We start from the raw sequence: 72,089 nt of genomic DNA, 5'->3' as shown, positions 1-72,089 counted from the left end.
TGCCGGGGACTATTTAAGTCGATATCGTAACTCACCGTTACACCGTAGAGACTAGGACAATTCTTCCCTTTCTTTTTGAACGATTGTATGCCAAATACTCGTTCACAAGGAGGAGATTTAATACAACGAATTAACGAGATCAAACGTTTCATTAACGTCAAACGACGAGCTCGCAATCTTCCCGAAGTAGCAGAAATTCCGATTAATCAGGAATTGATTTTTACTGATCAAATCAATCAAATTACCCCGAAGTTAGAGATGGCTGCTATTCGTCCTCTTAGAGACTATGCCGCTCCTTCGCGCGCTGAACCGCATTCAAGTATCGCACCACCTGCGATTGAGGCGAACAATTTCGAACTAAAACCTTCACTGGTCCAAGCTGTTCAACAGAATCAATTCTCTGGAAGCCCTGTTGATGACCCCAATCTCCATTTATCCGTGTTCGTGCAATACGCCGACACTATCAAAGCCAACAACGTTAGTTCCGAAGCTATTCGATTACGCCTTTTCCCTTTCTCCTTGAGAGATAGAGCGAGAGCGTGGCTTCAATCCCTGCCTTCCAATTCCATAACTACGTGGGACGAATTGAAGAGAGTATTCTTAGCGAGATACTTTCCGCCTAGCAAAACTGCTATGCTCAGAGGTCAAATCAACGGATTTACCCAGAAAGATAACGAATCGCTCTTCGAAGCTTGGGAATGTTACAAGGACATGCTTAGAATATGCCCTCATCATGGACTCGAACCATGGCTGATCATCCATACTTTCTATGGTGGTCTCTTATATAACACTAAAATGACTATAGATGCCGCTGCTGGCGGAGCATTAATGGACAAACCCCATGATGAAGCATACAAACTCATAGAGAACATGGCACAAAACCATTACCAATGGGGTGGAGAACGAGCCGCTCTAGAGAAAGCCCAAACCAAAGGAGGAATGTACGAAATAAGTGGTATAGACCGCGTTAACGCTAAAGTAGACGCTTTAACTCAAAAGATCGAGAATTTAACCATCACTCCTTCAGCCACCGCTGCCGCTGTAACACCTAACTGCGAGATTTGTGGATTGACTGGACATGTAGTTGCTGAATGCCAACTCTTGACTGGAGTCCCATCTGATCAAGTAAATTACGCTCAAGGAAACCCTTATTCTAACACGTACAACCCTGGATGGAAAAACCACCCGAACTTTTCTTATAAGAACAACAATGCGTTGTACGCACCTGGACAAGCACCTGCTGTACCACCTGGCTACCAAAAAGCGCCTGTAGCTTCTCAAAACACCCCTAGGAAGTCAAATCTAGAAATCATGATGGAGAACTTCATAGCTTCCCAACAACAAACCAATAAAGACTTCCTGAATCAAAACATCCACAATAGCGAGCAACTAAAACAACTATCGAACAAAGTAGATGCTTTAGCTACGCATAACAAAATGTTAGAAACTCAAATCTCACAAGTAGCTCAACAACAAGCACCTACTGCTGCCCCTGCTGGCACGTTTCCTGCTCAACCTCAACCCAATCCTAAAGGACATGCGAACGCGATAACACTACGAAGTGGAACGAATTACGATGGACCCATAGATCCTAGAACCCAAAACGTACCCATGTCACAACAAGAGCCAAAGGAAACCCAAAAGAAAACAACTGACGAACAAACTGCTAAGACTGATGAGAACAATAACGAAGTGGAACCCGAAAAAGAGAAACCTTATGTTCCACCACCACCTTATAAGCCACCAATTCCTTACCCTCAGAGATTAGCTAAATCAAAAACCGAAGCGCAATTTAAAAGATTTGTAGAACTACTGAAGCAATTAAACATAACCATACCGTTCACAGAAGCCATAACTGAGATGCCTTCGTACGCTAAGTTCTTAAAAGAAATCTTATCAAACAAAAAGAAACTCGAGGATAACGAAACTATAACGCTTACCGCTGAATGTAGCGCTATCATCCAAAATAACATGCCTCCCAAACTGAAAGACCCTGGTAGTTTCTCTATACCCTGCGTAATTGGAAAAACCATCATAGAGAGAGCCTTGTGCGATTTAGGAGCTAGTGTTAGTCTGATGCCTCTTTCAACCTGTAAGAAACTCAATCTAGGTGAGCTTAAAGCAACAAGAATGTCTCTTCAACTAGCGGACCGTTCAGTTAAATACCCTGTAGGAATGTTAGAGAATATCCCTGTTCGTGTAGGTCAATTCTACATCCCAACTGACTTCATCATTATGGATATCCAAGAAGATTCTAACATCCCGATCATATTAGGAAGACCATTTTTAGCAACCGCTGGTGCAATTATAGATGTAAAGCGAGGAAAGCTTACTTTCGAAGTAGGAGAAGAGAAAATAGAATTTATACTTTCCCAGTTCCTAAAAGCACCTTCTATAATTGACACATGCTGTTCTGCTGACATAATCGACGAGTGTGTCAAGGAAATAAAATCCGAACCAAATAAGGAAACCGAAATCCTAAGAATTCCTATGCCGCCAATTCTTGAAGATGACAACTGGCGTGAGGAATATTAAGATAACCGCCTGAGTGAATGCTTAGCTTTAACTCCCGATCCTATACCTGGACCTAAGAAACCTGCTATAGAGCTGAAAACACTTCCTACCGATCTTAGATACGAATTTCTAGACGAAGAACTAAACCGACCAGTTATAGTGAACGCCAACTTAGGACGAACCGAGACTGAAAAATTACTTAATGTCCTAAGAAAATACCCTACCGCTTTAGGATATAACATATCAGATCTGAAAGGTATAAGCCCTTCTCTGTGTATGCACCGCATTATGCTCGAAGACGATAGTAAAACCTCTAGGGAACATCAAAGGCGAATAAATCCTATTATGAGCGATGTGGTTAAAAAGGAAATCCAAAAACTGCTAGAAGCTGGAATAATATATCCTATATCCGATAGTAAATGGGTTAGTCCTGTTCACGTCGTACCGAAGAAAGGAGGAGTCACTGTAATCACTAATGCAAAAGGAGAATCTGTAGCACAACGTACCCAAACTGGATGGAGAATGTGCATTGACTATAGGAAGCTAAATAAAGCTACCCGAAAAGACCATTTCCCTTTACCTTTCATAGATCAAATGCTCGAACGCCTAGCTAAACACTCGCATTTTTGTTATCTGGATGGATACTCCGGATTTTTCCAAATTCCTATCCACCCTGACGACCAAGAGAAGACCACATTCACCTGCCCTTATGGTACATTCGCTTATAGACGAATGCCTTTTGGACTCTGCAATGCACCCGCGACCTTCCAAAGATGCATGATGGCAATATTTGCCGACTTCCTAGATGGAATAATGGAGGTCTTTATGGACGACTTCTCTGTCTGTGGAGGAAGTTTTGAAACATGTTTAGAGAACCTTGAAATGGTGCTTAAACGATGCGTAAGCGTAAACCTAGTCCTTAATTGGGAAAAATGCCATTTCATGGTTCGACAAGGAATTGTACTTGGACACATCGTATCTGATAGAGGAATCGAAGTTGATAAAGCAAAAATCGAAATTATCGAAAACCTTCAACCTCCCAAAACCGTTAGAGAAATAAGAAGTTTTCTGGGACACGCTGGTTTTTACCGACGCTTCATTAAGGATTTCTCTAAAATAACCAAACCCTTAACTGAACTACTCATGAAAGACGCCGAATTTATTTTCACCGATAAATGCACTGAAGCATTTCAAACGCTTAAACGAGCATTAATCTCTGCGCCAATTATGCAACCTCCCGACTGGAATGAGCCTTTCGAAATAATGTGTGACGCAAGTGATTATGCTGTAGGAGCCGTTCTAGGACAAAGAAAGGATAAGAAACTACATGTCATATATTATGCGAGTAGAACCCTAGACGAAGCTCAGATGAATTATGCCACGACAGAAAAAGAATTATTAGCTGTCGTATTTGCATTAGACAAATTCCGTTCTTACCTGGTAGGAGCCAAAATAATCATATACACTGACCACGCCGCCATTAGGTACCTCCTAACCAAAAAGGACGCTAAACCAAGACCTTTGAGATGGATCTTGTTACTACAAGAGTTCGACCTAGAAATTAAAGATAAGAAGGGCACTGAAAATGTCGTAGCAGATCACCTCTCTCGTTTGGAAAATCTGAAACCCGAACAAGTACCAATTGACGATGATTTCCCTTATGAAAGACTCATCGCCCAATTAGAAGCAAATGAATTCGAACCATACCATCCAAACTCTGAAACCGACAAATTAGCAGAAATAGCTTTAGCCCGATCTGACGCACCTTGGTATGCAGATTTCGTAAACTACCTAGCTGCTGGTGTGCTTCCTCCTGATCTAAGTTACCAACAGAAGAAGAAATTCTTCCATGACCTAAAACATTACTATTGGGACGACCCACTCCTGTTCAAAAGAGGCCCCGATGGAATCTTTAGACGTTGTGTACCCGAGGAAGAGATAAGAAGCATAATAACACACTGCCATTCTGCACCGTGTGGAGGACACCATAGCACATCTAGAACCTGCGCCAAAATCCTTCAATCTGGACTCTTCTGGCCCAACCTGTGGAAAGACGTTTATTTTGCTGTACTAAGCTGTGATAGATGCCAACAAACTGGAAACATTTCAAGACGCGATGAAATGCCTCAAAAAGGCATTCTAGAAGTAGAAATATTTGACGTCTGGGGAATAGACTTCATGGGACCGTTTCCGTCGTTGTTTGGAAATCAATATATACTCGTAGCCGTCGATTACGTTTCAAAATGGATAGAAGCTATTGCTTCTCCTACAAACGATACACGAGTAGTTATCAAACTTTTCAAAAACGTCATCTTTCCTAGGTTCGGTGTGCCAAGATTGGTAATTAGCGATGGTGGTTCCCATTTCATTTCAAGAATACTTGAGAAACTCCTTCGAAAATATGGAGTGAATCATCGAATAGCCACACCATACCATCCACAAACAAGCGGACAAGTAGAAGTATCTAACCGCGAAATAAAACAAATATTGGAGAAAACTGTCGCTATATCTAGGAAAGATTGGTCAACCAAGCTAAATGAAGCTTTATGGGCTTATAGAACAGCTTTCAAAACTCCAATAGGAACTACCCCATTCAAACTCGTTTATGGAAAATCATGCCACCTACCGGTAGAGTTAGAACATAAAGCCTATTGGGCCATTAAGAACTTAAACCTAAACTACACTGCCGCTGGTGAGAAACGACTTCTGGACATAAACGAATTAGAAGAACTTAGACAAGACGCTTACGAAAACGCCAAAATCTATAAAGAGCGAACGAAAAAATGGCACGACAAGCGTATATCTAGGAAAAATTTTAGCATAGGCGATAAAGTACTCTTATTTAATTCTAGACTAAAATTATTTCCTGGTAAGTTACGATCTAGATGGTCTGGCCCTTTCGAAATAACTAACATATTTCCAAGTGGAGCGATAGAAATCAAAGGAGAAACCGTCAAACCTTTTGTCGTAAATGGGCAACGTCTTAAGTATTACCATCATCTCGAATACGATGAAAACATCGAAGTTTTTAAACTTGACGAACTGCCCGCTCTATCGAAAAAATAGTTTTCTATTTTAAAATCGTCGAGCTTACGACATTAAACAAAGCGCTTGGTGGGAGACAACCCACATTTATTTATTCTTTTGATTTTTATTTTATTTTATTTTTAAAATTTTAACCTTTAATTTTCATTTAATTATTCTATTTTTAATTATTCTAGATTTTAATTTTCTTATTTTTTTCATACATCTTATAATAATTATTATAATTATAGCTGCTATCTTAATTCGAGAAAATACTTCCTTTTTATAATTATAATTATTATTATAACTTGCTTTATTTAATTTTATTTTTCTTTTAAAAATGAACACTAGCCTAGTTCTAACTTAATCTTAATATTTTCAACTTCTAGGTTTTTCACTTAACTACTAACTACGATGCAAGAAGTTGATAATATGGAAGTTGTGTTCCGTGGTAGAGGACAAGAAGCAAGATTTAACAAGCTGGCTAAAAGACACATGGAGTTGACTTGCTATCCTCACCAACCAACTATGGTGAAACTTGGTATCGAAGAAAGCATCCTACACCTGCTTAACCAAATTGGTTGGACTGGTTCTCACTTGTTCCGCAAGTTTAGCACTTACCGGAAGCTCACTCTGGAATTCTTGAGCTCCCTGACCTATCTTCCAAACTGTGGACAAGGGCTGAAAAAAGGAGTTATTCTCTTTAGACTCTTTGGTATGGAGTTTAATTTCTGCATCCGAGATTTTGCTGAAATGTTAGAACTACCTCATGGACCTGATGCATACGCCCAAGTAGCTGAAGAAAATCTTCCATACTGGGAGTTGGAAAAATACTGGGGCAAGATCACTGGAAACGACAACCCTGAAGAGAATGAATTTCAATCTGAGAACATCCACAATCCTGCTTTCCGCTACTTTCACAAGATCCTTGCTCACTACATTTTTGGTAAACCCGATAATGTCACTGAAGTTACTAGAGCAGAGTTGTTCATCATGTTTTGCACCTCTCAGAATCGCCCGGTCAATGCCATCGCATTCATGCTAACAAACTTCGAGCGCATCACGCAAGACGAAGTTTCACCCATTAGGATCGGCGGATTTGTCACTATGATTGCTAATGCCATAGGAATGAGAGTGCCTTTGCTTAGATTGACACCTTATGGTACCCATACCTCTAGGGATATCAATTTCTGCTTTAATCGAGGTATCATCAGTAATCTTGGACCTGATCGTTTTGAATTGCTCATTGATAACAAAGTCTGGTATCAGTTCACCTTACCGAATCCTAGGACGAGTGTGCACAACCCTGCCAACTGGCTTTACTATGGTCAGATTCCTGAGAGAGAGCCATCACCTGAAACCCCTCAAGCTTATGAACATTTTGATGAGGAAATGCCTGCATCTGAATCTGAACCTGAAACACCTCCTGGTTACTATGAACCTAATCCTGAAGATGAACCCATTCCTGATTACGAACCTCTTCCTATTGATGAACCTATATCTGAGTATGAACCTGAAACTCGTTCTGAAGATTCAGTTGATGATCACACTGTTGATATGACTGATGTCGAGCTCGAGCAACAACAACCCGCTACATCTACCGCATCGGTGAATCAAAGAATGCCTAATCTGAATAAGCACGAGCAAGCCATCACTGCGCTACAACAAGATGTACAACATGTGCGCAACGAGCTACACACTTTGCAAATGCAGTTCTTCGATTTTATCGACACCGTAAATGCTCAGTTCGACGAAGTTTTCAAACACATTCAGTCTAATGAGCACAACAATAGACGTGGCTAGATGTTACCGTATTAGACTATTAGATTTTATTTCTAGTTTTAGTAATTTCTATTCCTAGTTTAGATTTTCATTTTTCTGCACTTTTGCTTTCTGCTTCTGTTAACACTCAGTACTGGTTTAATATTAAATGCAAAAATTCTTTTGATTACTGCTACTGTGTTATATTACACTGCTATTGACTGCTATATATACTTGCCTAGTTATCATTTTTGCTGTTAATAGTATTAAAATTCGACACTGTTCTGAACTGATGGACAATATTAATGGTATCTGTCAGCACTGTCTGGTCACTTGCATGCGTGACCCACCTGCCTGCAACAGGAGACGCCCGTCTCCATCTGTGTGGGACCAGCTGACACGAAACAGGGGACAAGAGACGCACGTCTCCATGCTCTGCCCTAGCAGACTGGCTGCCTGAGACGCACGTCTCCCAAGGCCAGCAGTCTGCATTTGACCACGCAGACCATTTCTCTTTCCCTCTTGAATTTTGAATTTGAATTTCAAAATTCACTCTTCCTCATTCTTCCCCTATTTATTCCATTTAAACTCCATAAACCTCATTCATCCTCCATCATTCACCTCTTAAACTCCATTCATTTCCCACTTCTCTATTCTATTCAAACTTCAAACACCACCATTAATCCATTTTAATTTTCCATTAACCACACCATTTTCAAACCTCACTATAAAACCACACCACCACCACTCTTCTTCTTCACAACTTTCATACCATTCTCTATTTCTCCTACACTACATTTCTATTTTTCATTTCCATACTCACCATGCCTCCACGTTCATTCATCCGTAGTGAGCGTCCCGAGAGACCACCTCCCGACCTTTCAAACATTATCTTCCGAGACGATGACAATGATGCTCAACGAACAAAATATGTCGCCTTCTACGAACGTTCGGTTGTTCCCACAAAGTTTGTGAACACCGAGTGTCTAGAAACTTTGGGTCTCATTGATGGTGTTACCCGTTTGCTCACTAAATCTAGCCTCCACCATCTTTGTACCGAACCCGTACCTACTTATGAGCCGCTCGTCTTAGAATTTTTGAGTTCCTTCAACTACGACACTCCCTCTAATCAACCACTCTCAACCGGTAGCATCCAATTCCGGATGTTCAACCGTGAATATGCTCTAGATCAAGATGTCGTAGCTTCATATTTGCATTTTAATCATGCACCAATCGCTCACCGCTCAATCTTTCAAGAACTCAATGGTCGATCTTGGGAGGAACTCGCTTTTGAATTTTGGTTCCATCTCACTGGAGAAAATCCTACCGGTTGGAGAGCTCTCCATGCTTCTCACATTCAAAACCCCGCTATACGTTATTTTCAACGTGTCTTGGGGCATACTATTTTTGCGAGATCTAACAACCACAAGGTAAACCAAAATGAATTATTTTTCCTTTACTGTGCGCTTAACAATATCCGTTTCAATGCCGCACCATTTATGTTCCAACACATCCAAGGTTTAGTCAACGCCCCCGCTACAAATCCATTCTTGCTTGGAGGCATTATTACTTCCTTGGCCTGTGCTTTAGGTCTTGGTGACGAGCTCCTCTCACTCTCACATCTCATGAAGCCCGCTCAGTCACTCGATCTCACCTACTGCCGTGACTCCCACTTGGTTTCACCCCGCCATGATGGCCGATACACTTTGGTCGTCAACAAAGTTCCTATTCCTTATGTCATCCTTCCATGTCCTGAAAGAATTAACATCCGTTATGTTCAACGTTGGAGGCTTATTGAAGAAAACCCTCAAGATAACCAACAAGAACATCCTAATGAACCTATGGATGCAAATGAAGAAGAACTCAACCAAGGGCAAGCTGATGTCAACCAACCACCTCCAAACAACCCTCCGCCTATCACTCTTGAAGCCATGTATGCTGCTATTCAACGCTAAGATCAACTCGTTCAAGCTATGCAGACAAACCAAACTGAAACAATTAGGCTCATCCGAGAGATGCAACAGGAGCACCGTGACTATGCTATTAGGAACGAAAGTCAATACGCTGAAATTGCTACATATTTGCATGATCTTGACATTCGTGTGAACGACTCTCTTCCTGATAGACGTCGCCGTGTTCGTACAAGAGGCGCGAGCAGTTCTCGAAACCGCAACAATGAGGAGTAGTTCTTATGCACTGAGGACATTGCATCATCTAAGTCTGGGGGAGTCGTATTATTTCTATTTCCTTTAGTTTTATTTTTCCCTTCAGTTATTTCCCTTCCTTGTAATGTTTTTCAAATTCAATAAAGAATATTTATGGAATTTAAGTCTTATATGTATAATTCCGTAGTTATTTCAATTTCTTCCATTTTCTTGAGCCATAACAAAAATTTTGCTCCTAAACGATAAACGCAAACCCCACACGTTCGAGAAATACAAAGCTACTCAAACACTCAACGCATTGAAACTGAATATAGTCAATATCCTTATTGTCCCAACACTCTAAAACCCCCGAGTATGCGTAACCGATTTGAATACCCGTTATACCAAAACCATCGACTTTAAGTTTTGAAATAACCCTTAGTAGTTTATTCTAGCAGTCGGCACCGTCTTAGATACAAACTACGCAGAGAGTCGATGAATATAAGTGTATGATCCTCATAATAATAATTATGTGCTTAACCATAAAAAGAAATGTGCCTACTAAGTAAGGTGATCCTCACAAGATCATTTAACCTAACGGTCGCAAATCTCAAATACAAAGAATTTAAAAACTCACTGTCGATTGGTTCAGAAGTCATCTGGTAATGAACTTGGTAGGAAGGACTATTGTCCGATTCCCCACAATCTACAAGTGAGTGCTAAGGAGTATACCACATATTGTGCCAGAACTCCATGAGAAGGATCATAGTCACTAACCGACTACTCTGCTATGTGCGTGTCAAGATAATAGGCTTAATGTGATTGCGCGCGAATGAAAAGGGTGAAACATGATGACGAGTCAAAAGGTCGAGCTATAATGGCATGATTCGGATTGGTATGCATACTGGGAGTTGTTTAGTGTTGCTACTATAGGTTTATTGCTAGAATCATTATCATTATTTCCGAATAAGAACACTATGTAGCTGAGTATGACCGAACGACGTGGTGGAAGTGTGTTTCATTTATCTTTATCTTATTATTTTGCTTGAGGACAAGCAAAGGTTCAAGTCTGGGGGAATTTGATAACACGATTTTATATCGTATATTTAGCTTAAAATCCATAGATATTTATAGCATTTTCCGTTTATTATGTTAATTTATTATGATATTACGCGTGTATTTGCTTTATTTCAGGTTTTACACTTCAATTACAACTATTTGCGAAAAGGAAAGAAAATAGAGCTTAAATGATCGATATTTATGCCTAAAAGACGAAAAAGGAGTGCTGAAGCGAAAGAGGGGTGCAATTAAGGACCCAAAGGCCCAAAAGAGACGAACCAGCCCACAAAGGAACAAAATTGCGTAGCCCAAATCATGCAAGCAAGTGGAGACGCACGTCTCCACGTTCTCTTCTGCCACGTCACCAAGAGGAGACGCCCGTCTCCAACTGCCCCTAGATTCTCTCCACTTGAGACGCACGTCTCAAGTCTTCCAGAAGAAACGGAGACGCACGTCTCCACGTCCAAGTCTGTTGGAAGCTCCTCTTTTCACACAAAGCAACTTCAAAGCCTCGCCTATAAATAGAGCCAGCCACTTCACTTCAATCTGTCCGATTTCCTGCCAACGAAGTGCTGCCGAAATTGTACCGCGAACTGCTTTTCTTTATTTTGCTTTCATTCAACCGTTTACTTTCTCACAACGATTTCTACACTGGAAATTGTTGTGAACTTTTCGTAGATCTATCCTTACGTTAGATTTATTGTTTTATTTCCTTGTTTTTATTTTCTGCCATTTAAATTCCGAAGAACGATTCAGCCAACCTGTGGTGGAAGTTCGAGTACTTCAAGATTCAATTCAATTCAGATTTATTTTAATTCAGGTTTTTATTTACCGCCTTATTCATATTTGTTTGCATGATATATTATATGCCATTTAATATGCTTATTATTATGAACCGAACCGATATATGTATGTTTAATCGTATTAATATGTCTGGCTAAATTACTAAAGGTGTCGGTATGTAAAGTAAGTTAACCGTAGGGATCCGAAATAAATTGGCTTAATTATGTTTTATTAATTATCACTTATTTTTGGTTTATATGTCTAGTTTAATTAGTAAGTCTTAAAACCAATAGAGCGAAAGTTTGAGGGGTTAAGACGGTCAAAGGTTAAAACCAATAGAGCGAAAGTTTGAGGTCTTTAACTGGATAGTAGACATAGGACATTAGTTTTAAGGATGGCGAAAGCGTGTTAAAACTAATTGGAACTTATTTATTTTCAAAAATTGTTTTTACACTCGAGCGGGATGGCGAAAGCGTACGTTAGGGTTATTAGCTTGCTCCGAGTCAACAGAGCGAAAGTTTGAGATTAGGAGATTTAAATAGATAACAACCTCGTAAAATAAGCATTTTATTAATTACATTGTTTCCAAAAAGCTCTTCTAAAATCTAATGGGATGGCGAAAGCGTACATTAGGATTAGGATAGTAGTCTGAATCAACAGAGCGAAAGTTTGAGACGAGGATTTTTAATCAATTGGAATTAGTAAAGATTTTTAATTTAATTATGCAAAAGCCAATGGACCTTCGGATTACCTTTAGTTAAACGAAATACATACTGATACCTGTCTTTTATTATTATTCTTTATTTTCTCACAATCACTTTCCCTTAGGAACAATCGAAATTTTAGTACTCCTAGCTTTACATAGTAACCTTAGATAATGGTAGATCGATTCATAGTCCCTGTGGATTCGATATCTTTTAAAACTACACGACACGACTGTGCACTTGCAGTTATCAGATTTATAGACACGTAAAGTCGCGATCATAAACCAAATTAGGACCACCCCCTAGCATTGGGGGTTTAGCCTCTCATAATATTCAAGAAAGATACACAAAGGAATTTAGACATTACTTTCAAACTATGATGACCTTGATCTTCAATGGTGTCCACCGTTGAATCTCTCCGCCTCCAAAGTTCTTGATAAACCTATCTTCTCTCTCTGGTGTTTTCTATCGTATACGTCAAAAAGTGTCTTTTCTTCTCTCTCAAAATCACTTATAAATCATTCTAGGTTTTCAAGTCCAAGCCAAAATACCCAAACTGCCCTCAGACCTCTTAAAACTCTCAAAACATAAAAATCAGAATCTCTGTCCTGCACCGTTGACACGGCCGTGTCACTTGACACGGGCTGACCGTGTCAGCTTCTGTTTCGTCTTTTGGGTGTCTTTCAGCAGGGTTGACACGGTCGTGTCAGCTGACACGGGCTGCCCGTGTCAGCCTTTGCCCATGCACTCCAGCTTTCGCCTTTTTGCTCCTCTTCTTGCACCAATGTACGTGAGATCTTTCTCCATTCTAAAGCCAACCTAAAACAATCACCAAAAGAGATCAAAAGCACCTAATAGACATGATAATGTGAAAAATAACATAATGCAAGCAAATTAACTAATACTAAAGGAATCAATGAAAAACTCTTAAAAACAACCACAAAGTGTTACCAAGTATGACGATCTTATGCGAATTCATGACAAAACTAAGTATAAATGGTGACCGATCACAACCCCAAACTTATCTCATTACTTGTCCTCAAGTGATGCAAGAGATCAAACAGAGGTCACTTTGCTTTTCTTTTCCACAACATAGTCGATGTCTTTCACAACTTGCTTCCCTTTCTTGATTAAGCTTTTGGTTTATCGAACCTTGTTTTCCATCACACTTCACATCATAGTGTCTTTCACCTGCAACCTTTTCACACTTCTCACATTGTCTCTCGGGGTTAGAGTGCTTTTTCGCTCAACATCACGATATGCAATATCAACTCTTGACTTTGCATACATCCTACTTTCACTACATAAAATGAATTCACACACTTTTGAGGACTTTTTAGGTTGTAACGGGGTTGAGGTGGTAGGTAGGATAAACAAGGGATGGATATGTGTCGCACGCTCGCGAAAATGAACAGAGTCGCCACCAATATATTTATCCCAAAGAGGGAAAGGAATATCAGAAAACCTAAGGTGAATAAGAACGAGGTCTTTCGACCAGAGATAGGGTACGGGAGTCGGTTACGCAAGGGGAAGGTACTAGCACCCCTCACGCCCATCGTACTCGATGGTATCCACCTATGTTTGTTGCTATCTAAAGGGTGTATAAATCTAAAGCTTAATTACTAAGGGAATGCATGCAAATGAAAGAAAAGAAACACGGGGAAAATAAAGTTTTTAAATAGTTGTGCTCGCTTAGGCCCCGCGACCTAATGCCTACGTATCCTTTTCAGGAATCAGAGCGCCATAGTTCGGCTCTTTAGTTTTTGTTTGTTTTTGTGTTTTTTAGTGGACGAAGTTACATTCGCACTCCGCTGCTCGACCTCTGGAGTCTTAAGCTGGGAATGGAGCGGAAATAACGTGTCCGATTAAAGAATGCCTCAGAGGCGAGATAGAGAAAAGAGTTTGAGCGTTCAAGTTGCATGTAACACCCCGTTAATTCTTGTTTATTAATTTAATTATTTATTTTTAATTAAATTATTAGAATTAATAATTTTTGGGAATTATTTGGAAAATGATGAAATATTGGCATTGGGTCTAGAGTGGTGGTTAGCAGTAAGGGGGTGTTAGCTAAGCAAGCCCATTATAATATTTTATTTTATTTTTCATAAAATAAAAGGAATTGGGAAAAGAGGAGGAGAAGAAAAGGAGACAGACTCTGAGAAAAGGAAGAACATGTGAAAGAGAGAAGAGCCAAAGGGGAAGAAGACCTTCGAAGTTTCGACTCTGAGGTAAGGGGGGATTCTTCGGGTTAGTAATCCTTATGCGATTGTAGGTAGTAGGATTGATTAGGATTGTTATCTAGTTCAATCGTACGTGTCGGGTTTGGGAATTTGTTAGGTTTTGATGAATTTGTATGAATTACATGATTCTGTTAATACTCATGATATATGCTGTTAATACTTGGATAAAACTTGTCTGAAATGTGTGTTGATGTGAAAATTGATGGTATTTGTGTGCTATGTTCGTATGTACCTGAAATTGGGGAAATGGGATAGGGTAAATGCTGTCAAAATGGTGAATTTGGCTGTGCAGGTACGTAGGAACCGGTTCCCATGTGGGACGAACCGGTTCCCCCTTATAAAAACAGAGACGTGTGTATTCTGGGTTGCTGGGAACCGGTTCCCAGATAGGGACAACCCGGTTCCCCATAGTAAAAATCAGAGGCGTGATTTTGGAAGCAGCCAGGAACCGGTTCACATGTGGGACGAACCGGGTTCTGCAGCATTTTTCTAAAAATGTTTTATTTTTTAAAAACCCATAACTTTTGATCCGAGTATCCGATTTATGTGCTGTTTTGGGCGTTGCGAAGCTAATTAGGTGCTTTATTTGATAAAGTGATAAAATGGGCAGTGGCCAACTTTATTTTAATAACTCGGTTTAATTGTTGATGAATTGAAACATGGTATATGTATATGTGCTTATTTATATGACTATTGATGCATGTATTTATGTTGGTGATGGGATTATGATATCTAATGAGTGATGTTGGTATATAACATGTCGTAAATGATACATGCTTTGTGACTTTACTGTTGAGTTGATTTGGCAATTTATTACATGGTGTGCAATGATGATAGATGTAACGATGTATGATGATGGTGATGATTGATGATTGTGAATATTAATATACTGTTAATATTAATATGTTGGTTGTGGTGAACGTATGTGAATGATTGAATGATGCTTATACATGTACATACTTGTTGTGACGTTATTGGTAAGAGGTGATAAGCGATGTTAAGCATCGGATTGATGATGATATATGATGATATAAGTATGTGTCATGTGTGCATTATTCATAAATCATTTGCATTGGAAGGCTAATTCCCATTGTGCGGAGATTAGCAGGAAGTCATCGTGTGCCCATGTGGGGTGTGAGCGATGAGGCAGTAGTCGTGTGCCCATGTGGGGTGTGAGCGACTAGAGGGCAGTATCAAAGAGAGAAGTCCTGTGAATGTGATTTCACGAATTTTGGTACCACAAGCATAGTGTCAGTTGAATCATATGCATTGGTTATAACATGATTGGATGAAATCCAGTGTTATGCCTTGGTGTGTTTACATGATTGATGTATTAAGAAGTTGTTGTTGATATAACTTGATTATTTGATGGAATGAGGAGTTGTGGCTGATGGCCAAATATTGTTGAATTGATGCTTGCTTGTTATAATAATTTCCGATTATATGTATGTTGAATGGATGATAATTGCTATGAGATTTTATTGCTTATGATTGTATAATGGTTATTGATTCGAATGAAACTCACCCTTACTTTAATGATTTCAGATTAAGGATGTAACGGCATCTTGATTGGGTGAAGATAGCTTGTAGGCTAGCCCGTAGTTCGTGTCGAGTCATGCTCTGATTGTAACACTGGGATCGATTAGTCTTAGCGTTACTTGTTATACATTGTTGCCATTTTGGCTATGGATTTATGTATTGAGTATTTGTGTGGAGATGTTTCCTAATACTGTTGAATTAAGTTCCGCTGTGCTAAACACATGTTTGATATTGGTTAATTTCTAACAAAGCATGACAATCGACTTGATGTTTTTATTTATTTTAATAATTGTAGCATCCTTGATGTGTTATTACTCTGATTATATTATATTTCCGCGGGGGTTTAGAAGGGTGTTACAATAGTGGTATCAGAGCATAGTCGGTCCTTGTGACCAGAGTCTTATTGTTAATTCCTTTCGGTACGCGACATGTGTGAGAAACACTATCGGTACTCAGAGTGTTCTAACTGGTTTCCTGCAGGAGTGGGATTAAAGCTAGTGGGGGAGAAGCTATGCTTCTCGGATATGTCTTAGATGCAAGATGTTAGAGTGATGCGTAGGGCAGCAGTACAAGAGTACGAAGTTATTGTTTTCTGAAGTGAAGGTGACATGGGCTAAAGACTGTGGTTGTTATTTCAGTTGGAGTGTCTCGGGGTAGATGATGGTTATTTCTGAGAAATGGAATTTCGAAGTTGTGATGATTCAAGTGCTACTGATGGACTGTGATGTTGTTGTGTGAATAGCCCTATGTGAAAAGTCATTGTTGAAGCGGTGATTAAAGAAAGTATTGTCGTAGACCTTGTCGTAGGATTACTAGTAAGTAATAGAGATGATGGTAGAGGTTATCGATGTTGTTGAGAACGTTCTGAAGTGCGAATAATGTGAAGGTACGAGTATGGTCTCAAGGATAAGAAGGTTGATGATGGCGTACATGAATTTGGTTTCGGGATGTTGCGGAAATCGAACTTCGGCGATGAAATGTGTCGTTTAAGTTATAAGAAGTTTGGAAGTGGAGAGATATGATAAGGAGCTGTTTGGGATGTGATCGAGTTGAAGAGAATGAGTTTTGAAGTGAAATTTTCGTAAGCAAAACGCAGGAAAATTGCTGAATCGTTATGAAACTTAGAAAATTCATAACTGGAGTTCTGGACATCCGATTTGAGTTCTGTTTGAAGCGTCGGAAAGCTAACGAGATGAACTTTGTTATAATAATGGTTGCAGCAGCTGTAACATATTTAATTGTGTCAGGACGATGTTAGAAAGAGGTGAAGTTACGGTTACACTTGTCCTTAGAACTAGACTGTTCGTTGGTGCGGGATGGGATGTCAGTGTCAGAGTTGAACAGAATAAAGGAATAATGAGGAGGCTTGTTGAGAAGAAATTTTAGAGATTAAATGTGCCAATTAAGGAGTTTTGGAGATGTCGTATAGAGTGTCGTTGCATGGTGTCGGTATTGTATTTTGGATAACGATTGGAAACATTCATATCTTGAGTTCTGAGTATCGGATTAGGGTGTCGTTTGAGACTACGAAGAGGTGAAATTATGTTCTACCTTATGGGAGAGATATAAATACAGCAGAGTGGTCCTATGGGGAGATATTATGATGTCGGTTAAAGAAGCACGAAAAAGTGTTGAATAGGAATGCCTATTATCGCGATTGTTCGGAACAAAGTCGAGTAGAACATGTCGTTGATGAATAGGATGATAAAGATGATTTAAGTATCGATGGATTCGAGTGATGAGGGAATCAGTAGAAAAAGTGAAATAGACTTTGGAACCATTTGTGGTATATTGTGATGCGTCGTTGATGGGTTTGGATTGTGTATGGATGTAAAATCAATAAGTAGTAACTTGTGCGTCGGGACGATTGAAAGCGCAGGAAAGGAATTATATGACTCATGAATTAGAATTGGCAGCCATGGTTTTGTTTGAAGTTGCGGTAACATTATTTGTATGGTTCAAGATTGCCTCTAAAAATGTCGATGCTGATGGTGAAAGAGTTGGATTTAATTGAACAATTCAGAGAATTAAGTTTGGTATGTGAAGGTGCTCCTAATAATGTTGGACAGGGTATGTTAGAAACTGACTAATGGCGTTCTTGACGAGATTAGAGAAAGTCAGAAAGCTGATGTTGAGTTGATCGATAAGTCGACTTTGAATTACCAAGGTAAAGACGGTGAATTCAGAATTGACGAGGATGGTGTAATGAGGTCTAGAAGTCGCGTTTGTGTTCCAGATGTTACCAAGTTGAGGAAGAATATTCTAGAAGAAGGACACCATAGAGAATTATTAGACTATGACAATGTTAATGAGTTGAGTACAAACTCAGAAAGTACACTATTATGTAGTAACAACGGTTTATGCTTAAATATGATTGTCGGCTATCTATTGACAAATTGAGGACTTGATCACCCTTAATCTCTTGTTGATAATAGGCGGAATCATATAGATGGTATGAGATTGCTTGTTACCTTAATGGTATAAGATGTGATGAATGCTGAAATGTGAGAATAACCACTCACCATATTGTGGGAACTTATGAGGAAGTGAATATGAAGGAGTGCAAAGTATTGGACGGTGACTTAAGACGAGTAGTTATAGTCGTACAGTGAAAGTATGATGTAGAGGGGTGTTATGAGTGCTACTCGTGAGCAGTGAGGAATTAATATGTCGGAAATCCTACATGGAGAATATATGTTGTTATGGTTGTACATAGTTAACGAGTATGTATTCGGCGAAGTTAAGACGAAGAGTTGATGCTACAGGATGCTATAATAATCTTGTGATGTTGTAAGGTGTTATGTAGATTTCTAAATATAATGAGGGATTATACTCTGCGAAGGACGAAGTTAATTTGATTTTTAGTAGATAGCGGGACTCAGTTGAGCTATCTTGTAAGCAATGGTATATTGAGGATGATGAGCTATGTAATTATAACTACTGATGTGTGCTTGTTCCGATAGTGGGAATGTTTTTAATAGATGAAGTAACTCGGGAATTTGCTTTGAGTAAGTGTAAGTATTACTTTATCGCTCAATTGGAAGAGTGTGCCTAAGGTTGATACGTGGGTAAATGGAATCCATTACTACAGTGTTGATCAGTTGTGATCATACCATGGATTGTGTAATTGTATTATTCAGTTATTGAGCGTATTGTATGGATCACACCTCGAAGTTTCATTGTTGTTAACCGTTGGAGTTATAGCGAGTGGTACACCTGGGGATGGTCAAATGCAACGTAAGAACTGAGATTGAATGCATGAGATATGCTTATGTTGGTTATGTCAGATGAATTTTGAGACTCGACTAAGAAGGTGTTAACAGAGAATGGGAGAGTCAAATGAAGGACTCGTATCTGGGACTTTTCACTTGAAGTATGTTTTCGAGGACGAAAACTCTTTTAGTGGGGGAGAGTTGTAACACCCTGTTAATTCTTGTTTATTAATTTAATTATTTATTTTTAATTAAATTATTAGAATTAATAATTTTTGGGAATTATTTGGAAAATGATGAAATATTGGCATTGGGTCTAGAGTGGTGGTTAGCAATAAGGGGGTGTTAGCTAAGCAAGCCCATTATAATATTTTATTTTATTTTTCATAAAATAAAAGGAATTGGGAAAAGAGGAGGAGAAGAAAAGGAGACAGACTCTGAGAAAAGGAAGAACACGTGAAAGAGAGAAGAGCCAAAGGGGAAGAAGACCTTCGAAGTTTCGACTCTGAGGTAAGGGGGGATTCTTCGGGTTAGTAATCCTTATGCGATTGTAGGTAGTAGAATTGATTAGGATTGTTATCTAGTTCAATCGTACGTGTCGGGTTTGGGAATTTGTTAGGTTTTGATGAATTTGTATGAATTACATGATTCTGTTAATACTCATGATATATGCTGTTAATACTTGGATAAAACTTGTCTGAAATGTGTGTTGATGTGAAAATTGATGGTATTTGTGTGCTATGTTCGTATGTACCTGAAATTGGGGAAATGGGATAGGGTAAATGCTGTCAAAATGGTGAATTTGGCTGTGCAGGTACGTAGGAACCGGTTCCCATGTGGGACGAACCGGTTCCCCCTTATAAAAACAGAGAGGTGTGTATTCTGGGTTGCTGGGAACCGGTTCCCAGATAGGGACAACCCGGTTCCCCATAGTAAAAATCAGAGGCGTGATTTTGGAAGCAGCCAGGAACCGGTTCCCATGTGGGACGAACTGGGTTCTGCAGCATTTTTCTAAAAATGTTTTATTTTTTAAAAACCCATAACTTTTGATCCGAGTATCCGATTTATGTGCCGTTTTGGGCGTTGCGAAGCTAATTAGGTGCTTTATTTGATAAAGTGATAAAATGGGCAGTGGCCAACTTTATTTTAAAAACTCGGTTTAATTGTTGATGAATTGAAACATGGTATATGTATATGTGCTTATTTATATGACTATTGATGCATCTATTTATGTTGGTGATGGGATTATGATATCCAATGAGTGATGTTGGTATATAACATGTCGTAAATGATACATGCTTTGTGACTTTACTGTTGAGTTGTTTTGGCAATTTATTACATGGTGTGCAATGATGATAGATGTAACGATGTATGATGATGGTGATGATTGATGATTGTGAATATTAATATACTGTTAATATTAATATGTTGGTTGTGGTGAACGTATGTGAATGATTGAATGATTCTTATACATGTACATACTTGTTGTGACGTTATTGGTAAGAGGTGATAAGCGATGTTAAGCATCGGATTGATGATGATATATGATGATATAAGTATGTGTCATGTGTGCATTATTCATAAATCATTTGCATTTGAAGGCTAATTCCCATTGTGCGGAGATTAGCAGGAAGTCATCGTGTGCCCATGTGGGGTGTGAGCGATGAGGCAGTAGTCGTGTGCCCATGTGGGGTGTGAGCGACTAGAGGGCAGTATCAAAGAGAGAAGTCCTGTGAATGTGATTTCACGAATTTTGGTACCACATGCATAGTGTCAGTTGAATCATATGCATTGGTTATAACATGATTGGATGAAATCCAGTGTTATGCCTTGGTGTGTTTACATGATTGATGTATTAAGAAGTTGTTGTTGATATAACTTGATTATTTGATGGAATGAGGAGTTGTGGCTGATGGCCAAATATTGTTTAATTGATGCTTGCTTGTTATAATAATTTCCGATTATATGTATGTTGAATGGATGATAATTGCTATGAGATTTTATTGCTTATGATTGTATAATGGTTATTAATTCGAATGAAACTCACCCTTACTTTAATAATTTCAGATTAAGGATGTAGCGGCATCTTGATTGGGTGAAGATAGCTTGTAGGCTAGCCCGTAGTTCGTGTCGAGTCATGCTCTGATTGTAACACTGGGATCGATTAGTCTTAGCGTTACTTGTTATACATTGTTGCCATTTTGGCTATGGATTTATGTATTGAGTATTTGTGTGGAGATGTTTCCTAATACTGTTGAATTAAGTTCCGCTGTGCTAAACACATGTTTGATATTGGTTAATTTCTAACAAAGCATGACAATCGACTTGATGTTTTTATTTATTTTAATAATTGTAGCATCCTTGATGTGTTATTACTCTGATTATATTATATTTCCGCGGGAGTTTAGAAGGGTGTTACATTGCACCCTAAAGCAAGGGAGACTCGAGTTGCTCTTTGGTTTGTGTTTTTTTAGAATTTGGGAACTTACGCCCGAATGGTTCCCTAAAGCAAGGGAGATCCAATCACTCGAATGATTCCCTAAAGCAAGGGAGATTCAAGCTTCCATTCCCTTTTTAATGATTTTCACTTTTTTATTAATGTTTTTTAGTATTTTCTTGGTATTTTTTATGGGGATTTAATTTGGATATTGTAAGATGTTTTGAAGTTGAAAAGGAAAAGAAACTAGCCTAAGTATGAAGGGAATTTCTACCTAATGTTATCATGGTTTCTACCTAAGGTTAGGAATAAAAGAATATGGAAATAAAGATCACAATTAGAAGTCAATAAGTAGGATACATGAAAATAGTACAAGAGCATGAAATAGAACAAGTCAAAATATAGCACAAAAGTGAATTAAAAGTACTATTATTTTTATGTTGATTTTTATGAAAGAAATTGAATTACAAGTCAAGTAAAAAGACTAAAAAACAAATAGCCTAAAAGCTAATATTTTTGTGAACATTTTTTATGTAAAAAGTTAGCACTAAGGTCTAAAAATTAATAGGAGAAAAATTAGCATTTATCACCTAAAGAAAATGATAAGAAATCTAATTAAAACCTAAATTGGTTAATTGAAATAAAAGGAAACAGGGGGTGTAGGTTGAGAATGAAGGTGTAGCCAGTAAACTGGCGCAGGCCCAAGGTTGGCCCGAGAGGGTGGTTTTTTTGTAGTGTCTGCATAATTTTGTTAGTAAAAAAAGATGTTGATAGCCTGGGCCTGATGGGGGAGTAATCTAAATTCGGCCCATAGTGTTCTTTTGTATGGTTCCGAAAATTGTATGGAACGGGCTCATAAAGGATGGTGAAAATAGCAATTTCATGGCCCAATTTCTCTTTATCTCAGATTTTTTTATCATTCAAGAAAAGAAAATAAAAATAAAGATTAATTAAAAAGGGAATTGAAAAAATAGGGTTTTTGTGTTGTGACCTTTCAGCTTGTTCCCTATTCTTCTTCTTCGCGATGGAATCGGCGCAGCTTTCCTTCGATCAACCAATTGACACCGCCGTACACGGCTTCCTCCTCCGCCTTGACTCTTTATCAAACCTCCGCTCATCTCTCTCATCTCTCCGATCGGTCTCTCAACCGGAGAACAACCGGTCTTCCTTCAATTTCAAGAAAAGCGAAGAGGAAACCAGAGGTATACGTCTTCGTTCTCCCACCTTCCGTTTACTCTGATTCGAGCTTTATTCCTCTTCTGTTTCTATTTTTTTTGCGCGTTTTGTTGTTGTTATCGTTGTTTGCGATTTTCTGCAGTTGATGATGAATAATCTGATGAAGATTGTGTAATGTTCAGAGTTGAATTGTGAAGAATTCCCAAAACTGGTGATTCGGTAGTGATGATGAAGCAGTAAAGTGTTGTTGCAGAGAAGAGCTGAAGATGATTGAAGTTTGAAGGTGGCTGAAGATGGATGAGTGTGGATGATTATGGTGAAGATTGAAGAGTGGAAGAAGAGAAGTGGTGGAGGATTGTGGTGATTGCAGAGGTGGTGAATCAGAGAAGATGAAGATTGTGAAATGGTGGAGAATGGTGAAGTGAAGATGGTGATGATGAAGAGATTTGTGTAGGATGAAGAATGTGAAGGTGGTGATTGAAGAAGGTGAGGATCAAAAATGGTGGAGAGAGTGAAATGGTGAGGCTGACTCTGTTATATAGGTTTCTTCAGGTCAGTTCCAATCTCTGGTTTTTATGTTGAATTCTGTTACAATTGGTTAGAGGTAGTTAGGATTCAGTTGGTGAATGGTGATGAAGATGATGAATTCAGAGAGGAGTAAAGGTTGATCAGTTCTGAAAGTTGGAGCCCGGTTCAGAGGTGAAGAAGATGATGAAATTCAACGAGGAATCAGAGAGGTGAAGGAGGAGACAGAGCGAGGGGATTTGGTGATGAAGAGGGAGAGAAAGTGATGGTTCAGAGGTGGTGAAGAAAGTGAATGAAGAAGGGTTGTGGAGCTGGTGATGAAATGGTGAGAGCATGAAGAGAGTGAATCGTTGAGATGAAAAAAAAATGGGGAGGATGAATAGAGAGGCTTCTGAAGTGTGGTGGTTCTGGTTTTATAGAAGTGGAGGAGACTGAATTCTGAGGTAAATTCTCTTCCCCAAACTCTTTCTGTTATCTCTCGTATAAAAAAGTTAGTTATAGGAGTGTAACTGTTAGTTACAAATTCTGTTAGTGTTAGTTGCAAAACGGTTAGGAATTAGTTAGGATTCTGTTTTGGTAGTTATGTGAGCTGGCAGTTAGTAATTGGTTAGAAAGTTTAGTTTTGACAGTTGGAGAATTTCTGTTATAATCTGTTAGTTAAATAAGAAACAGTTATAGGTTAATAACAAACTGTTAGGAAGTGGTAGTTATAGTGTGGATGAGGTTAGTAAAAGAAATTAGTGTGGGTTCTGCAACAGTTTTTTGGCTGCTACTGATTATGCTACGTTTTTTTTTGTCTTGATGCAGGGTAGCATTATGGTGAATTGCAGCAGGTTTTTGGTATGCCATGTGCAGTAGATGATGGATGAAAGCTTGAAGGAACACACTCATGGTGAAGATGTATCACTTAGAATAGCTTTGACACAATCTTTTCTTCATTTCTATTTTGTGTAATCGCCCTAATGTGTAATGGAATCCCTGATGCGGATGTAATTTATTTGAAATTTGCATGGCAATTTATAAAAATAGAATGAAGTTATGGAAGTGGTTTGATAGCTGTAGTGTATGCTGTGCTATTTTCTTTGGATTAGCATAAATTCAGAATGTTCACTAATTATTTAGAGAAATAAACTCTAAGCCACGAACTTCATTTGGTTGTTTAATTAATGATCCATGAAAGCCATCTAATTAAGTGCCAAACCGCCTTCTTTTTCATGACAAATAGACGAATAAATAAACTTCATTCCAATATTCCTTTGACCTCTTCATCATCACACAGAATGGGGAAATAAACCCTAATCCATGTTCCAGGAGAACTTTAATTGAAGCAAACTTGCAAAAGACAATGAATTCACCATAAGACCTTTGATCCCCTGTCTCAAATTATTTCCTAAATGGGTGCAAGGTTATGTACATGACCTATGAAAGTATGCAGATGAATGAGAAACATAAGCCGGTTATAAATAAATTAAGATGGGCAAATTTTGGTGTGCAACAGCTGCCCCTATTTAATCATCTTAAACCCGAAGGTGAGATTGGCACTAGCCTTTCGAGCATTCGAGGTAGAAGAAGATTAAATACCAAGTGAACCTGAAAAATTTGCCTGATGAGATAGGATCCACTGGAGAAAAGAGTGGTGTCAAATCCACTAAGGAAGATCATATCATCTCTGGTTTGAACAAATTAACTCTGGGTTAGAAATGAAATACACGTCAACTATGGGTTGAAAAGGAAAGTAGATCAACTCTGGGTTGAAGAATAAAGGGAATTCAACTCTGGGTTTGAAAAAGGAAAGTGGGTCAACTCTGGGTTGAAGAATGGAGGGAAGTCAACTTTGGGTTGAATAAGAGGTAAATATCAATTCTGGATTGAGAACGAAAGCAAGAACATCAACTCTGGGTTGAAAACAAGAGATAGACATCAACTCTGGGTTGAGAGAAGGTAATTCAACTTTGGGTTGAAAGAGGAAAGATGAACAATTAGGAATAACCGTCAACTCTGGGTTGAGTGGGAAAGGACAAAGGATAACCGTCAACTCTGGGCTGAGTGGGAAAAGGCAAATGATAACCGTCAACTCTGGGTTGAGTGGGAAAAGGAATCAATTCTGGATTGAATGAAAGATGATTGTCAACTCGGGTTGAGAAGTAAAAGATCAACTCTGGATTGAAAAAGGATAACCGTCAACCCTGGGTTGAGTGGGAAAGAGATCAACTCTGGGTTGAATAAAAGATAACCATCAACTCTGGGTTGAGTAGGAAAAAGATCAACTCTGGGTTGAATAAAAGATAACCGTCAACTCTGGGTTGAGTGGGAAAAAGATCAACTCTGGGTTGAATAAAAGATAACCGTCAACTCTGGGTTGAGTGGGAAAGAGATCAACTCTGGGTTGAATAAAAGATAACCGTCAACTCTGGGTTGAGTGGGAAAAAGATCAACTCCGGGTTGAATAAAAGATAACCGTCAACTCTGGGTTGAGTGGGAAAAGACAAAGGATAACCGTCAACTCTGGGTTGAGAGAGAAATAACCATCAACTCTGGGTTGAGTGGGAAAGGAGAAATCAATAAGAAGTATCCATCAACTCTAGGTTGAGAGGGAAAAGATAAAAGATAACCGTCAACTCTGGGTTGAGTGGGAAAGAAAGAAGATAACCGTCAACTCTGGGTTGAGTGGGAAAGAGAAAAGATAACCGTCAACTCTGGGTTGAGTGGGAAAGAAGAAATCAATTCTGGATTGAACAGGAGGTAACTGTCAACTCTGGGTTGAGAGGGAAAAGACAAAAGAGATAACCGTCAACTCTGGGTTGAGTGGGAAAGAGAGATAATCAATTCTGGATTGAACAAAGGATAACCGTCAACTCTGGGTGAGAGGGAAAAGATAATTAACTCGGGGTTAAAAGATGAAAGGAAAATCAACTCTGGGTCGAACACAAAAAACATCAACTCTGGGTTGAAGAAAGATGAACATGATTGACTTTGGGAGATGACATCACAATGGTAACTCTGAGTGATCCAGTGGAATATCAATTGATGCTTGTAGGGGCCTCATCTGATGAGTAACTTGACTTATGCTTCATATGCAATATTTCATTTGTTTTATGCACTTCAGGAGATGCAATGCAATGAGTTCTATATGCAGTGTACTGATGGGATGGTCAGGGTTTCTGCTTTTGTGGGGAATAGATTAGGCGGAGTTCTGAAACTCTGTTCGAGGATCAAGGTGGGGTGGATGCCCTTGGTTTGTTGATGATTGGATCATGCGGGAGAGATGATAACGTAAATGCGATGATATGCATGATGTATGTATGATTATGAATGTAATGATTGTTTCCAAGATATAAGGAGTGGATGGAGAATGCCTTTATGGAAAGGTCATTGCTTGAAGGATAGAACTTGTGAAGGTGAGGTGTTTGGCTTGACTCCTCGACACCTATCTCGATATCTGACACTTGATTGAAGATGAAGAGATGAATTGTTACTAGCTTGCCCCAGCGTGTATGATCTCTTGAGATAGAACTTTGATAATGCTTGAATCATGGAGATTTGCGATGGTCTGCCCCAGTGTAGATCATGGAATGGATGCCCCAGATTGAAAGGAACTCTTCCACCTAATGGATGTTTCAGATATTTGCTCAGCGGATGACCAACCTTTGCCTTTGTAAGATCACTCGATGGAATTTCAATGTTGAACTTTTCCTTGGTATCAAGTACTTACTTTCTGATTAGAGACAATTCTATTTTGAAAAAGATAGTGAGAAATGCAATGCACATGTTAATATCAAGGAAAAGTTTTATTTGTCTAAATGTTGTACTGATACTAACACAAATGACACAGCCACATTAGGAGTTAGTTTGACATGATTTCACAGTTTGTATACTTTCGGAACGAACCCTGCTTCAATTAGGACTTTTGAGGGTTGTAACGTGGCCGGGTTCACGGTTTGAGAAACAAAAGATAAAGGCTCAAGTTCTACTTAACCCACCCCTTCTTCGTGATGTCCTCTAGTCCTACGTTCAGCTAGTTCGACACGAGTATTCGCCTTTCAGGAAGGATTGTGATGGATGAGGATCCTTTATGGCTTTGATGGAGGTGGCAGTCACCCTTTGGTGCTTTCGTTGATGATTATAACAACTTGTCCCTTGGAGGATTTTTGTTCTTGTTCTTTTCTTTTGCTTTCCCTAACTTTTGCCTGGACAGAAAGTTTCTTTTGATTTTGGTTTTCGTTGTCCAGCGGGATATGCCCTAATTTTTGCCTAAGTCATTTGCTTCAAAGCTTTTTTCTTTTTGACTTAGCAGGCTATTGTTTCTTTCTTTTTTTTGGTCATGATTCAATACTTTCTTTTCATTCTTTTTTGTCTCGTTCGGGAACAAGTTGTATGACTTTGGTGATTGACTTGACGAAAAGGTTGTGACTGCCTTCTTCTTAGTGAATGGGAGACATCCATTGTGGATTGTGTTCTTCCTTTTTTTTGTTGCGAGAGATGAGATGTAATTGATCCTCTGAAGGAATACCTGAAAGTTGAGCGCTCAGTCGCACTAACTGGAGACTACCCTGCCCCTGGTTAAGATGGAGGGTTTTGTATTTTTTGAAAAGAAACTACTACTCCTTAGGCTCAAAGGGGTTGACGAAGGTTTCACTCCCTTATAACTCCAGTGTTTAGGAATTGAAATAATGCCTGTACATTGTCAGCAGGATCTTTGTTCCAAAAGCATACAGTCAGTGATTCATGTGTTTTTGATTTTCATCATTCTCCTTTTTTAGTTGCTTAAGACAAATGAGTGAAGTATCAATGAACATAATGACAAAGATGAAATGATTTGAGAAAAACATGTATATTGCATTATTTTTATTTATTCGAACAGAATGAGTTTCTTACATTGAGAAGTACTTGATAACAACAAAAGTAATACAATTGAAGATACTTGAGAAATCTATACAATGGCAAGTTTGGCCTTATTTTGATGCAAATGAAATGTTCTTTGACAAACATAAAGTCTTTAGGCTCCTTTGGTGGAAGGTTCCCTCATGAGGAGGCATGGGATTCTCTGATAGTAGCTTGATCTTGTTTGTAATTCCCCATGATTCTTCTTCTGTGAGCTTTTGTCAGATATCGGTGCGGAGGAATCGTCTTGACTGATCTGATGGAGAGGAAGAAGGTAGGGTTCTTGGTAGCCAGGGATGCACATGCATGTATGCAAAAATGTTAATGAAGATGCAAATGTATCATAAATCAGGATCAAGGATCAAGGCCTCTTGGATAACAGCTTCTTATGGTCAATAAGATAATTCCGAATCCTCCAGATTCAGAGGTTCGACGTTACTTTCTAGATAAATAGCTTGGGCATAAGTCAAAGATGGTCGAACCGTCCAGATTCAGAGGTTCGTCGTTGATTCTGATAGATAATTGTGCATAAGTTAAATAAGGTCGAATCCTCTAGATTCAGAGGTTCGACGTTGATTCTAATAGATAACTGATGTAGAACTTCTGTATAAGTCAAATGTCCCAGGATCAAAGGTTCGACGCCTTTTATTGAATAGCAGAAATCCGGGTATGATGGAGGTCAAGTTTCCTGTCCCATCCCAATCTCACGGGTATGTAGTCTAGACACGGACAAGTGGTCCCTAATGGTCACTAGGGTCTACAGTTCCCATGGGGTACAAAGTGTTTGAGGCAACAAGCGTGCCAGACACAGTGTTCCATGAAAGAACCTCGCCCAGTTGTGGTACCTCATGTCAAGCTCGATCATAGCAAGCGCTACGGGAGTCAACATGAGCATCCACGCTAATCCTATGTGTCACTGGCCTGGGTAGTGGGGCTTTTACCTCACAAAACCCCCCTCCTGCAAAACAAAGCAGAAAAATATGTGGCCCCCACGGGGGCCCATAATATAGTCTAGAATGCAAGAAAATAAACATGATATGCAAGCAGTAAATAGACATGATATGCAAGCATAAAGTAAATGAAGCGAAGCATAAGTAATATGTAAGCACACCCAATAAACAGACAAACAAACAAAGGCTAGGATCGACTCGCTAAATACGGACCCGCAATAGGTCTAACGTCCCCAGCAGAGTCGCCAGCTGTCGCACGCTCGCAAAAATGAACAGAGTCGCCACCAATATATTTATCCCAAAGAGGGAAAGGAATATCAGAAAACCTAAGGTGAATAAGAACGAGGTCTTTCGACCAGAGATAGGGTACGGGAGTCGGTTACGCAAGGGGAAGGTACTAGCACCCCTCACGCCCATCGTACTCGATGGTATCCACCTATGTTTGTTGCTATCTAAAGGGTGTATAAATCTAAAGCTTAATTACTAAGGGAATGCATGCAAATGAAAGAAAAGAAACACGGGGAAAATAAAGTTTTTAAATAGTTGTGCTCGCTTAGGCCCCGCGACCTAATGCCTACGTATCCTTTTCAGGAATCAGAGCGCCGTAGTTTGGCTCTTTAGTTTTTGTTTGTTTTTGTGTTTTTTAGTGGACGAAGTTACATTCGCACTCCGCTGCTCGACCTCTGGAGTCTTAAGCTGGGAATGGAGCGGAAATAACGTGTCCGATTAAAGAATGCCTCAGAGGCGAGATAGAGAAAAGGGTTTGAGCGTTCAAGTTGCACCCTAAAGCAAGGGAGACTCGAGTTGCTCTTTGGTTTGTGTTTTTTTAGAATTTGGGAACTTACGCCCGAATGGTTCCCTAAAGCAAGGGAGATCCAAGCACTCGAATGATTCCCTAAAGCAAGGGAGATTCAAGCTTCCATTCCCTTTTTAATGATTTTACCTTTTTTATTAATGTTTTTTAGTATTTTCTTGGTATTTTTTTATGGGGATTTAATTTGGATATTGTTAGATGTTTTGAAGTTGAAAAGGAAAAGAAACTAGCCTAAGTATGAAGGGAATTTCTACCTAATGTTATCATGGTTTCTACCTAAGGTTAGGAATAAAAGAATATGGAAATAAAGATCACAATTAGAAGTCAATAAGTAGGATACATGAAAATAGTACAAGAGCATGAAATAGAACAAGTCAAAATATAGCACAAAAGTGAATTAAAAGTACTATTATTTTTATGTTGATTTTTATGAAAGAAATTGAATTACAAGTCAAGTAAAAAGACTAAAAAACAAATAGCCTAAAAGCTAATATTTTTGTGAACATTTTTTATGTAAAAAGTTAGCACTAAGGTCTAAAAATTAATAGGAGAAAAATTAGCATTTATCACCTAAAGAAAATGATAAGAAATCTAATTAAAACCTAAATTGGTTAATTGAAATAAAAGGAAACAGGGGGTGTAGGTTGAAAATGAAGGTGTAGCCAGTAAACTGGCGCAGGCCCAAGGTTTGCCCGAGAGGGTGATTTTTTTGTAGTGTTTGCATAATTTTGTTAGTCAAAAAAGATGTTGATAGCCTGGGCCTGATGGGGGAGTAATCTAAATTCGGCCCATAGTGTTCTTTTGTATGGTTCCGAAAATTGTAGGGAACGGGCTCATAAAGGATGGGAAAATAGCAATTTCATGGCCCAATTTCTCTTTATCTCAGATTTTTTTATCATTCAAGAAAAGAAAATAAAAATAAAGATTAATTAAAAAGGGAATTGAAAAAATAGGGTTTTTGTGTTGTGACCTTTCAGCTTGTTCCCTATTCTTCTTCTTCGCGATGGAATCGGCGCAGCTTTCCTTCGATCAACCAATTGACACCGCCGTACACGGCTTCCTCCTCCGCCTTGACTCTTTATCAAACCTCCGCTCATCTCTCTCATCTCTCCGATCGGTCTCTCAACCGGAGAACAGCCGGTCTTCCTTCAATTTCAAGAAAAGCGAAGAGGAAACCAGAGATATACGTCTTCGTTCTCCCACCTTCCGTTTACTCTGATTCGAGCTTTATTCCTCTTCTGTTTCTATTTTTTTTGCGCGTTTTGTTGTTGTTGTCGTTGTTTGCGATTTTCTGCAGTTGATGATGAATAATCTGATGAAGATTGTGTAATGTTCAGAGTTGAATCGTGAAGAATTCCCAAAACTGGTGATTCGGTAGTGATGATGAAGCAGTAAAGTGTTGTTGCAGAGAAGAGCTGAAGATGATTGAAGTTTGAAGGTGGCTGAAGATGGATGAGTGTGGATGATTATGGTGAAGATTGAAGAGTGGAAGAAGAGAAGTGGTGGAGGATTGTGGTGAGTGCAGAGGTGGTGAATCAGAGAAGATGAAGATTGTGAAATGGTGGAGAATGGTGAAGTGAAGATGGTGATGATGAAGAGATTTGTGTAGGATGAAGAATGTGAAGGTGGTGATTGAAGAAGGTGAGGATCAAAAATGGTGGAGAGAGTGAAATGGTGAGGCTGACTCTGTTATATAGGTTTCTTCAGGTTAGTTCCAATCTCTGATTTTTATGTTGAATTCTGTTACAATTGGTTAGAGGTAGTTAGGATTCAGTTGGTGAATGGTGATGAAGATGATGAATTCAGAGAGGAGTAAAGGTTGATCAGTTCTGAAAGTTGGAGCCCGGTTCAGAGGTGAAGAAGATGATGAAATTCAACGAGGAATCAGAGAGGTGAAGGAAGAGACAAAGCGAGGGGATTTGGTGATGAAGAGGGAGAGAAAGTGATGGTTCAGAGGTGGTGAAGAAAGTGAATGAAGAAGGGTTGTGGAGCTGGTGATGAAATGGTGAGAGCATGAAGAGAGTGAATCATTGAGATGAAAAAAAAATGGGGAGGATGAATAGAGAGGCTTCTGAAGTGTGGTGGTTCTGGTTTTATAGAAGTGGAGGAGACTGAATTCTGAGGTAAATTTTGTTCCCCAAACTCTTTCTGTTATCTCTGGTATAAAAAAGTTAGTTATAGGAGTGTAACTGTTAGTTACAAATTCTGTTAGTGTTAGTTGCAAAACGGTTAGGAATTAGTTAGGATTCTGTTTTGGTAGTTATGTGAGCTGGCAGTTAGTAATTGGTTAGAAAGTTTAGTTTTGACAATTGGAGAATTTCTGTTATAATCTCTTAGTTAAATAAGAAACAGTTATAGGTTAATAACAAACTGTTAAGAAGTGGTAGTTATAGTGTGGATGAGGTTAGTAAAAGAAATTAGTGTGGGTTCTGCAACAGTTTTTTGGCTGCTACTGATTATGCTACGTTTTTTTTGTTGTCTTGATGCAGGGTAGCATTATGGTGAATTGCAGCAGGTTTTTGGTATGCCATGTGCAGTAGATGATGGATGAAAGCTTGAAGGAACACACTCATGGTGAAGATGTATCACTTAGAATAGCTTTGACACAATCTTTTCTTCATTTCTATTCTGTGCAATCGCCCCAATGTGTAATGGAATCCCTGATGCGGATGTAATTTATTTGAAATTTGCATGGCAATTTATAAAAATAGAATGAAGTTATGGAAGTGGTTTGATAGCTGTAGTGTATGCTGTGCTATTTTCTTTGGATTAGCATAAATTCAGAATGTTCACTAATTATTTAGAGAAATAAACTCTAAGCCACGAACTTCATTTGGTTGTTTAATTAATGATCCATGAAAGCCATCTAATTAAGTGCCAAACCGCCTTCTTTTTCATGACAAATGGACGAATAAATAAACTTCATTCCAATATTCCTTTGACCTCTTCATCATCACACGGAATGGGGAAATAAACCCTAATCCATGTTCCAGGAGAACTTTAATTGAAGCAAACTTGCAAAAGACAATGAATTCACCATAAGACCTTTGATCCCCTGTCTCAAATTATTTCATGAATGGGTGCAAGGTTATGTACATGACCTATGAAAGTATGCAGATGAATGAGAAACATAAGCCGGTTATAAATAAACTAAGATGGGCAAATTTTGGGGTGCAACAATATGCAAATGGTTTTTGTGGTCTAGCACTTATGTTATTCTTCTTGTGTTTGTGTTCGGGTTTGTGTGAGGGGGTTTCTTCTTAGACTCCCCTATTTTACCCAATTACCGGGTAATCAATATTGTTCGAGTCTTTCAAATATTTTTAGGCAAGTGTTTCAAACTATTTTTCTCTTTCCCTTTTTTTTTCTTCTTTCTTTTTCTTGTGTGTTACACACTTTTCTTTTCTTTTCTTTTTTTTTTACAATTCACACTTGCCCTTTATTTTCTTATGCACCACCCCAAACTTACAATTTCACACAAATTCAATAGAAACAATAACTACACAAGTGCCAAACAAAGATGATAGAATTATGGTTATGGATGACATGTGTGGGTTAAAACAAACAAGGGGGAATGGATTAATGGGTTTAATGAGGGATAAAACAAGATATAAATGAAGGTAGGAAAGGCTCTGAGGAAAACAAACAAGTGCCTCAGTGTGTGATTTCATACTCGTACTGTGTCGGTAGGACAAACGCAAAATTAGAGAGATAAAGCCATACCTGATTTCACTCTCATGATGATCTTTACATGTGTTTGGCTTTTTATGTTCCTCACCATGTAGGCTAGGTTTGCAGCTTCAACACACCCTTTATGTCATGTGACTTTTCTTTCCGGCTCGATTTCACCACTTACCTTCTCAGTCTAGTTCTTCAAGTTGCGTCTGACATTTTCGGTTACATCCACTTCCAAAGTGCCTCGAGGGGTTAAGTTTGGGTTGTATCGTTCACCCACTCACTACCAATTTAATCATGCCTTCAGCAACAACCTTCAACCTGTAACACTTTGGACAGAATTTGAAAAACTACCACATACCAAATAAGAAAACACACTTAAAATAAAACATACTCAAAACATGAAAACAGTAAAATAAAATCCCTCCCCCACTTGCACTAAACATTGTCCCCAATGTTTTCGTACATGCGAGAGAGAACTTACTAAGCACATCATTGTGGAGGAGGATGGGGGAATTGCAACATCAATTATTGCATCATGTGGTGCACGTTTGTTAGCATTTATCATTGTCGGGTTTACTCGGTTCCTTGGCGGAATAACTCATTTCCTTGGCGGGTTTATTCAGCCCTGAGCTCCGCAACCTTCCCTTGTAACCAACTCCACTCTTTCGAAGTCTGCGAAGAGAATTGTCTACCACCTTGCGATGTTTCCCCCCTGCTCACTGGTATGGTTTCTCTGTTCTCCGGATTGTCCTCTTCAGGTACAAAATGAAAGTTTGACGCAAAAATAGGATAACGCCAGTTCTCATGATTTAGAGTGGATATTTTTTCAGGGTTTGAGAGAGTCATAATAACTTTCTTGGACACTTTGTACCCGTAGAGATTTCCTTGTTTCTCAATCATGACTTGATTAATAAGAGTGTCCATATAAATTTTAGTCATACCTGCAACTGGGGTGTCTTGGCAAGCTATAGGATCATATCCCACAAACTTGGCAATTTGAGTGATTATGCCTCCCACGAAAATATCACCAGACACTACTTTACCTACTTTTCTCAAATGGGCTGCCACAAATGCAGCGACATTGATCGGGCTTTCTTCGGTCATAGCATTCATCAGAAAAAGTACTGCTTGGGATACAACTCCTGTGCTATCACCCCTGCCAAACATAGAATAAGCCAGACATTTTTGGACATACCTGAAGCATGGGTTTTGAATTAGAGATGCTTTGGCCCCCTTAGCTTCTTATTCTTGTAGGCCCGTGATTCTGCTCCAAAACTTGCTCGGGCTGAATGTCTTAGTGAAGCTTCCCGGTCCATATGCAGGTAGATGGAGGATTTCTCCCAGCTCCTATAAATTTAAACTATATTCCTCATTGAAGAGGTTGAAATTTAGAGTACCTGCACACAGAGGAACACCTCCTTCCCACGTAGTCTGTACTACATATTCAACAGTACTAAAAAATTCAATAGTAATGCGCTCATAAGTGGGCGTCTCATTCTGCATAAATTCTAATAACCTTACCACATTAAGCAATCTATAAACTTCCTCAGCGAGACCTATATCAGCTAGAGTTTTAGCACTGAGATACCTATTCGGAATTATTTTCAGGAGGATGTGGTGTGAGTACCGAACTTCATGTTTTGGGTGTTTGAAAGAGATGTTGTGAGCATTCGTTCCCTATGTTGCAACATTACCGCGCCTGGTGCGTGACCTTGAAGGTTCTCCCATCGGTTGTTTTCCTTTTGTACTCTGCTTCAGGGGCATTTTAGGTAACCTGAAAAAGTATACAAAACTCAAAATCGGAGTTAGCGAAAACGGAAACCGTAGATGGGTATAGCACAAAGTTTGGAACACTTTTTGTGAAGGTGATATATGGAAATAAGGATTTATGACAAGGGGGTTTGAGGATTTGTGAAGAGTTTCAATGGAGGTTTAAGGGTTTTGTGAGAGAGATGAGAAAAAGAAGAAGAGATTGTGTTGTTGTGATGAGAGAGAATGGGAGTAGGGGAATAAAGAGTAGAATTGGTGGGGCCCTCCAACATATGAAAGAAAAGAAAATTTTGGAGGCCGTGACACGGCCGTGTCATCCGACACGGGCTGCCTGTGTCACCCTCTGGTCCCTTTTTTTTCTTTGAATTTTCGCTCAGCCTGACACGGCCGTGTCAGGTGACACGGGCTGACCGTGTCAGGCACTGCCTTCAAATTTTTTTTCTTTTTTCTTGTGTGTTTCCTCCTTCTTCTCTAGTCACTCCTTTATGGCTCTGTCAAAACAAAAACAAAACACAAAACGAATATGTTAAAAACGAACTAGTGGGTTGCCTCCCACTCAGCGCTTCGTTTAACATGGCATGGATAGTTCCGGATCCTTGTCCTATTACATATGGTTTTAATCGTTGACCGTTCACCTTGAAGGTATCCCCATTTTTGTCATTTCTGAGTTCGATAGCTCCATGTGGGAACACTTTGTTGACAATGAACGGGCCAGACCACCTAGACTTGAGTTTTCCAGGAAATAACTTAAGTCTAGAGTTGAATAAGAGGACTAGTTACCCTCCCAAAACTCCTTCTTCTGGATCTTTTGATCACGCCATTTTTTGGTTGTGTCTTTATATATCTTGGCATTCTCATACGTTTGATTCCTGAACTCTTCTAACTCGTGGAGTTGTAGAATTCTAGAATCACCAGCCTTAGTCAGATCACAATTCAAATATTTTGAGGCCCAAAAAGCATTGTGCCCGAGTTCAAGTGGTAGGTGACATGCTTTTCCATAAACGAGCTGATACGGTGACATTCCTATAGGAGTTTTGAAAGCAGTTCTGTATGCCCATAATGCATCATCTAGTTTCACTGCCCAATCTTTCCTTGAAGCACTGACAGTGTTCTCGAGAATCTGCTTAATTTGCCTGTTGGAAACCTCAACTTGGCCACTTGTCTGCGGGTGGTAAGTTATTGCAACTTTGTGTTTCACATTGTACTTCTTCAACAGATTCTCCATGAGCTTATTCAAGAAATGGGTACCTTCATCACTTATTAATGCTCTAGGCACCCCAAATCTAGAGAATATATTGTGCTTGAGAAAATTTACCACTACCTTGGCGTCATTTGTAGGTAGAGCAACTGCTTCTACCCACTTGGAAACGTAATCTACCGCCACTAAGATATAGAGCTTACCAGATGATGGTGGGAAGGGACCCATGAAGTCAATCCCCCATAAGTCGAACAACTCCACTTCGAGCATACCTTTTTGTGGCATCTGATTCCTCTTGGAAATGTTACCTGTCTGTTGACATCTATAACATTCCCTTACCACACTCTGAGCATCCTTAAAAAGCATTGGCCAATATAATCCGGATTGGAGGACTTTAGCAGCTGTTCTGTCTCTACTAAAGTGTCCTCCGTACTGTGAATTGTGACACGCTACCAATATCTCTCTTTTTTCTTCTTCTGGCACACATCTTCTCACCAGCCCGTCAACTCCTTTCTTGTAAAGGAATGATTCATCCCAGAGATAAAAATTGCAATCATGTAAAAAGAATTTCGTTTGTTATAATCAAAATCATCAGGTATGGTACCACCTACCAAGTAGTTTGCATAATCTGCAAACCACGGGATACCAATCACAGCTAGGATGCGTTCATCGGCGAATTCATCCTTGATTGGGTGAGTTTCTTCAGTTTCTTGGATCGGAGACATTCTGGACAAATGGTCGGCCACTGTGTTTTCGCATCCCTTCTTGTCTCGAATTTCCAAATCAAACTCTTGCAGGAGTAAGATCCATCTGAGCAGCCTTGATTTTGAATCCTGTTTGGCAAAAAATATTTCAATGCAGCATGGTCAGTATAAACAATTACCTTTGTTCCCAACAAGTAGGATCTGAATTTATCAAAGGCGTATACCACCGCCAACAGCTCCTTTTCTATGGTGGCATAATTCATCTGAGCTGGATTCAAAACATGACCGCCATAATAGATAACATGCAATAGCTTTTCCTTCCCCTGGCCTAGCACTGCCCTCACTGCTACGTCACTAGCATCGCACATGATTTTGAAAGGTAGAGACCAGTCAGGTGAGATGACTATAGGGGCAGACACCAACCTGTTCTTCAAGGTGGCAAAAGCGTCTTCACACTTCTTGTCAAAAAGGAACAGAGTATCTTTCACGAGCAAAATGGTTAAAGGCTTCGTAATTTTTGAGAAGTCTCTTATGAACCTACGGTAAAATCCCGCATGTCCTAAGATACTCCTTATACCTTTTTCACTCACTGGTGGAGGTAGATTGACTATCACCTCCACTTTAGCCTTGTCCACCTCAATTCCCCAATGAGAAATCTTGTGGCCTAACACAATCCATTCTCTTACCATAAAGTGACATGTTTCCCAATTAAGGATCAAATTTGTTTGTTGGCACCTTTCAAGTACAAGAGAGAGATTTGTTAGGCAGTCGTCAAAGGATGGACCGAACACTGAAAAGTCGTCCATGAAAACCTCCATGTGCTTTTCTAGCATGTCAGCAAAGATTGAAGTCATACATCGTTGAAACGTTGCTGGAGCGTTGCACAATCCAAATGGCATCCTTCTATAGGCAAAGATACTATATGGACATGTGAAAGCTGTTTTTTCTTGATCTTCAAGGGCTACTGCAATTTGGTTGTAGCCAGAATATCCATCCAAGAAACATTAATAATTATAACCTGCCAATCTTTCTAACATTTGATCAATAAACAACAACGGAAAGTGGTCTTTTCTTGTGGTCGTGTTCAGTCTTCTATAGTCAATACACACTCTCCATCTCGTCACCGTTCTGGTTGGTATCAACTCATTCTTTTCATTCATAATAACTGTCGTGCCCCCCTTTTTAGGCACCACATGAACTGGGCTCACCCACGAACTGTCTGAGATGGGGTATATCAAACCTGCATCTAACAGCTTAACAACTTCTTGGCAGACAATTTCCTTCATTGCCGGATTTAACCTTCGTTGTGGTTGAACAACTGGTTTTTGATTGTCTTCCATCAGAATCTTGTGCATACAATCTGTAGGACTTATTCCCTTCAAATCCTCAATAGCCCAACTAATGGCACTTTTATGTTTCTTAAGTACCTTGATGAGCTTCTCTTCTTGGATCTCCATAAGACTTGAGTTGATAATAGCTGGACACTTCTCTTCTGAATCAAGAAAAATATATTTCAAGTTTTCCGGTAGCTGTTTCAACTCCTTTTTCTTTTTAATTTCTTTCTCTTCTTCAGGAGATGCAGATTGCCTCAAGTCTTCCCACCGGTGTGGTTTTGGCTTATTCCATTTAGGTTATGCTTCTAACATAGCAAGCACTTTAGATTCCGCTTCATTTATATCTTCATCCTTCTCATAAATAGACAAAATGAGGACTCTTTCCAATGGTAATTCTGGTATCTTACTCTGAATAACTTGGATGAAAACCGTGTCCAATATTCCAACTTGCTTGCTCGAAATCTCTTCATCTCTGAACTTCATGGTATCTCTGACATCGATCTTCAACTCTTCATCATAGACTTTGAGGGTCATTGTGCCTCCCTCCATATCTATCATGCATCTTCCTGTCTCGAGAAAAGGTCTTCCCGAAATCAAAGGGATTTGCTCATCTTCTGGCATTTCAAGGACAACAAAATCCACCAGAAAAACAAACTTATCAATCTTCACTAGGACATCATTAGCAATACTATAGGGTCTCTTCATCGAGTGATTTGCAAATTGCAGTGTCATGCGTGTGTCTTGTACTGCACCTAGCCCAAGCTTTTTGTAAATTGATAGGGGCATCAAGATGACACTTTCACCTAAATCAATTAGTGCTTTCTTGAAGGATATGTCTCCTATTGTGCACGGAATAGTCACCGCCCCTCTATCTTTCTTCTTCACTGGAATTTTTAAACCTTGAAGTATAGCACTGCAAGTCTCCGTCAATTGAATTGGTTCGGACGCAATAGATCTCTTCTTTGATATAATGTCTTTCATGAATTTGGCATATGTAACGCGCCAAATTTAATTAATTATTTAATTAAATTGATCAAAGAATTATTCATTGGAATTAGTTGAAGTCGAGGTTTATCGGTATTATTCTACAAACGTAATGGATTAATATGTTGATTTGAGCAGTTAGGTTATGGTCAGATTTATTAGTCGAATTGTGACATCCCATTGTTTGATGAAGATTTTTAAATGCACTCTGATTTTTCGCTTATAATTGCGGGGTAGATTTGGGGTGTTACAACAGTGGTATCAGAGCAGGTCGGTCCGTCCGCCCAATGTTGTCTAAATGATGTTTATTCCCGTGTACACGACGAGTGTGTGAAACACTGTCGGTACTTGTTGTTCTTCTGGTCGTTGGTCTGCAGGAGTTGGTTTGAAGCTAAGTGGGGGAGAAGCTATGCTTCTCGGTTATGTTTCAGTTGTAGGATGTAGTATGTTGCTGGGGGCGACAGTGCAAGTGTTGTTGGAGTTTGTTGTTTCTTGAATCGAAGATGACTTGGATTTAAGATTGTTGTTGCTAATTAAGTGGAGCATCTTGAGGAAGAAGATGAGCAGGAATTTTTGATGTTCACTTCTCGAAGGATGAGGAGCTATGTAGAGGTTGTTGGTATGCGAGTATGGTGCAAGCTCCTGATGTGTCTGAAGGTAATTGTAAGTAATGAGAATAAATTCTAGAAGATGGAATTTAGAAAGTGAGATGTTCTAGTGCTGCTGATGGACTGTGAAGTTGTTGGTTGAGAAACCTTGCGTAAGATGTCGATGTTGGATCAGTGATTAAAAGAAGTATTGTTGTAAGATTGATGCAAATGATTGAGGCAGTAGTAGAAGCCATTGAAGTTGTTGAAACTTTCTGAAGCGCGAGTAAGAATTGGTAATGCGAAGAGATGAGTATGATTTCAATAATAAGAAGTGTGGATAATGGTGTACATGAATTTTGTTCTGATGTATCATCAGAGGTGCTGAAGGAAGTAGCTGCAAGACGCCGGTGTTAGTTTTTTTCGGATGATTTTGGAAGATTAGTGAATTACGAAATCATATTGCTTCTGGTGATATGAGTACAAGTTGGAAAAGGAAATTATTAATGTTGGTAATGATGGTTTATACTCCATTATGGTTGTCGGATATCTATTGACAAATTGAGGACTTGATCACCCTTAATCTCTTGTTGATAGTAGACAGAATCGTGATTGGATGGCATGGACGTATCTTGCTAGCTTGATTGTGCGTAAAGGGATGAGTGTTACGTCGTGAAGATAGTTGTTCTCTAGTTGGTGGGAATTAACGGAAAAGTATCCATGAATAGTTGAGAAGTAATGAACAAGTCGGAGAAGCTGGTTTATAGGTGAGATAACGTCGCAAAGTGAGGGATTGAGAATGTCGAGTGAACAACGATTTTGTGACGGATGTTTAAGGAAGTCTGAACTAGATTAAGACTTGTGAACCATGTAATTGACGGAAAGACATAACGTGGACAGTGACTTAAGATGGATTATCAGAGTTGTGCAGCGGATGTGTAAGGTGGCGCAGTTGCTGTGCGTGTGTGTTTGTTAGAGGTGAAGAACTAGGTATCGGAAGCCTAGGGGAATGATATGTTTGTATCTGCATGTTTGATTTGGTGGGCTGTTAAGATGAGAACAAGGTATCAGAAATATGGTATTTTTGCCGAGTTTATAAGGACAATACTAGAGTTGTTAATTGATGGTGGAGTTGGGTGTATTTGTCGAGTAATCTTGTTAAGTTGATGTTATAGTGAGTTGGTTTCCGTTGTCGCGATATTGTTGTTGGACTCTGTAAGTAAGAAGTGATATTTTGTACTATGACTGAGTTGATTATGCTGGCTATGTTGATGAAACTTATAAGAGTGATATGATGAGGCGGAGATAGAGTTGTTGGTGTTGGTTAAAGATTGGCATGTATAATTAAGGGAATGAAAGTAAGTGTGTGTTCTGGTGTTGAGAATAATGTTATTACGATAATGGTGTGGTGTTGAACACCCAAGTATGAGAAGGTTATGGTTGGTACTACCTTAAGGATCATATGTCAAGGTATTGTTGAGCAGTGATGACTCTGTTGCTAAGTTAATGAAGTGAGATTGTATCTCCATGTATAAGCGAGTTAAGGTTGTTGCTACCATAAGTATAGATTAGTCGTGGAGGTCTGAGATTATTTATGTGAAGTCTTTATGTTGCTTTATGGCAAGTCGAGTTGGTGTCCATTGCTCTGATACGTAGCACTCGGGGGGATTAGTCGTTATTATATGATTATTGTATTCCATGATGACATTTGTGTTAAGTTGAATTGAAAGCTGTTTATAAGTTTAAGTTGTAAGTGGTGAATAAAGTTTTGTTCCGAATGCTATGTATCTTTATTAAATGCAATATAAGTATGTTTGTTTGCTTAAGTCGAATTGTGACATCCCATTGTTTGATGAAGATTTTTAAATGCACTCTGATTTTCGCTTATAATTGCGGGGAAGATTTGGGGTGTTACAATAGTGGTATCAGAGCCGAGAGGTTCCTGAGATGGTTGGTAAGTTATTAACGAGTATGTTATTGAGATGTCGAATAATTGACATTGGATTTAAGTCAGATTGAGTTATTTTGGTAGTCGAAGTGTTGTCAAACGCAATCAAGAATTGGAGAGTTTGAAGCGAAGTTGAGGACGGTTATGTCGGATGGATTTTCGAGGACGAAAATATTCTAAGTAGGGGAGAGTTGTAACGCCCCGAATTTAATTAATTATTTAATTAAATTGATCAAAGAATTATTCATTGGAATTAGTTGAAGTCGAGGTTTATCGGTATTATTCTACAAACGTAATGGATTAATATGTTGATTTGAGCAGTTAAGTTATGGTCAGATTTATTAGTCGAATAGTGACATCCCATTGTTTGATGAAGATTTTTAAATGCACTCTGATTTTTCGCTTATAATTACGGGGTAGATTTGGGGTGTTACAGCATAAATTGGCATTTGTTCTAAAGCTTCAGCAAAAGGGATGTTAATCTCTAGCTTTTTGAACAACTCCAGAAATCTTTCAAAACTCTTCTCGTGTTGGTCTTTCTTCTTTGACCTGGTTGGGTAAGGGAGCACAATCTTCTGCTTAGGTTCCTGTTTCTTTTCTGTCAGCTTTTGGAGGTGCTATCACTTCTTCCGATTGTTTTGAATTGTCTCTGATTTCGAGATCAACCTCTAACACTCCATCATCTTCAACTTTTTCTTCTTCAGGTTTCTCAGTCGCTTTACTTTTTCTTGTGACCACAGCTTTGACATGATTTTGATCTCGAGGATTCTGAACAGTTCCACTTGGCAAGGTTCCATGAGCTTGTGAACTTGAAGCCAAATGTTGAGCTATTTGACCCAGTTGCACTTCCAAAGTCTTGATAGAAGCAGTAGTGTTCTTTTGATTGTTTTTGGAATTGAATGTTGTGGGCTGCCATCTTTTCAAATGAAATTTCCCATTCTGCCTTTTTTGGAACTTGTTGTTGTTGCTGATATTGGTTCTGATATTGCCCCTGTGCTTGCTGTTGTACATTCCCTTTCTGATCTCTCCATGCAAAGTTGGGATGATTCTTCCACCATGGATTGTATGTGTTGGAGTAGGGATTATTTTGCTTCAAAAATTTAATGTCTTCAATCTGTTGTGGAGTTGCAAAACAGTGAACAGTGTTGTGTGGTCCACTACAAATTTCACATACTTCATTTGATGCTTGTTGTACCTGAGCCACTTTCTGAGCACCAATGTTTAGTGCCTTTAACCTTTTCTCAACCTCTGTAGCAACTGTTTCTTCAATTTTTACCTGTTTGTTGGTTTCCAACTTCAAATTAATAATTCCTGCGGGCTTGCTTGACACTCTGTCGTACAACTCAAGATGCTCATTTGAGGCAATGGCTTCAATTATCTTCTTCATACCAGTGGTTGTTGCAAAATTAGATGAACCACCGGCTGCTGAATCAAGAATATGCCTTGCCTGAATTTTTAGTCCATTAACGAACATTTGCATCTGCTTAGTATCATCCATATTGTGAGTAGGACATGCCAATAGAATTATTTTGAATCTTTTGTAAGCGTCTCCTAGTGAGTCACCCTCTTTCTGTTTGAAATTCAGGATTTCGTATCTTTTTCTCAATGATACGGATGCGGGGAAATATTCTTGCAAGAATGCTTTCTCCATCTCAGCCCATGTAGTGATACTTCCCGTAGGTAGGGAATAGAACCATTCCTCAGCTTCATGAGCTAGTGTAAATGGGAACATACGAAGTCTTTTAGTTTCTTCCGTATGTCCCTCTATCTTCAACATTGAGCTCATAGTCAGGAATCTTTCAAGGTGTTTGTTGGCATCTTCATTCACTCTCCCAGCAAATGACCGTCTTTCAAGCTGATTGATTGTACTAGGATGCAGCTGAAATTGTGCTACATTCACCGGTTGGTTTACTATTGTCAAGCGACCACTTGGAATGTTGTTTCTACCATAATCACCGAGTAGTATTTCTGGTGATGGTGGGTCTGCAGCCATGGTCTCAGGAAGTGTTTTAGTTTCTGATTCTGATTCTGATTCTGATTCAGAGTGATTAGTGTCTGACTCAGAGTGGATTGACAGATCTTCTTATGTGTTTTGAGTCAGTGTTTCTCCTTCAGTTTCCAGTCTAGCTAATTTAGCTTTCCTTAGTCTGCGATGTAAGCTTCGTTCCGGTTCGGCGTCAAAAGGAAAATCAGCTGAGGCCTTACCTCGCATAAACAGATTAGACAAGAGTTAGTGAAGGATAATTTAAATGCAAAAGAAATAAAATTTTAATTGCATAGCAATAAAACTTCAATTGAACTAAAATTTAAACATTGTAATTTGGCACTCCCCGGCAACGGCGCCAAAAACTTGGTAGGAAAAATAGCAAGTGTACTATTTTTACCTATTGTAGTAATAAGAGGTATTTTCCCAAGTATCGAGTCTCGAGGAGTGCGTAGTAACTACTAAGTGTTTATTAGTCCAATTGAACAAAAATAATAAGATGGTTTGATTTTAGAGAATTATTGCAAAAGTAAATAACACAAATAAATGGTTTGTCTTTTTAAATGTAAAAGATGCTAGGTGAGTCGTTAATTTGTTTGTAATGCTATGAAACTTGAATTACCAAAAGTCAAATATATAATCTCAATTACCAATCTCTCGAGTGTTTTTCCCTAAGTCCTTAGTGAAAACCATTGACCATTCATTCTTAATCCTGATACCCATGAAGAAGAAGAATGAATTCAAGTAATCATAATATCAAGATTTTAAATGGTGATCATAAGGTATCCCTAGTCCTAGAGGATATCTATTATGATCTACTAATGTAAGAACCCTAACAGCCACAATCCTGTACCTGACAGTCTTAAATCTATCTCAAGTTGACCGCAAGAGAAAGCATGAACACATTGCAAAAGTGAAATGAAAACATAAATCAATAGATTGCATAATTCAAGAATTCATAGTCATTACATAAACCAAATTAGGACCACCCCCTAGCATTGGGGGGTTTAGCCTCTCATAATATTCAAGAAAGATACACAAAGGAATTTAGACATTAGTTTCAAACTATGATGACCTTGATCTTCAATGGTGTCCACCGTTGAATCTCTCCGCCTCCAAAGTTCTTGATAAACCTATCTTCTCTCCTCTGGTGTTTTCTATTGTATACGTCAAAAAGTGCCTTTTCTTCTCTCTCAAAATCACTTATAAATCATTCTAGGTTTTCAGGTCCAAGCCAAAATACCCAAATTTCCCTCAGAACTCTTAAAACTCTCAAAACATAAAAATCAGAATCTCTGTCCTGCACCAATGTACGTGAGATCTTTCTCCATCCAAAGCCAACCTTAAACAATCACCAAAAGAGATCAAAAGCACCTAATAGACATGATAATGGGCAAAATAACATAAAGCAAGCAAATTAACTAATATTAAAGGAATCAATGAAAAACACTTAAAAACAACCACAAAATGTTACCAAGTATGACGATCTTATGCCGAATTCATGACAAAACTAAGTATAAATGGTGACCGATCAGGGTTTCACTCAGAAAGAAGGTGTTGACTTCAATGATGTGTTTTCTCCTGTTGTGAAGCATAGATCCATTCGAATGTTTCTTGCCATGGTGGCACAGTTCGACCTTGAATTGGAACAGATGGATGTGAAGACTGCGTTCTTGTATGGTGATCTTGATGAAATGATCCCGAAGAGGAAACCTGAAGGGTATGTAGAAAAGGGGAAGGAAGAATATGTGTGCAAGCTGAAGAGATCCTTATATGGACTGAAACAATCTCCTCGATAGTGGAATAGGAGATTCGACAAGTTCATGACACGCATAAGTTTCATTAGAAGTCAGTTCGACCACTATGTTTACTTCAGATTTCAACCAGGTAATTCATTTGTTATTTTGTTGCTTTATGTGGATGATATTCTCATAGCAAGCATCAATGTCGAAGATGTAATGAGGGTGAAGGCTGAACTCAATAAGGAGTTCGATATGAAGGATCTGGGAGCTGCTTCCAGGATTCTTGGAATTGACATTCGAAGAGATAGAAAGAAGTCGAAGTTATGCTTATCTCAAGAGGCATATCTATAAAATATTCTCGAAAAGTTTGGTATGTGGAATTCGAAGGCAGTTGTGACTCTGACATCCCCTCAATTCAAGCTAAGTATTGATCAGTGTCCCAGTACTGATGTCGAAAGAGCCTATATGAATAGCATCCCATATGCTAATATAGTTGGTTCTTTGATGTATGCTATGGTTTGTACTAGACCCGACATAGCATATGCAGTAAGTCTTGTAAGCAGGTACATGGCGAATCCTGGAAAGGCTCATTGGCAAGCATTAAAGTGGATTTTAAGGTACATAAATGGGTCTCTGAACAGGGTCCTAATTTATGGTGGATCCTTGGGTGAAGATAGTAAAGCAGTAATCGAAGGATATGTCGACTTTGATTATGCAGGTTGTATGGATTCCAGAAAATCTATTTTTGGATATGTTTTCACTATGTTTGGCACATCATTTAGTTGGAAAGCAACACTTCAGAAGGTTGTTGCTCTATCAACCACTGAAGCAGAGTATATTGCCCTAATTGAAGCTGTGAAAGAAGAATTGTGGCTTGAAGGTTTTGCTAAGGAGCTGAAACTTTAGGGTGGAGGTATCACTGTTAAATATGATAGTCAAAGTGCAATACACATGTCGAAGAACTCAGCATATTATGAGAGAACTAAGCACATTGATATGAGGCTGCATTTCGTCAGAGGAGTAATCGAGCGTGGAGAAGTCCAAGTGCTGAAGGTTTCGACAAATCACAATGTTGCTGATATGATCACCAAGTCATTACCGAGTTTCAAGTTTTTCCACTGTATGCAGTTGATAAAGCTGCATGAAGAAAGCTAGTTTGTTCCCTTGACGTTGTAGAGTTAGGTCCAAGGTGGAGATTTGTGAGATATTGGATCGAGCTCTAGTATGGTCGAATGGCAGCTTCTTGGTTCGACAGGATTAAGCATGAAGTCGAAGGTCGTTCACATGGTGGTGTCGAAGATGCTAGTGTTGTTAGCATGTTAAATTAGGTTTAATGTTTAAACCCTAATTTGTTAAGTTAGCTTGTTTATTAAGTTGGCTTGTGTAATAGGTCTTGTGGAAAAAGCCCTTTAGTTAGTATGTTAGGTTTTATTATAAATAGCATACTAGTCTCTCATCATTGCAACACAACAAATTCTAATTTAGGGTGAGAGAGATTATTTGTTATTCTTGTAAACTTGTAATCTTGTTTTCTAAGAGAAAGTAAAAGGATAGCAGTTATAACCAATTCTTGTGTTCTTCTTCTTCCTTGTTCTTTATTCATCCCTTGTTTTATACTTTGTTCTTGGCATTGAATTCACAACAATTATGTATATTAATACTTACTATCGTTATCAAGAAGATATTATTCTAATAATATTTAATATTATTATCACTATCAAGAAATTATATATTAGTAAATGAAAACATGGTTTGTATGGTGACCCCCGTCTCCAATATGTATAGCTCATGTCTCATAATGGTGTGCCTAGTATTATATTTCCATTGTTCCTCAAAGATGATGTCACAATTATACTACTATTCAACTAACACCTTATTAATCTACTATCTACTAGTGCTAAGTAGGTGGTTGGTCTTAGATTCCTAAATTAATTCAATCCATCATTGATTTAAAGTTGTGAGGAGATGGTTACTAGCAATTGAACTAAAATAAATAAATACTAGTACTTAGACCCGTGCGAGGCACGGGTTAAATATTTTCTAAATAAAAAAACCATTTTAAAAACACTTATAATTTACAAAATTTATTTATAGTAAGATTAGTATTATATAGATAAAATGTTATTGTTATTAATAGTATACATAAAAAGTTTACTTAACTAATTTTTTTTGTAAATTATAAAATAATTTGGCCATTTCTAATTTATTAATCAAAATACAAAAAAGGGAAAAGGGCACTCAGGATTCTAAAAAGATTGATTATGATTTTATTAATTTTTTATAAAGGAAAACAAAAGACTAAATCCAAATCTATTATTATTTATTAATGAATAAGTAAAATTTATCAACAAAATTAAATTAAACGAATAATAAATAAATAAAATAAAATAAAAACTATTCTACAAAAGAGGAAGGAGCGCCCCATTCCTTCAAATCTTTTTTTAAATTTTTTTTTATAAATCTATTTATTTTTTTAGAATCATATTATTTTGTGTTTTTATAAATCCATTTATTTTTTTAGAATGAAGAAAGATTGTTTTTGAAAAGAAGAGAGATTGTGTGAGTTACATTTTAAAAAAAATGATATTGTCATTTTCAAATTTAATTTCACCATTTATAAACCAATGGTATTGTTTGTTTCTTCTTCATATTAAAATACAACATAAAGTATTAATTTGTCTTTAGTTATAACTTAAACTCATTTGCACTTTTTAGGTATTTTACAAATAATATATTTATTTTATAGTAAAACAACACAATTTTAAAAAATATACTCTATTTTATTTGATTTGCATATGCCTAAAATTAAAATAAAATTTATCGTAACTATTAAATAATTTATTTTAATTTTTTACAAATAAGACAATTAATTCTAAAAGAGATAAAATACACGCTCTCTTATCTTATAATAATTATCCATAAAATTTTCACATATTTTTTCAAAAAATAAATAATTGTTTTTCAGTTTTAAGTCTTTTACTAATAATTTAGTTATTTTTATAATCAACAATATAATTATTTATTAAAAATATATTTATTTTAGAAGCATGTTGTCTAATTATTTATTAAAGAATAGAATTTGTTGATTTTTTTTGTAAGTTACCAAAAAAATTATTTAGTCTTTAAATATATATATATATATATATATATATATATATATATATATATATATATATATATATATATATATATATATATATATATATATATATATATATATATATCAATTAAGAAATTAAAACAAAAAAATCTTGTTTAAAGTTGCTCGATATGAAATAAATAAATAAGATCTCATTTTAAATATAACCTTCATTTCTGAGAAATAATTATGATTTTTTAAGTAAAAATAAAAGCATTAATTTTTTTAAAGCAAAAGTTCTAGAAATTTTCCTATTTAACTTGAAAATGTTAGTGTTTTTTATTTGGCGCTCATACTATTTTCTACATATATTTGTTATTTCATTTTTAGTCATTATTCTCTAGATATAATATTTGATAGTGAATATTTTAATAATATTAAATTATGAGCAAACAAAATAAATAAGAGATCAATTTGATTATCTCTTTAGTTAAATAAAATTCTATATATTATTCTAATCAATTGATGATTTTACTATATATTAATTATTAGCTGATTCATTTATTATAAGTTCATAAATTTTTTTTTTTTATAAACGGAATCAATTTTATTCAAGTAGTCCATCTCTCTATTTGTCTACTTATTTTCATTTCTTATTTATTTCTAATTTAAACAATCACCAGCTTATTATTTTGATATAACAAAAAAATGCAATATATAAAATGATATATCATATATTTGCATAATATTTAATATATATATATATATATATATATATATATATATATATATATATATATATATATATATATAATATTAGTTATACTTATACTTGATATAACTGACAGTTAAATTGGCAATAGTATTTATAGTGAAAAATATATTATTAGAAGATAAAGATATACTGTATTTTATTTTATATTTAACAATGTTAATAGGATTGTAATAAAAAAACCAATTATGGTTATTCAATAGGAATTAAGTAATAACATATAGCTTGGGAATTCTATTTTTTTCCACAATTTATATCAATTCAATTCATCTGTTAACATAATTAAGAAACATAAACAATGACTAAATGCTTTTTTCTCACCAATTAGCCTCTATTTAAGAACTATTAACATAATTAAGAAACATAAACAATGACTAAATGCTTTTTTCTCATCAATTAGCCTCTATTTAAGATCTAACCAATTTACATCAATTCAATTCATATGTTAACACAATATCTAAGTTTGCTTCATTCCAGTGTTACAAATGCAGCACTAATCAATAAAATGTAATATCAGATTCATCCTAAGCCCAAACCCTCCTGCAAAATTGTATGGTTCAACATGTTTCACTCTACCAAAGTGTTAGATTGCATCAGTCTTGCTACAAATATAATATGGCATATAGTTGAGTTGTCAAATACTACAGCTAAAAGTTATCAATTGTATAAACTTATGTACCATCAGCTTCTGGAACCCCATCAAGCATGTCTCTCAAAATTTAAACTTAAACAACATAAGGAGACTGAACTACAAAAGCTTTTGGGCTAACACCTGAATTTTTCAGATTCAAATAAGAAAATCTACTGCCAACGAACACAAATGACAAATAAGTTAAGTCGCAAGATTTTGAAACTTTGAAATATAGTAATTTGCATTGCAAAATTACCACAATATCAAATGAAATGCAATAAAACCTTACTGTCATAAAAATCAACAAACCAAAATCAAATTTTCCTCTCAAACAACCTTCAACCAAACAACAAACTTGTGCACAAAACTGTCCCAACAATCACGACATCGTTCATATGACCCTTCCATTAACAATAATTATAACGCTAACCATAATCTCTTAAATTCAAAAATCAACAATTTTTTTAACCAAATAAAACATAAACCACAGCCGGTGAAAGAAAGAATCAAGAACATAAGAAGCAAATCCACACTTGAATCCGACACCACACATCGTCAAATTTGATCCCACGTTTACGTTTTTGGAACACCACAGACCACAACTCAAAGCTGCAAGTGGACTCTCTCAAGCGTCGCCACGCCATCGCAATAACCACCCGTAGCCCTACACGACCATCTCACAGCGCACACACTCATACTCGTCGCAATCTCTCCTCCCTCTCGCGCACAACTGCAACACGCTTACCGCAAGCCGCCTCGACATCCACCTCCAAACCTCACGGCACCACCGTCGTTTGCCCTCCATACAGTAATTTCTTCATGTGTGTTTTAATTGTTTGTGTTGTTCTTCTTTTGTTTGTCGGCATGATGGGAGGAAAAGAAAAGAGGAATCTCAATTTTGATAGAAAGCAATGTGAAATGGGAGAAGAAATTGTGTGAAATGGGAGAAGAAATTGTTGCTACTTATATAATTGAAATTATCATAAATCAGCATAAATCAATTACTTGGGAAACATAAAGCATTGATGAGGTGAATTTGAAATCAGGGTTTGGGAAAAGGAAAAAATTGAATTGTCACGGAAGATAGGTTTAGTGCAATGGAAGATGAAAAATTAATTGGCTGAGGGAAGAAAAAGTCTGCAGACTGTTTGTATTTCAATATCAATTTTTTGGTCTTTCCCATATCCTTTCATATAAAAAGTAATTATTTTTTACGTGTATCAAGAATCCCTCTCTACCCTTCAATTAATAAATAAAATAAAAAACTTAATATAAATAATAAATAAAAAGGTAATTCTTTTTTAATTAAAAGATTTCCTTTTTTAGAAAGTTTGTAAAACAGGAGAATTGATGTGAGCTTGCCATGTGTCAAAGTTGCCAAAGTTCTCATTTTGCTTTATTATTATGTATGATATTTGGGAGGTTAGAGATGCCCGTCCCACCACATCATAACCGTCCCACTATGGGATTGCTAAAGCCAAGGGACGCCCATCCCGGTGTTAGGGACCCCCGCCTCCTACGATTTCTTCCCTCTCAGTTTTCCAGTTTCAGTGTTAATTTTCAAACACAATTTCCACCGCTTCATCCAGACAAATTTCATCACCGTCACATAATTAATTCTAGAATCATCATCGATCACATTTTTAATTCAACTAAACAGTCACAGAGATGCAAATCAAATAATAGCATTAACCAATAGATTCACAAACAAGTTTCAACAACAAGTTTCAACACAGTAATCGCACAATTGTTCATATATTACAGAAAAATCCGATCGACATAACAGAGATAATAAAATTTTCCAAACCCACATACAATCTATCATTTCGCTATTTATAGAGCAAGAACCCCACCCTTACCTTTGAATCGAAGGTTGCTCTAAATCGTCCCGACCGAAATTCCCCAAATTCTACTGAGTTCCCTCGTGTGCACTATTTCTCCTAATTTCCTTCTCTTTCTGCCGTGCTTCTATTTTTCTCTCAAATATTATGTTACAGGTTTTCTAAAACCTAAGGTGTATACCTCAAGTGCTCCACAACTCCAATCTGGGCCATATAACACCAATTACACGTTCTATTCACTTAGCCCACTTAATTTATTTAATTAAACTCCCTTATTACTCATTACCTCACATTTTACGGTCTAATTTTAGTTGCTCTGAAAATTCCCAAAATAATACACGAAACTCTAATAATATTTCTAATACTAAAAATATTAAAAAATTACTCAATTAGTTATTGATCCGCTATCCCGACTAATGTCGACTAAATCGTCCCAAAATACTAAAATTTCACTAAACACTACAAACGTCTAGATTAAGAAAATAATCAAATTTCTGGGCGTTACATGCAAGAATAGAAATACCTTTTCTCTCTCTTAAGACCATTGTTACTCGTGAATTAAGTGTGATTATTCCCATTTAAAATTTGCTTTATAACTGGTCCTTCGTTACAAACAAGAACACTCTTTAACTCTCTATTTCTCTCGCAAATGTGTTTATTCTCTTTTCTCTAAAGATCTTCCATTTTTTCTAATATGAGTCAAAAATCTGAAGAAACTACGGCAAATACTAGGAAATCTATGACTCCTTAGTCAAAGAATACTGACTTTGAGAAGAATGAAACAAAGGTTGGACCACATGTTGCAACATCTTGTGAACTATCTGTTAGAACATTTATGACTGGGAAAAAATGGGTGACAAATATGAAGTCCCTGAAGAGTGAGCATGTTCAAACAAGTGATCATGACTCAAATGCTGATGAAGACTGGGTCAGTTTTCTATCATCAGGTGGAAGGTTTGAGCAGTGAATTTGGAGGTCTTGTTTGCTTTCAGTTATTTCAGTTTTATTATGTTCCTTTTGGCCCTTGTTTATGGGTATGTTATTTTCTTTCATTTGTTGGTTCTGTAATGATTCTATAATTTTGTGTGATTGCTAGTACCTTTGTGTTTCTGGACTTTGACTATCAGGATTTGGCATTTCTCTGTATTCAGTTTTGTTGTTGCTTTTTGGTGTTTCTCTGGTTTTCTTTATTAATGCCTTTGCCAAATTATGGCAAAATATGGGAGTAATATGTGATGTGATTGTGTGCACATGGTACATATTTCTGGCTTATAATTAAGCCTTCTACTGTGTATATTCTGATGTGGGGCTTGCTATATGTGCTACTATGTGCTCATAATTAATAGTTGTGTGCTCACATGCTGGAACATTTGGCCTGGTATCTGACCTTCAACTTTGTGAGCATGTGTGTAAGTCATTTGTAGCTTCTGCAATATGCTTTAATATGTGTGTATTCTCCTGAATGAGAATTATTTTATTTACTCATGCATATCTTGTAGAATGGTTGGAAGTTGTTTTAGCCAAAATTTTCCAAAGGAGGAGATTCTTGTTCCTTTTGATTGGCTGCATGAGGTAAAACAACATAGTACAAGAATTATTTTGGTGAAGATGCAACATGTGAGACAAGATGTTCTAGCAAGTGTGCAACATCTATCCTCAATTTGGAAAACATATTTAGTGAGTAAATCTGAGCGTGTTTTTGAGTGATTCCTAGTAGATTTGTCACTTACGTTTTGTATCTTTTAGCAATATGAAGTTAAGGAAGATTGGTTAAAAGATTGTCCATGACCATATCACATCTAAGAAGATTAAAATTGTTTTTAAATCATATCTTTTTCGACAAGCAAATCAAATCTTCATCAAAAACAAATATGCATCAAATCAAATCTTGTGAAGACCTGTAGATAAAGTGCTATATATAGAGAGACTTATTCCTATAAAAGAAATCATAGTAATGAAGATCTAGTGTGCTAGGGTTTTGTTTTTTCGAGTCTTTGTATTATTGTTTATTGTAAACCTATAAAGTAACTGTTAGCTGGAGATTTCGACAACCAGAATAAAGTTATTAGATTATATGTTTCGAAGAGAAAATAAGAAAGAAATCAGACAAAGAGGTTTCTTCAAGTCCCTTGGAATAAAACCTTTTTCTTCGTATTGAGTTGGAGCTTTTTGTTGGAAAGTCTTCGAAATGTTTTAGCAAGGATCGAAGGTATTCGCAGGATATTTCGAAGAATATTCACGTTTTTTTAATAAAGTCACGTGGATCGCGTTTACGAAGGCATTGGGCGGGAATATTTGAATTTCGAAGTAATATGTTTAGCCGAAAGGATGCGTGGAAGCTACGTGGCATTTCGTTAGAAGAAGACCGTTAGGGTCGAATTACTATAAATAGGAGTCTTTTATGTGAAAAGGTGTGTTCATTTTGTACAAAATTGCTCACAAATTGGTCAAGTATCAAGTGTGAGAGAAAGAGTTTTCGTTGAGAATGTACGTGTAACACCATTATTATTTCAATATTGTCCTTCGTTTATAAATACAAATCATTTAGATACTTTTTCTCAAGTCATGTCTTTTACATTTACAATCGAAATCTTTTAAGTCTTTCTTTGAATTTCCTTGTTACATTTTACATTGTTTTTACACCAATCATAAATTCGAGTATCCTTTTAGAATAGGAGTCAAGAAGATGAATTTAATCATTAAGATAGAAACACTTAGACACATGTCCTAGGATCAATCTAGTCGATCCTGCAAGTTACCAAAACACACTTAAGAATTTGGAAGACTAGCGGTTGTTTACTAGAAATCACTGTAAATAGTAACATAACCTGAGTATTCAAGGCATAAAGGTTGATTGTTAGTTAAGTTGTAATTCAACATCCTTAATCTGTTGAAACCATTGATCACTAAGGTTAGTGATTCAGAGAAAGTTATAGGGGTTCTCATATTTAGGACGAGTCCTAAATAAAAAGACATGTGTAGTATTAGGAAAAAGGAATTTAACAAGGGTTGTTCATCTAAGAATAATTGTACTAATACTATTGAGAGTGAATTTCTTAGGAAGTCCCCAGACGTAGGTGAAGTTGCGCTGAACTGGGTTACCGATTCTTATGTTCTTTATGCTTTATCATCTGTTTTCTATCATCTATCAATTTTGGTTTAAGATGTTGAACATATTTGTTAAATAATAATATATACTGTATTTATTCTCCTTTAGTTGTAGCAGCCCAACGACTCTTTTTCTATTTTTGGGTCAAGCCCATTTATACTATAGCTATTATAAATAGCCCTAATGTATAACCTGATAAACTCAATGGAATAATATTCAGTTCTTCATTCAATAATTCTCTTTCCCATGATCCGCTGCCAAGTGTTAACATGGTATCAGAAGAAGTGAGATTCCTCTGATCTTCTTTCAACCTTTCTTTTTTCTTCACGTGTCTTCACACTATTATCTTCCCTTTCCTTCCTTATCTTCTTTATCTCTAGTTTTCTTTTCCCATTCATTACTCTGCTCGTGATTCCGATTTTTTTTTCTCGTCCCATCTTCTTCACTTCCTTGCCGTTTCTTGCGTTTATCTTCTTCTCTTCTGTTTCTCCATGGAATCCGATGGAGATTCATCCACACCGAAACACTCTCCAATCAAAACTCCAAAGAATAACAATGGAGTCCCAACAAGAACCTACCAAACTGACATGCTCGATCCTTTCTTTATGCACCCCAGTGATAACCCAGGTTTATCCCTTGTTTCTCCCGTTCTCAACAACAACAACTATCATTCTTGGTCCCGAGCCATCAAACTCGCTCTCCGTTCGAAGAACAAGCTAGGTTTTATCGATGGCACTCTTCCTCGTCCCAAATCTTCAGACTCCAAATACCTCGCATGGGATCGATGCAACAACATGGTAATGGCATGGCTCACCAACTCAATTGATAAAGAAATCTCTGAAAGTGTGTTATGGATGGATTCGGCAAAGGAGATCTGGGATGAACTCCATGAACGCTATCATCAAGGTGATATCTTTCGTATTTCAGATCTTCAAGAAGAAATTTATGCACATAAACAAGGTGACCAAACCATCACACAGTATTTCACCACTCTAAAGAAGCTATGGCAAGAATTCGACAATTTTCGCCCCATTCCTAGTTGCATCTGTGAACCTGTGTGCCACTGCTCCCTATCTTCCACCATCAAGAGCTACCGCGATAACGATTATGTTATCCGTTTTCTAAAGGGGCTCAATGACTGCTACGCACCAGTTCGTGCTCAAATCATTCTCATGGCTCCGCTACCTTCAGTTAACAAAGTCTTCTCCCTCTTAATTCAACAAGAACGAAAAACCATTCAACCGCTTGGAGAAGACAAACTCCTTGCTTACATCAACAAATCCAATCAAAAAGGACCCTCATCTGACCAAATCTCCAAGAATTCAGCATACCAGAAATCTAAAGGGATCAAGATCTGCTCTTACTGCAACAAGCCAGGTCACACTATCGAAGTTTGCTTCAAAAAGCACGGTCTTCCCCCATATTTGAAGAAACCGCAGATTGCTCAAGTTTCGACAGAAGATCCCACAGCTGACAAACCAAATGACACAGATCAATGCTCCAATCAATCTGTTCTGACAGCTGATCAACAACGTGCTCTCCTTGCCCTTCTTCAACAAAATGATTCTTCCAACTCTAATACAGTGCAACACCTTCAAACTTCACACTCTGGTATGATCCCTATCATTCTATCTAATACTAAAATAGGATTTTCTGACTGGTTATTAGATACGGGTGCCACAGATCATGTATGCCATTCCTTGTCCATGTTTCAAACCATGAATACTATCTCTCCCATAAACATTAAACTCCCTAATGGAGCTATTGTCACTACTAACAAATCTGGTTCTGTTTATTTTTCTGATGTTTTGCACATACACAATGTTCTCTATATTCCTACTTTCTTTACTAATATCATTTCTGTCTCCAAGCTTTGCCACTCTTTAGATTGCACACTCACTTTCACATCCACTGCTTGCATCATACAGGGGAACCTTACCCTAATGAAGGTTGGTGCAGCTAGGATCCACCAAGGCCTTTACTCACTGATATTGCCTGCTGCACACACTTCTATTCCCCAATATAATGTTCCCAATCCCCATATCAACATGTTAGATAGTTTTACTCTTTGGCATAACAGACTTGGCCACCCATGTTTTGACACTCTGAAACATATCAATAAAATCATACCTTTACATAAATTGCCTAAATCTGATATTCCTTGTGATGCTTGCTTTCATGCTAAACAAAAACGAAATCCTTTTCCTGATAGCTATACTAAAAATAGCAAATGTTTTGATCTTGTCCACATGGATATTTGGGGTCCTATATCCACTATTTCCTTACTTGGACACAAATATTTCTTAACTGTCATTGATGACTATAGTAGATTCTGCTGGATTTTTCTAATGAAAAATAAATCTGAAACTTCCCTTTTAATACAATCCTTTATTAAAAAAATTCAAACACAATTTCAATGCACCATTAAGACCATAAGGTCTGACAATGGACCTGAATTTCTCTTAAAACATTATTATGCCTCTCAAGGGATTCAACATCAGACTTCTTGTGTCTATACACCCCAACAAAATGGGATTGTTGAAAGGAAACATCAACATCTCCTTGGGGTCACTCGTGCTATCATGTTTCAATCACACACACCCAATATTTTTTGGTCTTATGCTCTTTCTTATGCTGTTCATATAATAAACAGACTACCTAGTAAACTTCTTAGCTATGACTGCCCTTATAAATTACTTTACAATGTTATTCCTGATTATATGCACATGAAAATATTTGGTTCTCTTGTTTATGCCTGTACCAAACCTGTTTCTAGAAGCAAATTGGATTCTAGATCCAGAAAATGTGTGTTCCTTGGATTTCAAAATGGAGTAAAAGGTTGTCTCCTATATGACTTAAAGAACAAAAACATTTTCATCTCCCGTGATGTGATCCACTTTGAAAACATCTTTCCCTTCACTACCCTTCAAAACACTGAACCCAATTCACCTCAACCTATTTACCATTCTCCAAATAATGCTCACACTGACTACATAATACCAACCCCTAATACCTCATATATTCCCTCACCAACAAACCATTTCCCTACTGACAATATCGTCCAAACTCCACCATCCCTTCAACCTCAATCTAATGCTACCAGCCCTCCACCACCCTTACCTCTTCCACCTACTACAATAAGACAATCTTCTAGACCCTCTAAACCTCCCTCTTACCTTAGAGATTATCATTGTGCTCTTCTAACAGGTACTCCTTTCTCCAACTCTCATATACAATCAGGTAATACTCCTTACCCTATATCTCATTTTATTGACTATACTAACTTATCACCATCTCACCGTATTTTTAATTTAAATATCTCCACTGTAACTGAACCAACCACATATGCCACTGCCATTCTTGACCCAAACTGGCAGCAAGCCATACAAAATGAGCTTCAGTCCTTAAAAGACACCAAGACTTGGGTTCTTACTCCTCTTCCACACAACAAAAAGGCTATCGGTTGTAAGTGGATATTTAAACACAAGTACAATCCTAATGGCACAATTGAGAGGTACAAAGCCCGCCTCGTTGCCAAAGGATTCAACCAAACCGAAGGATTAGATTATCTTGAAACTTTTAGTCCCGTCATTAAAATGACAACTATTAGGATTTTATTATCTATTGCCTCTTCCCAAAAATGGCATGTTCATCAACTTGACATAAATACTGCTTTTTTACATGGTGATTTAACAGAAGAAGTTTACATGAAATGTCCTCCAGGTTTACCGGCTGCTAAGAACATGGTCTGCAAGTTAACAAAGTCCATTTATGGACTTAAACAAGCTAGCAGACAGTGGAATCATAAACTGACCACATCCTTAATAAACCTTGGGTTCACTCAATCCAAAGCTGACTATTCATTATTTACATACAAATCTGCCACTCACTTTACTGTTATACTTGCATATGTAGATGATTTAATACTTGCAGGAACAAGCCTACAACACATTTCACAAATTAAACAGGCCCTTCATCACCAATTCAGCATTAAAGATTTGGGATATCTCCGTTATTTTCTCGGCTTCGAGATTGCTCGTTCCTCGAAAAGGATCACTCTCTGCCAACGGAAGTACTGCCTAGACCTGCTGGAATGTACAGGATTGCTAGGGGCCAAACCAGCCCCCACACCAATGGATCCTTCCACCAAACTTGACAGCCCCAATGATCCCCTACTACACGACCCAACTCAATTCAGAGTCCTCATTGGTAAGCTACTCTACCTCACTCACTCACGGCCTGGCATTGCTTATTCTGTTTGCAGACTGAGCCAACACATGGCTGCTCCGAAGGAATGCCACCTGCAGGCTGCACATAGAATCATCAGATATCTGAAAAATGCTCCCTCTATGGGACTGTTTTTTAGTTCCAAGTCATCACTTATTATCACCGGTTTCACGGATTCAGATTGGGGAGCTTGTCCCCTAACCAGAAGATCCACAACAGGCTTCACCTTCTTCCTCGGCGACAACCTCATCAGCTGGAAATCAAAGAAACAACTCGTCGTATCACGCTCATCATCAGAGGCAGAATATCGCGCCTTGGCCAACACATCTTGTGAAGCTCAATGGCTTCTCTTTCTCCTCCATGATTTCTCCATCCCGCATCCATCACTTGTCAACATATATTGCGACAACCAAAGTGCCATCCACATAGCAACCAATCCCGTTTTCCACGAACGAACCAAGCATATCGAAATGGACTGTCACCTCGTCCGCGACAAAATTCAAGCCAAAACTATCCACCTCATGCCTCTCAATTCTGAGAACCAAGTTGCCGACTTATTCACCAAACCTCTTCACTCGGGCATCTTTCAATCTCTGTTATCAAAACTAGGAATGTTGAACATACATTCCAGTTTTAAGGGGGGTGTTAAATAATAATATATACTGTATTTATTCTCCTTTAGTTGTAGCAGCCCAACGGCTCTTTTTCTATTTTTGGGTCAAGCCCATTTATACTATAGCTATTATAAATAGCCCTAATGTATAACCTGATAAACTCAATGGAATAATATTCAGTTTTTCATTCAATAATTCTCTTTCCCATGATCCGCTGCCAAGTGTTAACAATATTGTCTTAATCATCGTGTCCAACTTTTGTCTTGCGTAGAACAAAATGTTAGCTCGAGATGATACACTTGGGAAGCCCGATTTTGCAATTTGTTCATTTCCAATAAAAGTGCCTCACCCTGTCTGAAGTGATCTTGAAAACCGCTTATGTGTTAATCCCTTTAGTGAAATTGTCTACACCTACAAGAAAAATTTCTAACTGTCTTGATGCAAGGGAGAATGGTCCCAGAATATCCTCGCCTCATTGATAAAATGGCTAGGGTGAGGTCACCATATGAAAGACCTTTGTAGTTGTGACTTAGTCTAAGAATCATTGACATTTGTTGCATTTATTGACAAAAATTAATGAAGTCTCTTAGGATATTGGGATAGTAATATCCGGGTTTTAATAACTTGTTAGCCAAAGCTCTTCCTCCAATGTGACTTCCGTATATGCTTTTGTGTACTTCCATTAACAATAGAGTGGGTTTCTTCTCGCCCATACATGGTGTAGCTCCCCCTACATTGTATAGTTTTCCTGCAACCAATGTGTATTTTCCAGATAGCATTCTTATCTTTTTTTCTTCGCTTCTTCCTCATTTGTTGGTGATTGTCCATCTGTTAGATATTGAATTATGGGCGCCATCCAACTCTTGGCCTGAAGCATATTTATGGTGTTAACAACCATGACTTGAGTACTGAGGGTGGCTATGAAATTGATGGCATATTCAGATAACTTCATCAACAAGGATATAATTCTTTCTATTAAATTTGATTTCTTCAAAAATTGTGAAGTTCCAAGCTCGAATTCAAATAAAAAAGTGTTGGACAACATCATTATTTGTTAGTTGAACTACAAACGACTTGTTTTAATTAATTGTATGTTAAATTATCCACATAATTCAAAGACCACTCATTATTTTTTCTTAAAACAAAAATAAATTTTTTAAAAAAAAGAAGAGAGAGTTAGATCAAAGACCTGATCTAAAAATTATTTGAAAAATGTTAACACGTAAGTTGAAAACATGTATTAAGAATTCAATAAATTATATTCCCTAATTAATTATTCATTTATTTTTTAAAATTTAAAATAATTTTTTTTCAATACAATATCTTTTTGAACACATGACTTTAGACTTTAGAGTATATGTTACCAAGACTCAATTTTGTACTTAAAGGAAGACCCAAATTATTTTAGTGGATGCCTAGGATTGATGATGACCGATGAAGTATATAATGGCTGATGTTTTATTATTTCCCCAACGAAAATAATATTTCAACAAATAAGAATACTTGATCATGATGGGAAATGACAATGATTTTGGAGTCATTAAATTTGTCTTTCAATTATAATGACAAATATTTACATTTTTCTACCCCTACCTAGTCAGGATAAAATGTGACAATGTTTTACAAGGAAATCAAGTTAGAATTGAATTCCGAAATTAAAAATAGAAAGAGTCAATAACACAACACTAGTTAGTAGCCCCACCTTGAGACTAAGTTGAAAGTTTTTGAAAGTAAAGTGTACGTTAAGTCATGATAAAACAAATGTGGAATGGATGAATTAAAAGGATATCCATATTAAAAACTCAAAATGGAGTAACAGATAAGGCTCCCTCCAATCCAATAAAATAAGTAGGGTCCTCCTTGAGCATTATGAAAGCGATAAGTACCAAACAATATTATAGCTTCTCGAAGATTTTGAAGATTCTGTCTTTTGCAATATTGATAGATTGTTTGATATGCATTAGGTTTCGTTGTCCCATAATGAATTATAATCACACCTATATATATATATATATATATATATATATATATATATATATATATATATATATATATATATATATATATATATATATATATATATATATATATATATATATATATATATATATATATATATATATATATATATATATATATATATATATATATATATATATATAAAAGTAAAATGGAGAATAATATTTTTATTATAGTATCTCTTATTATTTATTGGAAATAATTAATTTTTATTAATTAGAAAAAATGTATTAAACAATAAAATGAGTCATTTATTTTGCGATACTATTTTATTCTAAATAAGTCACTTATTGTGGGATGGGGGGAATATTATGATTAAAATATTACCTATATGAGTAAGGATCACACACGTTATTATCAATAGAATTATTGTTTCTCTTGTGTTCTCCTCCTATTATAGTGATATTGGTTTCTCTCTTTCTTTTTTTTTGATACGAAGGAGGGCTGAAGTCCAAAGGGAGAGAAACTACACGACGAGAATCCTAGAGGAAGAAGCCCCTCTAAGATCCTTCTCAAAGGAGTTCAACAAAAAAGGAGGAATAGTATCAAAGACTTTAATTCCTCCATGGAGACCAATACCAACTCTAGCTAAATCATTTGCACATTCATTAGTTTCACGTAAAACATGCACCAAGTTGCACCTCTCAAACTTTGACATCAAATCCATAATCTGTTTGCCCATGGTACTTAACCCATGCTGCTGCTCCTTAGGCCAACAGAGAAGATCAATTGCTTTCTTAGAATCTAAATTAACCTCCACACAATTAAAACCATATTGCAAAGCCATCTTGATACCTTCATAAATGCCCCACAGTTCAGCATTCAAAACACTTCCACACCCAACATTCTTGGTGAATCCAACAATCCAACTCCCCGAATCATCTCTAATAACCCCACCACAACCAGACAGCCCATATTTATTTCTAGCACCATCCACATTCACCTTGACGAAACCATTTCGAGGACGACACCACTGGAACTTCACCTCCTGTCTATCTCTATCCATAACTCTATACCTAACATTCATAGCAGCCTTGTATTCCTTGACCCTACTCTCAATTATTTGCGCAGTATGAGGCGGTCTCGTATAATCTCGATTGTGCATCTCCTTATTCCTCCATGACCATAAGTTATGACAACCTATAGCCCAAAAATTGCACTAGTCATCCTTCTCTTGAACAACACCGTGAATGTTGATGCGAATCCAGTCTTGGAGATTTGATTGGTAGAACTCGTTAGCTATGCAACGTGAAATCTTGTTATCCCATACTAACTTCGCATGCTTGCAGTCCCGCATCGCATGAAGAGTTGTTTCCGCAACATTACCGCAGAGATCACAAACAACACTCTCCAAACCACACAAACTCTTCCTATAGTTTGTTAGCACTTTATTATGCTTAATGATCCAAACAAAATTTTTGACCCTTTCAGGAACGTTCAATGACCATATCTTGCTCCAATCCTCTCTGTCATCCGAACCGACCTCATCCTTAGTTAATAACCTATACATTGAGCTTATAGTAAAAGAACCATCATCTTCAGTACCCACCAGCAATTTATCTTTTCCGTAAACAATAGCAGGTGGAAGGATGGATTGGATAATCAAACGAATTTCCTGCGGAAGCCACTCTAATTTCGTCCAGTTCCAATCCCCATCCAGGGTCACTAGATCACTAACCAAAGCATGTAACAAATCTTCAGGAATTTTCACATTATGCTCGAGAATACTCATACCACGTTCCACCCATGGCATACTCCAAGCATTTGTGGACTTTCCATCCCCAATTCTCCACAGCCCTTGGCTCAGGAGCTTCCCATTCACTTTGGTAATGGCTTTCCAGAGGTTAGAATCTGCACTGCTAGCCTTGATATTCCCATCATTACCAGCTGTTTTATATTTCCCTCGGAGAATATTACACCACAAATCCTCGTCACCATTAATCAATTTACACCTTAACTTCATAATACAAGCCTCATTCATCACATGCAAATCTCGTAAACCAAGTCCACCAGCTTGTTAAGAATTTGTGATATGCTCCCAACTAACTGCATGATATCTCTTCTTATTATCAGTGTCGCCCCAAATGAAGTTTCTTTGAAGCTTTTGAATATCATTAATACACGCCTTGGGGATTCGGTTTGTCATCATGGGATAGATTGGAATTGCCTCCATGACACTTTTAGTCAAGGTCACTCTCCCAGCAAAGGAGAGGTGTCTTGCTTTCCAGCTAGCCAACTTCTATGCAATTTGCTCAATAACGTAATGGAAGTTTTGTCTCCTTAGGGAACTTCCTTTTAAAGGCACCCCGAGATACTTTCCTAGACTTTTAGTTTCCTTAAAGCCTGATATATTTACTAACTTAGTTCTCATACTACTCACCACGTTTGGACAAAAGAGGATACTTGACTTTTCCTTGCTAACATCTTGCCCAGACATGCTGCAAAAACTGTCCAAAGTATCTTTAATACAAAGCATTTGTTTCTCATTAGCCTCACCAAAAATCAGAAGATCATCCACAAACATGAGATGTGTGACACTAACTCCATTGCTTCCCACTTTGAAAGGCTTCAGCTTCTTATTAATCACTTCATATTCAATCAAATGAGAAAGTTTGTCCATACAAAGAACAAACAAGTAAGGAGAGATAGGATCTCCTTGGAGAATCCCTCTCTGAGGTCTAAAGAAATCTCCCATGTTCCCATTCCAATTGATATTAGTCTCCACACTCGTCACGCCATGCATTATGACATTAATCATGTTGGCTGGCAAACCAATCTCCCCTAATATTCTCCAGATAAATTCCCAACTCAGATTGTCATAAGCTTTGGATAGATCTATCTTTAAGGCAAAGAAACCCTTTTTTCCTTTCTTCTTGTGCATGCTATGAATTACTTCATTCGCAACGATGATATTCTCATGAATACTCCTCCCGAGAACAAAACATGTTTGATACGGAGAGACAAGGTGCTGCATATGCTTTTTAAGCCTTCCAACGATCACTTTCGTTATGATTTTATAAAGCGTATTACACAAGGAGATTGGACAGAATTGCTGCACCATTTGAGGTTGATCAACTTTCGGAATAAGACAAATATCCGTCTTATTGACCTCAACAATATTGCTAGGGTTCTTCCACTTCTCTTCAACAAATTGACTTACCTTCGTGCCAACTGTATTCCACGCCTTCTGATAAAAGCCTGCTGGAAAGCCGTCCGGGCCAGGAGCTTTCCACGGTTTCATCGAAAGCAAAGCATCTTTTACTTCCAACGCGTTAATATCCTTGCTCAAATTCTTGATGGTCTCACTACTGAGTTTTGGATACGTTACATGAGTCTGAATCCAACTATTCCAGTGGCTGGTATTAGAAAAGAGATTCTTATAGAAATTAGTTACATGCATTTGCAGCTTCTCTACATCCTCAATCCACACACCATTATCATCCTTCAACATCAAAATCCTATTCCTCTTCCTTCTAGCAATAGTCTTCATGTGATAATATCGCGTATTACGATCACCATCCGCTAACCACACAGTTCTCGATCTTTGGTGCCACATTAATTCTTCCTGGTTAAGGATATCACTCAACTCCTTTTGTAATTTAGCTTCAAATCTTCTCATCCCCCAATAATTGTCATGTTGCTAAAGCTTTTTCTGAATCCCTTCTAATCTTCTCATTATCTCTTTTTTTTGTCTTCTAATTTTATCAAAGGTATCAAACTTCCATTTAGATATGCCTTCCTTCACACTCTCCAGGTTTGAAATTATAGAAATCTCCTCACTCCAAGTGTCCTGCAACATACTCCCATAGGTATCATTCAAGAGCCAAGCATTCTCAAAACGGAAAGGTCTAACATAATTCCCATGCTTATCCTCCTTGAGAGTGATAAGAATAGGATGATGATCAGAAAATTCTACTCTCAATAAATCTTTGACAAATGCTTCAGGAAACAATAATCTCCATTTATCATTGCTAACCGCTCTATCAAGCTTCTCGTATATCCGTTGTCCACCATGGAAAATAGGACCCCTCCATGTGAATTTCGGACCTCTAGACTCAAGATCATTGAGCTTACAGATGCTCAATCTATCTCGAAATCTTGTACATCTACTCATAGATGCCTGCACCCCACCTTTCTTCTCATCAATACTCCTAACATCATTAAAGTCTCCCGCGACAAGCCACGGTTCATCAATACTGGCTTCTCTCTTTGAAATACAAAATTAATACTTTTAAATGTGATTGACTCGACCTTTAATGGTGATTGGGATCTGACTTTAATAGAAGGGATTCTCATATCTGATGCTTATAATTAGTCATAAATGCATATCTGAGATATTGGGGGAGGGGGAGATTGACCCATATAAGAATCAGGTTGATACCTCAAACCTGACACATTAGTATACCTAAGCCATTACATGCCACCAGCGATCATGTGCTCCATATTCATATTCGCGTCATTTTTGTGGGCTTATGTAGCTATAGAGTTTTCCTTCCTAAAAGGGGTGGGATCTATCTCGAAGTAAATGTGTAGGATGCAGGAAACTTCAAATATACTTAGTCTCCAAAGCATGAGGCTCGTTGGGGCGAGATGCTTGAGGAAAAGGTCTTGGTCTTATCTCTAGAAAACTCAAGATGTACACACTCCCCTAAACATGAGGCTCGTAGGGGAAAAGTGCTTTAAGTAAAGGTCCCAATCTTATCTCGCGGTGTTCTCTTATCGTCCCCTCGAACAAAACTTTCCCATTTAGGAGTACGTCAGGAAATCCTTTATGTGCTTTCTTTATTGGCGAGAACGTCACAATTGTTTGTGTCATACCCCAAAATTTGCCCATACTATTTTTCTTGTTCAAATTCAAATCAAGGTACAAAGCTCAAAGACACACTCTCCTAAACAAGGCTCGGAAATTAGGGTTTTGTTGTTCTAAAGAAAAATCACTGAATCCATGGCTCCAAGGCACTCCATATGGCCTATAATGTCTCAAATCACCTCCATGACAAGTCTTAGGTCTCAGATCAAAGGATTGGTCACTCAATTGTTCAGAAGGTCAACAGTCGACTAGGTTGACCTAAAAGTCAACTGTTGTCAAAGTACAGTCAAAACTCCTGATCTTTTGTCAAAATCCTCATATTGAAGTATCATTCACCATTTGATCAAGAATTGATCATGGTTCATCAAGGAAAGATCAGAAATCAACAATTCCAAAAGTTTCTAAATTAGGGTTTGTATAGGAGAAAGTCAACTGAACTTTGACCAGCCATAACTCTCACATGGAACATCAAAAATTTTCCATCCAAAGCTCATTTTGAAGGAAATTTGATTCTCCACAAATTTTTCTCTCACATGCTGTTATACCCCAAATTTGCCCACATATTTTTCAAGAAAACTCCAATCTGAAAATTAAGGGTCTCATATAATCATGGATTTTTATTTCAACAAATATCCTGACATATGAAATACTTAGTTTTTAGAATTTTTCTTATACAGTAATTTGGCTTGCAGTTGAATTTATTCTTACGCAAACACCAAATACTGTGTATTACTTCACACATGCTATTTATTTATTTACAGATAAATGGTACTGACACAATTGGTACAGAGTTAAATCTTTTTGCAGGCGCAGAATCAGGAAACTCAGACTGTACTGGTAACAAGTAGATTATTATTATCTTTTGTTTCCCACTAATTTTTGTACTATATTCCATTATTTGCAAAAATCTTTTCAAATCTCTTTTTCAAAAATCAAATCTCTCCTTTTTCCAACACTATCATACACTTTCTTTCAAATCTTACTTCCACTCAAATTTTCCTTTTGTACGGAATCACATCATTCCCCAACGTCTCTTTCCTTCTTTCCATTCTATAAATACCTCTCATTTTCTTCCATAAAATCTCACATCAAATTCCAACTCATCTTTCAAATTCCTATCTCATATCTATTTTCTCTTCTTCCCTGACAAGAATGGCAAAGTGGATAGAGACACTGTTTCTTACAGTCATCACCATTGCTACGGTGATCATGACTTTCTTCTGCCTGCATAGTCCTGAAGAGTGTGGACCTGCAATGGTTGCACTCCCAATCATCTACATGTTATTGTTCATAGCATGGGTCATTAATCGTCATTCTTAAAATTTGCCGTATTTCTTATTTCTTAAATGTACCGTTTATTCGTCGTACTGTTCAATATAGTATGTGATATTTGTACTGTCAGTATTAAATGTTGTACTATTTGTCATAATATTGCTTAATTACTAAGATAATATTTTGTGTGTTTTCTGCCAGTCAAATATTCCTATTTCTGTGCATTAAATGATTTTCAGGGTTATTATCGGTAATTTTGCCCGCATACCGTAAATATTAGTTATTTATTATGTCTGTGTTTTTCTAACAAGTCATGTAAATAAACTTTCATTTTTTACATAAAACAAAAACAAACAAAAAAACAACAAAAAAGAAAATTAACTTTGACTGTTGATTTTTCACTCTAACTGCTACATCAATACCTGAACAGTCAGTTGACAGCCAAACTGCTGGCAGTACAATTCTCAGTGTTTTGTACCATCAATCAAATCAATCTTTCACAATTCAAAATTCCAAGATTTTTGTTCTAGAAGTCTTCTGAATATCACGCGATTAGCAGAGACTCAACACTGCGCAAAAATCAGGTACGCTTAACTGTCTCCTACATAAACAGTCCCTGACTAGGGTTTTTCTTGTTTTTACAGGAGCAACAAGTTTTTGAGAGCTCAAATGGATTTCATACACATCCATATATCTCAAAGTACCATCATACAAATTTTCAAACTTCAATTCACTCAGACGCACCGTCAGCAGCTCAAACAGTCAACAGACGACCCGTTTGACCAAAAAAGTCAACAGACAGTCAAAAATGAAATTTTTTGTCAAAGTCCATATTTTGTCAAAGGATTCATCATTTGATCATTGGATGATCATAATTCATCAAGGAAAGATCAAAAATCAACAAAACCCTAAGATTCAAAATTAGGGTTTTTGCCTGAAAAGTCAACTCAACTTTGACTGATCATAACTCTCTCATCCTTCATCCAAAAAATTCAAACCAAAGCTTGTTTTGAAGGAAATTCAATTATCTTTCAAATGCCATTGATCCCATGGTCATTGGATTCACCATTTGAAAAATATGATCAAAGACATTACAGGTCATTTTCAAAGTCAACAAAAAGACACTTTTTTCAAAAGGACACACAAGGAGCTTCAAAAATCATTTTGACATGAGACCAAAGGCATTGGTTAGAGGACTCTTTGAGGTTTCCAAAAAGTGCAAGATCTCCTTCATATGACAAAAATTGAAGGATTTACACCTTGTTGAAGTTGGCTAAATTTTGGGAAAATACATGAAATCAACATTGTTCAAAATGGCATTTTTTCCAAATGGGGCCAAGTTTTCAGCATTCAAACATCATTTCCATGTTACTATGGGCCTCCCACGACCAAGACTAAGCCCATACCTTTTTTTATCCATTTTTGCATGATTTTATCTTACTTTAAGATTAAAATTAAAAGGAAAATGCATGGATAAATGGTAGCTTACAAATCAAGCATGACTCACCCCAAAGAATCTTCATCTTTCTGCAGAGAAGTAAAGGGCAAGGCAGGTGCATTGAAGGCAAGGTGACTTGGTCAAGAATTCAAGCTTTTTTAATATTAAAGAATGCAAGATTTCAACAAAGGCAACTAGCTACATATTAGCTTCAATTCTAAGCACACATGGCTTATAAATAAGCTATCTTAGTTCAGCAACAAAGGGGGGACAAGTTCAGAAGCAAAGCTAAGCATAACACCTTTGTAATCACTTGAAAAAATTCAAAGAAAACTCAAATTCGAATTTGTAATTTCTGCTCATTTCAATACAAACTAAGCATTCATACACCTTCCTTGAACATCACTGAAACTATCTCAATCAATTACAAGCCTTGAAGCTCACTGAATCGAGCTACACAGGTCAAAAATTGTTCAAACTAAAATCAATTCGTATCTGGCTATTCACACATGTTTAACAAGATGTAGACATACTATTGAGTTTGGTTTGAGGTGTAGATCATTTCTGGAGCTTTAATTAAGTTTTAGATGCGTATACACGAAACCACCATTTTAGGGTTCTTCATCCCAAAATTAGGGTTTTCTAAATTAGGCAAAATTACAGGTTCTGAATAGTACCATTGAGTTCGCATGAACAATACGAACTCAACCATACCATCGCGCCAAATTTATACTCACGTTTGCTTGTATTCGCTATTATTACCAGGTGTAAAAGATTGGGTTTTTTACACCACCTGCAAATGAACGGTGTAAAAACCCATCTGAAGGTTGAAGATGATGCGTGGCGCCCTCTGATTCGCTGGGAGGCGCGCGCGTGTTTTTTAAACTGACTTGGAATTCAGTGTTTTGCAGGTGTTCCACGTGCTATGGTCCCTCACCATCTGGGCCTTCTGATCCATCCATCAACTCATCCAACGCCTCAGAACACGCACGCATATCATACTCCCTCATTTAATTTCCATACAGGATCAGTATCCTTTTATTTTCTATTTTATTTTCTATTTTATTTTAATTTCTTTGTTAAATTAATTAAAAATAGTTTTAAAAATCCAAAAAATACACAAAAAATATTTTTATACTTCTAAAATAATATATTATTTTCTGAAATAAAAATATTTTATTTTTCTTCAAAATTTCAATATTTTGCATAATTAATTAGTATATATTTATATATTGGCTTTTTAATTATTCTAACCAATCAAAAAATCATAAAAAAAATTGTTCTTTGTGTTAAATATTGTTTATATATTATAAACTAATTTTGTACATATTTTGAATAATTTTCTTTTTAAGTTTTAATTATTTGTATAATTATTTGTATAATTATGTATTAATTAGCTTAATCAATTTCCAATCAATTTCAAAAATTCCAAAAAAATTAGTTTTGTTTTAAAATTAATTAACAAATATTTTGTACATATTTTAAACTTAATTTCTAGGTTTAAATCTATTTTCATCTTTTTTCTTCATTTTAATTTAATTAATCATGCATTAATTATAATTAAAACCAATCATAAAAATTCCAAAAACATGCCTTTTATTTTTCTTGCAATTTAAAATTCCTAGATAAATGTATAGGATGTCAAATTCATGTAAATAGGCTAGTTTACGTTTCCTGCACAATCGATGTAATAGCGTAGATTTACTTTCCGCACTTTACATTTCCGCATTTTAATTTCCAGCACATATAAACTGCGTGTATGTCAAAGATAAAATTGAACCGTTAGATCACTAACTTCAAAGATAAATATCTGAATCCAATCACAATCACACTTGCACCTCTTAAGGTAATCCCTTCTCATTCCTTTCAAAATCAAAGTCAAAATTCCACTGTTTTGAGTACAAAATCGAACCTTGCTTTTATATCCGGTGAAAGGATAGATTTTTAAAGGAAATAGGATAAAGACCTTACAACTCAGGGTAGACCTCCTAGTTTGCTTGCTCAAATCAAAACAAACAAAATTCTCATACACTGTTGATTTTTCAAAACTTTCAAAAAAGACAATACTTTGTATACATCCAAACACGGGTTATTACAAAGTTAACGTTCTTTTCAAAACATCTTTCGAAAGATAAACAAGCATTTTGTATACATCCACACACGGATCATTACAAAATTCAATTTACAAAAGTATTTGAAACCACATATGAGCAATTTCAGAGCAATTGAAAAGTGATCGAAAAACAAGTGAGCTAAGCAAACTTAAGAGCCCATGGATAACCATGGATACAAAGGGTGCTAACACCTTCCCTTTGTATAACCTACCCCCTTACCCAGAATTTCTTAAAGGTCTTTTTTCTGTTTCTTTTATAAACCTTTCCTTAATTGGATAAAATAAAAGGTCGGTGGCGACTCTGTGAATTTTCAAAAAATGCGAAAGCATTAAGCGACAAAAAAGAGTCAGTTCACGTATCTCTACAGATCAGAGGTATGGCCCGGTATTAAAAAAAATCGGAGGTCCACAGAACTGGCGACTCTGCTGGGGAGATACTTTCAAAAACAAAATGTTTTCAAAAGGGGTTACC

General features: G+C 37.2%; 3 protein-coding genes and 1 non-coding gene across 4 annotated transcripts; all 4 read right to left on the bottom strand.

The window, feature by feature from the left end:
- Positions 1-633: 633 nt before the first annotated feature.
- Positions 634-740, bottom strand: LOC131654292 (small nucleolar RNA R71). The gene has a single exon (XR_009299334.1). It is a non-coding gene; the product is annotated as a small nucleolar RNA R71 (small nucleolar RNA).
- Positions 741-38,744: 38,004 nt separating this feature from the next.
- Positions 38,745-39,428, bottom strand: LOC131649098 (uncharacterized). The gene has a single exon (XM_058918843.1). It carries the CDS (start codon positions 39,426-39,428, stop codon positions 38,745-38,747), a length of 684 nt encoding a protein of 227 aa, XP_058774826.1.
- Positions 39,429-42,545: 3,117 nt separating this feature from the next.
- On the bottom strand, positions 42,546-43,959 carry LOC131649097 (uncharacterized). Its single transcript, XM_058918842.1, has 2 exons — positions 42,976-43,959; positions 42,546-42,875 (listed from the first exon to the last, which is right to left on the bottom strand). Exons 1-2 carry the CDS (start codon positions 43,957-43,959, stop codon positions 42,546-42,548), a joined length of 1,314 nt encoding a protein of 437 aa, XP_058774825.1.
- A 21,665-nt stretch (positions 43,960-65,624) lies between these two features.
- Positions 65,625-66,098, bottom strand: LOC131649095 (uncharacterized). The gene has a single exon (XM_058918840.1). The coding sequence runs from the start codon at positions 66,096-66,098 to the stop codon at positions 65,625-65,627; it is 474 nt and encodes a 157-aa protein (XP_058774823.1).
- Positions 66,099-72,089: the final 5,991 nt, after the last annotated feature.

Source organism: Vicia villosa, linkage group LG2 (genome assembly GCF_029867415.1).
Source record: "Vicia villosa cultivar HV-30 ecotype Madison, WI linkage group LG2, Vvil1.0, whole genome shotgun sequence".
NCBI classification, from domain to species: Eukaryota; Viridiplantae; Streptophyta; class Magnoliopsida; order Fabales; family Fabaceae; genus Vicia; species Vicia villosa.
The sequence above is the reverse complement of the archived record's forward strand: the minus strand, read 5'-3'. Positions and strand labels throughout refer to the sequence as shown.

What these genes read in the sequence shown, in the direction of transcription:
- LOC131649098 (XM_058918843.1), bottom strand. Translation starts at nt 39,428, where the DNA reads ATGAAAGACATTATATCAAAGAAGAGATCTATTGCGTCCGAACCAATT.
- LOC131649097 (XM_058918842.1), bottom strand. Translation starts at nt 43,959, where the DNA reads ATGGCTGCAGACCCACCATCACCAGAAATACTACTCGGTGATTATGGT. An exon ending in GGAGAGATCAGAAAGGGAAT is followed by an intron (nt 42,876 to 42,975) that starts GTACAACAGCAA and finishes AAAAGATGGCAG; the next exon opens with CCCACAACATTCAATTCCAA.
- LOC131649095 (XM_058918840.1), bottom strand. Translation starts at nt 66,098, where the DNA reads ATGAGTAGATGTACAAGATTTCGAGATAGATTGAGCATCTGTAAGCTC.